The sequence below is a fragment of the Gossypium arboreum genome, chromosome 8, assembly GCF_025698485.1.
Source record: "Gossypium arboreum isolate Shixiya-1 chromosome 8, ASM2569848v2, whole genome shotgun sequence".
Lineage (NCBI taxonomy): Eukaryota > Viridiplantae > Streptophyta > Magnoliopsida > Malvales > Malvaceae > Gossypium > Gossypium arboreum.
In genome coordinates, this window is record NC_069077.1 from 22,161,555 (window position 1) to 22,233,643 (window position 72,089).

General features: G+C 34.2%; 3 protein-coding genes across 5 annotated transcripts in view; 2 read left to right on the forward strand and 1 right to left on the reverse strand.

Annotated features, from left to right (window-relative positions):
• LOC108467600 (uncharacterized) overlaps positions 1–1,000 on the forward strand; it is a 3,962-nt gene extending 2,962 nt beyond the window's left edge. For all 3 annotated transcript variants that reach the window (XM_017768299.2, XM_017768298.2, XM_053018459.1), the window contains 3 exons: positions 72–194; positions 293–385; positions 500–1,000. In XM_017768299.2, the coding sequence (XP_017623788.1) occupies positions 72–194; positions 293–385; positions 500–751 (468 nt within the window). In that variant the 3' untranslated portion in view covers positions 752–1,000. The remainder of the gene's footprint in view (positions 1–71; positions 195–292; positions 386–499) is intronic.
• A 31,263-nt stretch (positions 1,001–32,263) lies between these two features.
• LOC108469618 (cationic amino acid transporter 9, chloroplastic) lies at positions 32,264–38,527 on the forward strand. The gene is made up of 11 exons (XM_017770556.2): positions 32,264–32,659; positions 32,754–33,166; positions 33,395–33,571; positions 33,728–33,952; positions 34,135–34,311; positions 34,765–35,001; positions 35,235–35,324; positions 35,467–37,360; positions 37,615–37,773; positions 37,901–37,987; positions 38,070–38,527. Exons 1-8 carry the CDS (start codon positions 32,416–32,418, stop codon positions 35,608–35,610), a joined length of 1,707 nt encoding a protein of 568 aa, XP_017626045.1. The 5' UTR covers positions 32,264–32,415; the 3' UTR covers positions 35,611–37,360; positions 37,615–37,773; positions 37,901–37,987; positions 38,070–38,527.
• Positions 38,528–54,270: 15,743 nt separating this feature from the next.
• LOC108468623 (uncharacterized) lies at positions 54,271–54,918 on the reverse strand. Its single transcript, XM_017769503.1, has one exon. The coding sequence runs from the start codon at positions 54,916–54,918 to the stop codon at positions 54,271–54,273; it is 648 nt and encodes a 215-aa protein (XP_017624992.1).
• Between the last annotated feature and the right edge of the window lie 17,171 nt (positions 54,919–72,089).

Here is a 72,089-nt window from a genome sequence, read left to right on the forward strand (position 1 = left end):
TACATGTGGATTTACGCTTGTATAACTTTCCGACGTTAGTGGCTACTCCATTTTTTCTTCCATTTCACCAGGACATAACTGACTACCTCAAAGGATGTAGATTCCTCCCAAAACTAAACAATGAAATCAAGGGCGCGAGAAATTCTACTTACAAGGAACGGTTTGCCAGTTTACAAAATCTGGTGCTTATAATGGTAGTTGAAGTGTCCTTTCAGCCAACTTTTGGAGGAGAAATCCGTAAATTTTTTCATGCCATTTGCTGCTAACCTTTTCTTTGCATGTTTTGGATCAGTTTGACGATGATACAGTATTAGTACCCAAGGAAACATCCTGGTTTGGTTATTATCCTGATGGGGCCTTTGATCCTATATTGCCTGCACAAGAGGTAATGTATCTTTTGAAAGCATTTAATGATCTATCAACACATTTTCAAAAGCACAAATCCTGCAGAACATGTTTAAGATTGAACTGACAGCTACAAGTGTTTATATATCTGCAGACCGAGCTTTACAAGGAAGACTGGATTGGTCTGAAAACCTTAGATGAAGCTGGAAAAGTTAAGTTCGTAAATGTTTCGGGGTCGCATCTGAAAATCTCGGAAAGCGACATGAAGAAGTACATTGTGCCATACTTGGGGGACCACCCATCTACAGAATCTTCATCTTATGAATGGCTTTGGAGAGTCTGGTACTTAACTAAAGATGTAATTGGCCTGAATGAAGATCAACCTTTGCTGCACACCACGTATTAAACCAAGTGCCTGTTGTATATTTTGTCTTTTGTACCATCAAAATAATAATAATAAGCTGATTCAAAACATATTAAGGTAGACTAAGGCATTTAATGCAGGAAACATAGTAAATGATTTAAAAGTATAAAAATTGAAGTAAACTGGCACAGAGAATTTGTAAGGAATAGAAGATTACTTTAGTGTAATGTTGGTTATGATAAGCCTTGGTTGAAGAATATAAGATTACTTATAAAAGCATATTTTACTAAATTCTCCTAGTTATAGAATTGGTTTTATTTTTAAACAAAATTATTTTAATTTCCTAAATTATGTTAATTGTTGTTTTTATTATATTTTATATAGATGCACCGGATTTAATTATGTATATTTCAATTAAAAATATTTAGTTGTTTTAATTTATTTTAAAATGAAAATGTTAGTCAAAACTTGGTAGTTGGAGCTTTAGCTACAAATAAAGAATTGAAGTAGGAACTTTATTTGATGTAATTAAATATAGTTGAGTTGATAAAATCCCTACTAAAGCTTATTCGTGTTATGCGTGGGATTATTGTCATATAAGTTGGGGAGCAATTAAAAAACTATTAAACCCTAAACATAAAATCTGGAAACTTAGAGGGACTAAAATCAGAATAAAGCTATTAATTCTTTTGATTGCATTTTTAACTTGAAAATATTGAAAATAAAGTAAGATGCAAAGTGAAAGAACAATGATTTCAAACGAGAAAAACTATTATTTTAAAATACTGATTAAATAATTTTTTAATAAAAACCAAGGGTTAGAGAATAAAAGCATTAAAATGTAGATGGTGGACAGCAGCTGGTTCACATCTATCTCAGGATATTAAAGAATTTATTCCTTCCTCATTTTCCCCATACCCACTTCTAATAACTTCTATCATTTTCTTCTCCCAACATTGATTAAATATTTAAATATTGGTTTTTTATTTAATGTAGTTAAAAACTGTATTCTAATAAATTTATAAATATTTTAATTTAAGAATATATATGTATATATATTATAAATAGTCCTGTTTGAATGTTTATTTCAAAAATTAATTTATGTTGTAATTTTTAATTTTAAAAATACTTGTAATTTAATCTAAATGAAATTTCTTAAACTGTTTCCAAAATGCAATATTGAAAATTTTAATTTAACAAGTACTTGTAATTGTTATTTATTTAAAAAAAACCAACAACATACTAAAATATAAATTTAGAAAGTCTCGGGAGTCATGATTGTGAGTTGTTGGTAAAAAAGATGGCTCAAAAAATGCATAGTTGGGCATCTAAGAGTTTATCATTTGATGGGAGGCTACAACTTCTTCCATCAATCATTTTTAGCCTTCAAAATGTTTGCTGTACTATCTTCATTCTTCCATCCAAAGTTATTAAAAAGTGCTCTTTTATGAAAAGATAAGGAATGAGATGCAAAAGGGGCCAAAGTAAGTTGGAAACTGATTTGTCACCCTAAAGCTGAAGGATGACTTGGGATCAAGGACCTTGCAATATGCAATAAAGCTTGTGTAGTAAGATGTCCACGGTTGATGGTTGTGAAAGCTGGGTTTATGGGTTTCTCGGGCTGATAACTATAGGTGAATTACACCATTAGTTAATAATTTATCGATAAGTTTTCGTTTTGATCATTTAAATAAAAAAAAGTTATAATTTGGTTATTAAATTATTCAAAAATTTTCATTGAAGTTAGTGGACTATTAAAATCGACGCTATATGGCTTTTTCTGTTCGCATTACCTGCACCAATCAAAAACTCTCTTTCTCCTTCTCTTCTATAGTTCAATTTATTTTTCATAAAACAGCTTTGGACATGACAAATCCGCGAACTAAAATTTCAAACAACTTTTTTCTTCGATCTCCAACATAGACCATCAAATCGAATTAGATTTAAGATATGTTTTTCTACTTGTCGATGACTGCTAATTCACTGTACTAATCATAGAACCATCGCTTGGAGCGTGTTGGCAGAACTTTTAATTGGTTGTAATTGATTGATTGACTTGTAAACAAACTTTGCTCATAATTCTTTTTATTACTAAAATGATAGTTACAGAAAAATATAAATTCCATTCAAATTCTTTAACATATGTAAAACAATATAATATGCATGAATTATGAAATGTGGATTCCGTATTAGTACAAATTTAAATTTTAACATCCAAAACTATTACTTTAAAGTATGTTGGGAAAATGAAATGATGCATCATAATATATATATATATATATATATATATATAATTACTCAACTATTTTTAAGAACAATTTCTAAATTTATTGAATGCAGATTGCTTTAAAAATTTTAATATTTTCATATGTAAATTATTGAAATAAGATTATGAATCTTTTGGAATTACTTAAATCAAATTTTAAAAATTGTAATTAATCTCTAACCATATGATGTTTGATTAAATATTTAATTCCGTAAGTGTAATACCTACTTAAATGCATATACGAACGTTAGCAATTTGTAACCTTTATGCTCTTTTCTTTTAGTTATATACTCGTTGGGTTGCAACATATAAATGTTTCCTTCAAAATAGTCGTTCAAAAGTGATGTCTTGATATCCATTTACTAGATCTCATAATTGAGAGCCACCGCAATGGATAATAAAATACGGATTGATTTGAGCTTCGCTATTGGAGAGAAGGTTTCCTCGTAATACATATATTCTTTTTGTATGTAATTACTTGCTACAAGTTTGGCCTTATAGGTCTCGACTTTTCCTTTCGCATTTCTCTTCACCTTGTAAATCCACTTACATCTTATGGGTTTTATCTCATCCAATAAGCCTATAAGTTCCCACTTTGAATTACATCTCATAAAATTCATTTCAGCATTCATAACTACTTCTTAAAGCTTGGAATCAACACTTTGTATCACTTCGCCATATGCAAGTGGTTCATCATTTTCTTGTTTGACAAACCCTATATGGTGTGTTGAGATAGTCAGAGATGGTGTGTAGCAGATGGGGGTAGGATTATTGTTTGCATCTGTTATGTTCTATTTTTGATATATATGTGTTTGATTAATTGTTGTTAATGATTTGATATGTTACACACTGAGTTTCAAAAACTCACCATCTGTTTGTCTGTCACTTTCAAGTAATTCTCAGACTTAGGTGGGTCAATGCGACGGGAGTTCGGTTATAATAATATTTTCGTAAATTTAATTATTTAAATTTGGGTTGGAGAGTTTTGTAAATTTTGGATTGTTTGAACATTTTAGACTGTTTTGGTTTTGAACTTTATTTTCGTTTTTCGCATGATGTTATTTAAATGTTTTATCGACAATGTTCATTTTTCTGTAAAATAATGGATTTCAAAACAACAAACTGTGTTTTCCAAAATTCAACTTTCTACAAATTTTCGCAGCAAAGTTATACGTTTTTGGGAAAACATAAACAAATAATGTTTTCAATAAAACAGCTAAAAAAATATGCCTTCAAATAAACTGGGCTTTTGTGTAATGGAGTTTATGATGTTTTTCAAAACATACAAATTCTAGATTTTTAGTCGATTTATGGTAACATTTTCAAACCTGGCCATAACGTTTAGGTCGGGTTTAGGGTGCTACAATGATGAACTTCTTCACCGCTCAGATCTCTCAAATGGGTTTCACTACTCAGATCTCTCAAATAGGTTGGTTGTTACAATCATGGTGGTCGGTATTTGACCTTTTTCTGAATCATTTTCTTCAACCATGGGGTTTGAGGGTCTTGGTATTATGAAGGATTGAAGGGTTGGTTGATGGGGGTTAAGAGCTAATGGTATTATGCAATCCGATGCTTCCTATGTTGAAGGTCAACCAATCGTCCCTCAAAGCCCCTTCTCAAGTCAAGTCACTTTTTCTTAATCCTTTTGCCTTCTCTTTTTCAATGCCATCTCTTATTTCCCCTTAGATGTCACTTCCTTTATCAAAGCAAAGAGCAATTATTCACCATCAGGAAAGATAGTAAACCAAGGAAAGGAAGAATGCAAAAAAAATTGTTACAAATTTGGGGTTTTTTTTCACAATTTTAAATTTGAGGTTTTTTTTTTGGTTTCTTGATATATTAATTTGTTTTGTTGAATATCCTTTCCAAGTATTCATTTAATTATTTTATTTGTTTGAATGTCTGTCTGTTATCTTGATTCAAGGGTTACTGGGTTATTGATGAATGTTTTTAATTGTGTTCAAATTTATTTGCAAAATCTCATAAATTCTGATAACATGCTCTTCTTTTGCATGAAAAAGAAACCCTTGGTGGAAACAAAATCAATAAAAACCCAAGTTCAACACATCAAACTCAAATAGAAACCAATTAGTAAAATCTCTGGGAGAAAGATTTTTTTTTTTTTGTTAGAAAATCTGAGATTCAAAAATAGACAAAGAAATGAAGCAAGAGATGACAATGCAAACAAAAGGAAATTGAACAAATTTATGGAGATATTCAGAAAATTTGAGAAATAATTTTTTTCAATTTATAGTTTTTATATTTTTTTAGATTTTTATTTAATTTTTAAATTACGATATTTAAATATTTATTGATTTTTAATATATATTTAAATTATGACATCATCATGATGTCACTAATAACACGTGTCGCTATTTGGTATTGCCACTTGTCCCAGCCTTAATGGTGTTAAAAAAAATACCAAACTAATTGGCAGAAATAAAAGTTTAGGTACCAATTTGTAGACCTGATCATGGGTTGAGCCACCCGGCCTAGCCCATAAACCCGCCCGAAATGTGGGAGGGTTTGGGCAAAAATATAAGCCCAAAAAATGTGCTTGGACAAAAAAAATAAGACTCATTCAAAAAATGGGCTGGGCCTTAGGTAAGGTATTTTGGCTTTGGCCCAGCCCGAATTCACTAAAAGATAAAAAAAATCTCTTTTTTTAATGTTATTTTCTTATTGTTTTCTTCCTATTTTGCTACCATTTTACTATTATGTTGCTACCATTTTATTGTTATTGTTTGGATATTGTATAAAACTTATTTTATTGTTAATTTTGTTATTATTTTAAAGGCATTTGTTAATTTTTTCCAACCCATGAGCACCTCTACCAATTTGGGACAAAAAATAACATTAAGTAGCAATCTGGGAGAAGTGGAAAAATTCAGATACTAAATTTATATTTAACCCTAAAATAAATGAAGAAATTGAAAAAATCAAACACACAAATTTTACGTGGAAAACCCCTCTAAAGAAGATAAAACACCACGAGCAAAAATAATATTACGTGGAGATAAAAACTAAACCCTAAAACTCAAAAACAAAAACCTTCAAAACTTAAATACAAACTTCCTTGAAAGCTTATAAAAGCTAATACTTAAATGTGTTATGAGTTAATCTTTATAGGGTAGAAAAGGGACTATTTATAGGCTAACTTCGTAAGTTAAATAATCTTAAAATAATCTACATTAATCAAAGTTCGATTGAGACAAATAATCAGAATTTAACAAGAAGAACAAAATCGAGAAAATTGCATGATAATGCACGATGTCGTTTTTGTTTCTCCCTTGTTTCATCGCCACATCGTCGTGATGTCACATGGCTCCTCGTGGCAATGTAGCTCTCTATTTGTATTTTAATTTGATCAAAATGTAAGGCATACTCCAGAAATCTCCACCTTGACTCGTATTTTCACAATGCCTTCTTTGTAAAGCTCGCCATGGGCCTATCTTGAACTTTTCAAGAAATTAACTGAGCTTGAACATTGAAACCGGAAAACTTCTAGTCTTCGATTTGTGCATTGTGAAATCAAAACTAACTCAAGTCTACTTTCCACGAATACAGTTCTCTGTCTTTCCAAATCTTGCACCCGAAAGAGAATTTATCTTATTCAAAACAGTTATTCCTTTTTCCCTCCTATGATCTAATAACCTCTGATTCAAACAAGTCGACCCTGACTCCTTAACAGACGAAGGACTTATTATTTTACCAATCACTGTTGAACCTTGCAGAACATAAAGATTGTCAGTCTTTCGACCTTTCATCAGAATGAGAACTCCATGAAACACTTTAATGCCACTTGAATCAATGTTAATTTACAACCCTTTGAATCTAACATACTCAAGGAGATAATATTCTTCCTTAAATCAGGTACATGTTTGACATTTGACAGTGTCCTGATTGTCCCGTAGTACATCTTTATCTGAACGGTACCTACACTGATTATCTTACTAGATGAAGAATTCTCCATACGCACAACTCCACCTTCAATTGAACTGTATGTGAATAATCAGTCCCTATTGAGAAACATGTGGAAAGAATACCACTAATCTAGGATTCATTTAGATGTAAACTTAGACCTTTCGGTCGTAAACACCAACAACCAATCATCACCCTTGTCGTCGGCCAAATTAGAATCATCTAATTCTTTCTCGCTCTTAACAGCACTCTTATTTCACATTTTGTAATAATTTACCTTAATGTGACCTAACTTCTTACAGTAACGACATCTCTTGTCTCAATTCCTTGATACTACCAAAAACTTAGGTTTGCCTATCTGGCTTGTTATTCGAACCAAATTCATTGTCGAGTTTGTCTTTGTTCAATAAGTGACCCTTCACATCCTTGAACAAGAGTTTATCTCTGTCATAAATCAAGGTCTCCCTAAAAGACTTATGTAAAGGGGGTAAAGAGCACAATAATAACATAACTTGATCTTCATCATCAATCTGAATCTCAGCGTTCTTTAAATAATTCAAAAAAGCAATAAATTGACTTATGTGACCTTTAAGGTGTTCACATTCGTCCATACAAATTGTGTATAGTTTTTATTTCAACACCAATCGATTAGCTAGAGACTTTGTCGCGTAAAGGGTTTCTAACCTTTTTCACGAGGATTTCGTTTTCTCCATCAACATTTCCTACAATACAAGATTCGTGAGGCACAACTGAATTGAAAGTAGGGTCTTTTCATCAAGCTCTTCCCATTATGATTGATCTATATTATCGAATTTATTCTCGGTAATGGCCTTTTTCAGATCGTTCTGAACTAGACTTGTCATCATCCGAACTTGCCACAGATTGAAATTTGTGATGCCATCAAACTTCTCAATATTGAACCTTGTTGCTTCCATCTTTGAACAAGCTAAATGCGGAAATCGAACCAAACTCTGATACTAGTTTGTTAGGGATAAACCCGTGTAAGCAACGAACAAGTAAAATAAATGAAGAAATTGAAAAGATCGAACATACAAATTTTACATGGAAAAATCCCTTGGAAGATGATAAAAAACCATGGGTAAAGATAATTTCACTAAATCGGCAAAAACAAAGAGTACAAAAATGGAGATAAAAACTAAACTCAAAACCCAAAAATAAGAACCTTCAAAACTTAAACACAAAATTTCATGAAAGTTTGTAAAAGTTAATACTTAAAATGTGATATGAGTTAATCTTTCTAGGGTAGAAAAGGGTCTATTTATAGGCTAAATTCGTAGGTCAAATAAATTTAAAATAATCTACACTAATCAAAATTCGACTGGGATAAATAATCAAAATTTGATTGGAAGAACAAAACTGAAAAAATTGCATAACACGTCGTCACATCACAATATCATTTTTATTTTTTTCCTGTTTCGTCGTTACATCATCACCCTCTATTTATGTCTTAATTTGACCCAAATGTGATACATACTCCACAAGATTCTTTTACTACATGCAAAATTAATAGATAATTTCACAGGGAGAAGTTGACAAACAAAAGCCAATAGTACAAATTGACAAACCAAAGTCAAGAGTATAAATCCAATATATTCAATAAATAGGATATAATGTAGTGACTAAACGATAATATAATCGAGAAATTTGAACCAATAATAGATGATTAGTGGCAAATAAATGTGTTGCCAATGTCATTAAAATATCTAAGCCAAAAATTGAATCCAAACTTTATTATAGTATATATATACTAGTTTTTTTTACCCACATAGGAAATTTCCTTGTATAATTATAAGTGTTAATTTGTAATAGATTATAATTTTAAATCTCATATTGTATAATAAACGTATTTGCTTGTAAATGAAATTGTTGATTTTAATTAAGTTTTTATGTGTGATTGATTTTTAATGAGCGTTTTATTTTTATATATTAAATTAAATTTATTATTGTAATATATATGTTTTTCAAAAATTATTTAAAAGATATATTTATTAAATACATATTTAATTTTGAGATAAAGTTGAAAAAAGTATTGGGTATAACAATGAAGACAATTGGATCCTATAGCATCTTCTAATTTTTGTCAATTTATTTTTGTGTGATTGGTCGTGGATCAAAATTTGTGATGAATGCACAAAAAGCGTCTCATGGAGGTCAATTGATGAAGCGGAGCTCATTCGACCCATTTAAATTAGCTCAATTCGTGAAACATATGAAGAAACTCATCTACTTGAAATTTTAGTGACCTAATAAAACACTTCAGTAAAACTAGAGTAATCAAGGTAAATAGCATAAATCCTAAGATGATGAGATTATATAAAGTTTAAATCCCTTCGGACTCTCATCCTGTAAATAAATTTGGTGTGCATTATTTTTTTATGGTTTTTTCAATTCTCTCATTATCCACTTTTGAATTTATTTCTGTTTTATTTTTGATACTTTAAAGAATTTCGAAAAGAATTTTTACTTTCCAAGTGGTAACTTAACCTAAAGAAATAATCTAATTCGACATATTTTTCCAAACTTAAATTTTAACCTCGTAACAAAGTATTGAGTGACTTTCATTTTAAGTTATATTTAATTTATAAAGATGGAGAAGGTGGTTTTAAAATTATATATCATCAAAATAAATAATCGGAGTTTATTAGATAAGAAAAGAAATAAGTACAATTAAAGTTCCATCTCGTAACTCGTGAATAAAAGCGAAAAACCATTAAAACATATCCACAAACTTTAATTAATGAAAGGACCATCTTTCAATCTTATCCTATTTCTATGTAAAAACTCTTTCCCTACTAAATCTTGAATGAATAAGTTCAAAAAAAAATTCTCATACCTATAATATAATTTTAATTAAACTTCTCTTAATATATTAAACATGTTTCGCATTTTTTATTTTATTTTATCCTTTTAAAAGAACTTGTAAAAATATGTACGACATAATTTAAATTATTAGAGAAAATATCATATAATGTTCTAAATTTAATATTATTTTGACGATCTCATTATATATATATATGATGTGATTGTATTTTAAACTGTAATATAATATTTAAATAAATTAAAATTTAAAAATATTAAATGTCATATAATAGATTTGTTTGTACATATACAAATTCAAAAATATTCACCTTTTAGGTGTTATTGAAATCTTAAATAGTTAAAGAATTTTAAAAATATTTTTCTTTGAATAATCTCAGATACACTCTTATTTAATCAATAAATAGAAAGATAATGCACGTCAACGCACTCAAATTCACGCCCTCATTTATTGACAATTAAATTCATATCAATGGAACTATAACTTAAGACTCATGAATATATAATATGTTATTATTACAAAATAATTTAATTTACATTTAGGTAAATAAAGGAATAAATTGTTAAAGGATTTATAAAGGTAATAATTCATTTATGAAGTTAGAAAATTAGAGATATAATATATATTTATATATATAACATGATATGTTTTTTATATCTTTTTATCACTTTCATCTTCTTCACCCTTATTGGCTTTATGCCAATCGTATACCAGTCTAGAGTTTTCGTCAAGAAAAAAATGGCGGTAGAGCAAAATTGTAAAGAAATATGTTAAGAAGTTCAAGAGGCCTCAAACTGACGGCAAGATCTCCGTCAAGACAAACTGGCGAAGGTCTAGGAGTATTGACTCTTTTGTGAGGAGGAAAATAAAGGGATGCACTTTGATGCCCAACTACAATAATGGCTCAAACGAAATGACTTATCAGTACCTTCCCAACGAGTTTATGAAATTTGTCGTGCATAATGTCCAAAAGTTAGAGCTTCTCCATAATGGACAACAATACATATGACGAATTTAACATTGTTTCTAAAAAATATTTTTGAGATATATTGTTAAATAAGATGTTTTTGAATTTTTTAAAAGTATTTTTGATAATAAAAAAAAAAACTTTGTAAAAGCACTTTTTTAAGCTAAAAGGAAAAAAACAGAAAACTTTAATTTTTGCTCAAAAATACTTTTTGGCCCAAAAATATATTTCTCAGATAAAAACATTATTAGATTAGATGAGTTCGAACTTTTAAAAATATTTCTGAAATAAAAAATGCTATGCAAAACTACCTTTCTGGCCAAAACAAAAAATAAAAATAAAAAAATTAGCTTTTGCTTAAAAATGTTTTTTATCCAAAAGTGATTCTGAAAAATAATACTAAACTGACCCAAGTCTATCGATAATCCGTGATATTTCAATAAAAAATTAGATATATATAATAGAATGTATAAAAAATACAAATCTTCTAAAATATGAAATTTTTAGTAAAACATCACATATGAGTTTAGTTAAATCAGTGTTTATAATTTAATAATAATTCTAAATCAATATTTACTTAACTACTTAAAATCTGAAATTAAGATAAAATTTAAAATTAAATTTATCAATCTTGGTTTTACTGAATTATATCTACATTTAGATAAAGTCGTTCAAATTTAAATTTAAAATTTGAATATTATAAATATATATATATATATAAAAGTTGTTTATAATTGTACATTTCAATTCTTTAGTACCCTACATTTCAATACCATATAATTTAACAAATTATCAATTTTGATTTAAATTTATCTTCTAAATTTGTTTATTTTATTTTAAATTTTAAATTTATTATGAATTTAAAATTTGAAAATTAGTAAAATCAACGTTTATTTTATTATTATTGTAACAACCCGATTTTGGGCTTAGCCGAACAGTAGTTTCGGGACCACAAATCCAAAGTCGAAGAAATTATTTTATTATTAATTTGGTGTTATAGCATGATTATATAAGTATATGAAAATTTTGATAGATTAATTTCAACGTTTGGAAGCTTAATTTTGAAAAATGACTAAATCGTATAAAGGGAAAAAGTTGTGAATTGCTAGCAAATGGTGTTAAATGGCCATAGATTATAAAGTAGGGGTATTTAATATGCTAATAGGTCAATATTTAAGGCATTTCCGGCCATTGAGACAAAGAAAGTCAAAAAAATCAAGGGTTGTTGGCATTAGGTGATGTATTAGACTAATAAATAAAATAAAGAGAAAATGTTGTCATTTTTTTTTCTCTTCCTTCTTCCACCGATTTTTCCTCCAAGAAATAGCCATGGGAGCTTGAAACTTTCAGCCACTTATTCCTCTCTCAATTAAGTGATTTAGATGATTTTTTTTTTATAATTTTGGTACTTTTGGAACCCTTGTAGCATGAGCTATCTATTGATGGGACTATTTTGCAAAATGGTTAAAAGCTTAGAGATTCACCATGAGAGCATTTATGATATATGCTAAAATTTTATGAAAGAAAATGAATCTTAGTTGTTTAATAAACAACTTTTGTGAAGTGGTGTTCATGAAAAACACCTAAAAAGGGCTAGTTTGTAGTATTTGTAAAATAGATAGTAATGTTGTGAAATAATGAGAATTTTGGGTTGCTATAAGAGTAAGAAGGGTTCGTCTAGGCTTAATGCATGAATAAATTTGATAAAAATCAATTTTCGAGCCTAAGGATAAAATGGTCATTTTGTGAAAGTCTAGGGGCAAAATGGTCATTTTGCCAAAAAAATGTGAATTTTGATTTTCTAAATTTATTTATTGATTAAATGAGTGAATTTTTATTATTTTAGATCAATAAATACAAAATCCAAACCTAGACCGTGGGAAGGCCAAGCAAGTAGATTAAATCGACTAGTCGCCTACATTTTGTAATCCGAGGTAAGTTGTATGTTAATAATACAACTATATTGTTATGATGTGTGATTAAATTGATATTGTATAAATTGTTTTGATTGTGAATATGAGTATGCATGTTGAGAAATTATTGTAATAAAGACTCTCGGTTGAACATTAGGAATAGATTTGAATATTCATGCCATGATATTGGGTGATATGTGTACTAGTGTAAGACATGTCTGGGACATGCATCGGTCTCGAGATATACAAGCCAGTGTAAGACATGTCTGGGATATGCATCGGCCTCGAGATATAAAGATAATGTAAGACCTACCTGGGACATGGCGTTAGCTTGTTGTGTGTCAGTGTAAGACTTGTTTGGGACATAGCATTGACACCGATAGATAAGAGCCAGTGTAAGACCTTTCTGGGACACAGCATCGGCTTTGTTATATAAAAGTCAGTGTAAGACCTATCTGAGACATTGCATCGACTTTGATGTGCTAGCCAGTGTAAGACCATGTTTGGGACATGGTATCGGCATCTTATCTCATGTTTGGGGCTATTGAATATCCTATAGTATTTCAAATGGTTCAACGGGATATTTATGATTTATATCAAAATGAAAGAACTTATGACCATGTGGTGAGTGGTACAGGTACCTAAATGAGAATTACGAAATACGAGCTTCATTTACGTTGTATGTTTAGTAAGGAAGGAAAGTGAGTAAGTTATGCTTATAACCACTTGTGTATTTTACCTGAAGTATGAAATATGAATTCAATCATCGTTGTATGCTTGGAGAAAGATGAATACGCATTAATAATATTTATGATTCGTCACCTTTGTGTGCAAATTGAGTTATTTTGGGAGTATGATCCCTTATGGTAATTTGTAGTTTTTTCATTATTTACATGCGACTTACTAAGCTTTATGCTTATCCCTTTTCCTTTCCATTTTCTTATAGTACAGCCAAAGTAGCTTGTGGATCATCGTCTTACATTGGAGAAGCCAGTCACACTATCTTTGAAACATTTGGTATAGTTAGTTTTATCATTTTGATTATGGCATGTATAGGAACTAGTCTTTTTGTAATGGTCACATAGTTTTGGGTCAAACGAGTGGCTTGTCATAGCTATTGAATCATTTTGTATAATGCCTTGTATGGTGGCTAATATTGGTAATTTATAAATACAACTGATGATCTTCATTTGGGAATGAGTAAATTGAATGATTTTGCATGTTGTTGAGTTGTTTGTGAATAAATAGAGTGACCCTAATGTGTAGAATGTTTGGTTGGGGGCTGATTTAGCCATGTGGTTGTGTATGAAATTGGGTTGTCTTGATGTGGCATGAATCAATGCAAGTAAGGGTGGCAAAAAGGCTTTGTAGATAGCCTTATTTTTTTGTCCACACGAGTAGTCACACGGGCGCGTGTCTAGGCCATGTGCGACACACGGTCAGCCCCTTGAACGTATTATCCCCTGCACCTCGAATTTGCAAGTCAGTATGCATGGTAGTAAACACACGGGTAGAGACATGGCCGTGTGTCTAAGCCGTGTGGAGGACACGGCCTCTGGCCACGAGCGTGTGCCTTGGTCGTGTGCCCCTAATTTGTTGCTGACATCAGAAACAGAATGTCAAGGTTTTTACACACGAGCTACGACACGGGCGTGTCATGGCCGTGTGAGGGACACGGGCTATAGATAAGGGCGTGTGCCCGACTGTGTGAAAACCCCTGTAGGTTCAAATTAGAAAATAAACCAGCACGGGTAAGGGACACGGGTGTGTCCCTATTTTGCTTAGGCCGTGTGAGTCATGCGGGCCTTCAGCACAGCCATGTCAAACTGACCACACGGGCGTATGCCCCTGTTTCAAGTAGTATTTTTCAAAGTTTCCAAAAATGTTCAGACTATCCCCAAACCATTTTCACAGTGTGATTTGGGCCTTGTAGGCCCATGTCAAGGTCTTATAGACAATTATTCAAAAGTTTTAAATTTGATCGAGTTTTTATGATTTGGTTATGCTCATGTGCTTGTGTTTAAGTCGAGAAATGCCTCGTACCTGTCCCAACCTCGGACTCGGGTGAGGGGTGTTATATTTAATGGTATCGGAGCTATTATTTAGTCAATTCTAGGACTAACCTAGCGTGAGTACGAGTCTAGCTATACATATCATAGTTGTATATTGATAGTGTGATGACTCCTGACGAAATAAACTGTGTTTTTATATATAGTAAATGGATCTTAACGTGGCTACGGCGGATAATGTGAAAAGTAATGTGCCGGCTCGTACTGAAGGGACTGTGCTGGTAGATAGTGGACCCGTGCCAATGAGTTAGGGCGGAGAGGCTAGAAAAGCCTACCTCCATATGATGGACGCTTGGTACTCGGAGTTTATTCGTGCAAATCTAAATACTCCACCTCCTCCACCTCTCCAATTCCTTAACCCATCCCTATAACTCCTCAAGAAGCAGAATTGGCTAGGAGGGAGAAACCTCCAGTAGACGGAATCCATAAACATGAGGCCAATGAATTCTAAGCGAACATTGATGATGACCCAGAGAGAGCAGAGTTTTGGTTGGAAAATACCAGAGTATTTTTTGAGCTATCATTCACACCTGATGAGTGTATGAAGTGTATTGTGTCACTCCTGCGAGATTTAACCTATTAATGGTGGGATAATCTCGAGTCCTTTTTGTCGAGAAAGAGGGTAACTTGGGGATTCTTCCAGGAAGAGTTCCGAAAGAAGTACATTAGCCAACGGTTTATAGATCAAAAGAGGAAAGAATTTCTCGAACTGAAGTAAGGCTATATGACAGTGATGGAGTATGAACGCGAAGTGAGGCTCAGCAAATATACGCGAGAGTGCATATCCACAGAAGCACGATGTGTAAGGGGTTCAAAGATGGATTGAACGAAGACATCCAACTATTGGTTGGCATATTAGAGTTAAGAGAATTCGTGGTACTTGTTGAGAGAGCTTGCAAGGCCAAAGAATTAGTCAAGGAAAAGAGAAGAGCGGACATTAAGTCCCGTGACTCAAAGAAGAGACAGATGGGAAAGTCACATCAGACCTCATCCAAAAGATCAAGAAAGTTTCCTACTCGATCAAATGTGACAGTGGGGTTCTCAAGCAAGAGTAAGAATAAGCAGTATGTGGTGACAAAAGCCAAACCACTTCTATCGTGAGTGTTGGTAGTGCTCGCCCGGATCGACTAGAGTGTCCTCAATGCGGTAGACATCATTTCAGTGAATGCCGAGGAAATGAAAGGGGCTATTTCAAATGTGGGTCACTCGACCATTTTATTCGTAGTTGTTCCGAGATGGGCGAGAAAAGTAGAGAGCAAGCGGTGAGATCGAGTAATGCACCTTCAAGGGGTAGACCATAGAAGAACTCGGGAAGCGGAGCTAGTAGTAGAGATGCACCTAAAGATCCTGCTGTGAGGTCCGAGGGTAGAACGCTTGCAAGGACTTATGTTATACGTGCCCGTGAAGAGGCAGAGTCTCCCGATGTGATTAGGGGTACCTTTTCTATCCATGATATATCTGTGTTTGCTTTGATTGACCCGGGGTCCCATTCTTATATTTGTATGAAATTGATACCCCGTATGAATATGCTAGTCGAGTCCACTGAATTTGTGCTAAAAGTGTCCAACCTGTTAGGCAAACATGTGTTAGTTAACCAAGTATATAGAAATTGTCCTTTGACAATTAGAAGTCATTGTTTTCTGGCTAACTTGATGTTATTTCCGTTTAATGAATTTGATGTAATCCTTGGGATGGATTGGTTAACTTCTCATGGTGTTGTAGTAGACTGTGGTTGAAATTTATCGAGTTGAAATATGGGGGCGGGGATGTTCTTCTAGTTGAAATGGGTGAATTAGACAATTCACCTGTAGTGATATCGTCCATGTCGATAGTGAGATATTTGAGAAAAGGGAATGAAGCTTACCTCACTTTTGTATTGAATACTCAAGCATCTAAATTGAAGATTGAGTCAGTACCAGTGGTATGTGAGTTCACAGATGTGTTTTCGGAAAAATTACCCGGATTGCCTCTAGTGAGGGAAGTTGAATTCAGAATTGAGTTAGTCCCTGGTCCGGCACCCATCTCGACTGCTCCGTATAGGATGGCTCCGACGGAGTTAAATGAGTTGAAAGTTTAGCTACAAGAGTGAACAGATAAAGGTTTTGCGAGACCGAGTTATTCTCCTTGGGGTGCTCTGGTACTTTTGTGAGAAAGAAAGACGGGTTGATGAGGTTATGTATAGACTACAGACAGCTTAACAAAGTGACTGTAAAGAACAAGTATCCCTTACCAATGATAGACGATCTGTTTGACCAATTGAAAAGAGCTACCGTGTTTTCCAAGATAGACTTAGGCTTAGTTTGGATGGGCGGTGTGCTTACCTCCGGTGAGGTTAAAAACAGCGGTGGCGGTGAGATTAGTTCTTGTGGCGGTGAGATTGGATATCAGAATGTGAGATTAGAAACAATGATGGAGTGTGTGTTTGGATTCAAACGCAGCTGTAGCGGTGAGGTGAAAATAAAAAATGACTATTAAGGACATTAGATTAGAATTGATATATAATAGAAGTTTTTAAATTGTTTTACTTATATAAAATTATTAAAATATGTGAATTTATAAATTCATTTAATAAAATATTAAAATGTATCTTCCAATATTTTATTATAAATATTTTAATGAATTATATAATCAATTTAAATTATTTATTAGATAAAATGATAATAATTTTAATTTTTATAGTTAAATATTCTTTTATAACAATGATAAATATTATTTTCGCAAATAGTAACATTATACTTGGATCAAATTTTGAAGTATCTAAACGAATGATTTTTAATAAAAAAATATAGTAACATAAGACATAACAAGTTTTATTATTACTAGAAATTAGTTATGATACAAAATTGTTTTTACAAATATTGATTCATTAAACTATTTGCAATGGTTTCCCTTAACATTGTAATTTCAAGGTCACTTTCACTGTTAGAAGAACTCGATTCATTTCTATCAAAATGACCTGAAGAGATTGGCATGTTGGGTATATTCTCAAATTGTCGAAAATCCTCATCATTTGACAAAGCATGTCTTCGAATGTAATTATGCAAAACCATTGTTGCAATAACTATTAAAACTTTCTTGTCGAATCAATAGCTTGGAATATCTCTTAATATTGGCCATTTTTTTCCACACTCCAAATGTTCGTTCAATCATAGAGCATAACGAAGAATGGGCATGATTAAAAATTCCTTTTTTTCCAGATGCTCGATGATTACCTCGATGAAAGTCAGGTAAATGATATTGTTCCCCCCTATATGGACCTAGAAAACCCGCCATTTGTGGATATCCTGAATCCACAAGATAATATTTTCCTACGAAAAAGTAAAACATAATATCAAGTTTAAAAAAATTAAAAATTTTAATATTTTTTATGTAAAGATTAATTAAAAAGAATTAAAGTTCAACTTTGGTGGAGGTGTGGAAACTTTAACTCTTGTTTTCTAAGTGCTTGCAAAAAATTCTCTTGTCATGTGTTGTTCCTTCCCAACGTGAAATGCAAAAATAAAGCACATGTTGAAGTCACAAACTGCCATAATATTTTGAGTTGGTTCACCTTTCCGTCCGATATAAGGTATTTGACAAGAAGGCGAAATGCATTCTTTTATGTGTGTTCCATCTATGTCCCCAATACAATCCTTTAAAATAAATACAAGTAATGAGATAAAAGTTAGAAATAATTTATATTTTAAAAAATATAAATATTGTCTTTACCTTAAAGTGAGGCCAATATCTTGTATCATGTCGAATATGGTTCGGTACTTCCTCGAATTGACTTTCAGTAGGTTTAATCATGTCTATTCCATTCGAGCAAATATATGTAACATATCAGTAAAAATTCGACTAACAGTTTCCCCAGATCGTTGAAATCGCTCTGCTGCATTTGAATTTGATTCTCTATTTCCAAGAATATACAATGATAATGCTAACTTCTCCATCGCAAATACATTCCCATGCTTTAAGCCATAATTGGTTTGCAAATCATGCAACAAGCTGTGAAATATATTTTTTGGCATCCTAAAACTATTCATGCAACGACCATCATGCCCATTTAATACTTCGTCCACCCACATTTGACCTGTATAATTTGAATCCATACACGGTTGCTTAGTGAAATCAGTTTCATGGTGTAGCAATACACTGCTTAACACTTGTTCTTCCTCTTCATGATAATTGTTGTGCTCAACTTGTGTAACAATTGTGGCTATTCTTCGTTGAGCTTCTTCACTTAATTCAGGAGTATCATAATTCATATAAAAACTATTATACATATTGTTAAATTCATCCATAACCTGAAAAAGTAATCAAATGAAAATAAATTAATAACTTGTGACATTCTATACAACATAAAAATTGAATAAAAGCATAGCTAAAATACCAAACATAAAAAATATCATACATTAGGTTTACATATAAAAAAGTAGATCATACATTAGTTTTGCATATAAAAAAGTAGATCATACATTAGGTTCACATATAAAAAAGTAGATCATACATTAGTTTTGCATATGAAAAAGTAGATTATACATTAGTTTTACATATAAAAAAGTAGCATAGTTATATTACAATAATAATTCTAAGGAGCTTATGGTGGAGGTGATGGATAGTATGGTTGGAAGGGAAATGAGGATGTTGCTACCAAGGATGAAAATGATGCAATTGGATTTTGTTCAGCATACTCACGCCGAAGCCACCAAACCCTAACATCTGGATCTAAGTTCAAAAACACTTCTCGTTTAACCGGTATTTGGAACATTTTGATGGAAAAATAGTACAATTCATCTTTTTTTTTTAATTTCATCTCCTAAATCACGCAAAGCATCCATTGCATTTGAAATAGTATATTCAGAGTGAGGAAAAATAATTTCATTCACTGACTTCATTGGACTAGCCATACTCTCACACAGTTTCTCAATATGAGTAGCCAATGAATCTCTTGATGATTTTCTACTCGAACTTGATTTTTTTCCTTTACCGTGTACAACCCCAAGTGTTTCCTTTCTTCGATTAGGAGTTTCATGATGAGGGTTTGATGGTACCTCATTAGGAGGGATACTTTCATTCTTATTACTATTTTCATCTGAATCACCAAATCCCTCATTAGGTGTATCATCTCCCATAGGAGCCCCACTTGGAAGAACACCAGACGAAGGTGCCCATGCATTCTCTCCAGTGGCTACAATGCCACTAAACATTTGCCACATTAAATCATTCAATCGTGGTTCAATTCCTTTCTTCTTAAATCCTTTAAAATTAGGATTTTCCTACATAACATGTTAAATGTTATACTCAGATATTTATATTTGTAAATTATTAATTTCACTAAACTTTATGCATTAAAATAATGATAAAGTTAACACTAACCTGTATTTTTTCAGCCCACCATTCTTCGGTAGCATCGACCGTCTTTTTAGATAGACACCATCCAATACCTGTAGATTCCTTAAGCAACTCCCTCCATAACCTCTATTCCTTTTTTAGTTTATCCCACTTGTTTTTCAATTGAGGTTTTCCATAATTTTTTTGAGTTTTTGCTTGAAAAAGAGCAACGACATTTTCCCATCTTTTTGAGTTCAGATGAGTTGTCGATCTATTGCCAGCATTGACTTCATTCACGCAAAGTTCACAAAATATCAATGTCAGCTCATCATCCCAAACAGCTTTTGTTGCTAAGGTACTATCTCCCTCCACAAATTTTCGTGTCTTTACCATCTATTTTATTATTTTGATTTTAAATGTCAAACGACATAAAACCATAAATATATAATTAGATATAATAATATAGTTTCATAAAAAATTAAGAATAACACATCAAAAAAAGATGAAAGCCATAAGATGAACAGTAAAGAAAAAATTCTCAAAGATTTGTGGTAAACAATAACGAGGATATAGAAAGGATAATTGATTATGACTATCTTTTCAAAAGTGTAAGCAAACTTGAGCAGTTTGGTTTTTCTTAGCAACACTAGTCATCAAATTTTTACATTAATCTAAAAAAAAAAGCATGCATTAATCACTCAAGGTTATGACATCAATCTCATAGTATAACTAATTATTTATGATTATTTGCTTTTAAAATTTTAATAATAAGCTATTATTTATTAAAAATATAAGAAATAGGTACGATTTTGAAACAATTTAAAATAATTAAAAGAAATTTAATTTAATGATCAAAATAAATTTAAATTTTCAATAATCAAAAATATTTATTATTTAATTTATTTAAAGTTTTAAAATTAAATTAATTTTAAATAGATCTCAAACCGAGAAAAGAAAAGACAATGAGAAAAAGAAAAAGAAAAGGTTGGAGGGAAAAAGGAGGTGACTTTTTAAATAGACTTCGGATAGACTTTTTTGAATAGACTCTTAAACATTAAATATTCAATACACGATTAATATCATTGAATTAAACAAATTGATAAATTGATATGAATTTATACTAATTTACCTTTATTTTAAAGAATAATTTTTAAATTTATATATTTATCGTAATACAAAATCATAATTTTAAAAATTAAATATTTATATTAGTTTGTTATTATTTTCTAAATATTAGTATTGTTGAAATGCTATAAAATGTAATTGAATCATTAAAAATTGCCTTAGTTGCATATAAATTATTTTAGTAAATTATTAGTTTTTAGTAAAAAGATATTAGTTTTAATTTCATTTATTTAAATTAATATGCACAAAACTTAAAATTTAAATTATTTAGCATTCGAGAAATCAACTTATTATTAAATAATTGATTTAAAATTGAAAGTATATTAGTTAAATATTTAAGAGGTTAAAAATAATGTAAGAATTTAGTAAAAATTGAAAGTATCTCTCGGACTCATCTATTAGAAAGATTGGTAAAAATTGAAAGTATCTCTGGACTCATCTATTATTTTAGTAAATTGAAAGTATGCATTCAATATTGCTAATTAACTTTTAGAGGCGATAATTCACCAAAGATGCATTCCTACAACAATTCTGGCGATAACAGAGTAGCTAAGAATTATATCAATGCCATATAGGTGATCAATTACTTACAATTCCAAACACAACACCGTCGAAGGCAGTATGATACTCAAAATTTGGAGTTGGAAACTCAGGAGTTGGAAACTCAGGAGTGGGATAAGCAAAAGTAAGAGGAAGCTCAGGGCAGCCCAAAATGATGTACCTACAACAGAAAAGTAAGCATAAACAATATAGAAAAAAAGTAAGCCCAAAATGATGTAACTACAAATCCATGCATTTTACTCATAACGTTAGTCATATATATCATCTCTCTCCCTTTATATACAACCAATGAGACTAGTGTAAATGATTCGACCGTTAAATCTATTGATATAATTATATATATATCATGCATATAAAATTTTAAATCGATACAATATTTTTATTATATCGATCTAAAATATATATTCAACAGTTGAAATTTCTTTCATAAAATAAATAGTTTAAATTTGCTTAGCCCACTTCAAAACAAAGAAGTGATTGATAATTTCAGTGAAGCTAATATATTAGGGAAAGGTGGATTTGGGATTGTTTATAAAGGTGTATTGCATGATAGGACACAAATTGCAGTCAAAAGGATGGAATGTGTTGGTGAAGGTACTAAAGGAATCGCTGAGTTCCAAGATGAAATTGTAGTGCTTTCAAAGGTTAGGCATTTGGTTGCTCTTTTAGGTTATTGTATCAATGGTAATGAGAGGTTTTTGGTTTATGAGTACATGCCTCGTGGTACCCTTTGTATCTGGGTTAAGCATCAGGATCTTATACATATTATTCAGGGTTACATCTGTAGTGTAAGAGTTGTCATAAAATCTACATTAGACATCTTAATGATCAAAATTGCAAATATGGTTTCAATAATAAGAATCTACTTTTTAGACAGAAACAATAAGATATCATGCGTCTTATTTGCATCTCATATGGGTAAATTTTAAGCATAACAAAGCTCAAGAAAACTAAAATATTAAACTTAAAATGACTGGTAATAATAGTAAAAATCTGACCTATATTCCTATGAGCTAAAATGAGTTGCAAAAAAATGTAGAATAAAGGAATGTCTAACTTCTAATTCAAGGTCTAATATGGGAGGGAGATCGTATTAAACTGACAAAACATACTATAAAGGCTCTTACTAGACACTGGGACTTTGAAAGGCATCTGACTATGCAATCTCTAGATACTATAACAATGTTATCAATCTGAGCAAAGAGTCTAGAACGCTCTTACTATGCATTGGGAATTTGGGACATCGGAAGTACTAAAAGTGACATAAGGAAACCATCTAACTATGCAATCTCTGGATACTTTAACCATGTTAACAATTTCAGAAAAAGAGACCACAAAGCTCTTACTTGGAAATTTGCGACATATGGAAGCACTAATATAAAAATCTCTCAAAAACTAAAGTTTTGAAATTCTCTACTCTTACGGAGCCAATTATAAGACTAATGCACCATTAAGGTTTAGCAGTACCGGAAGCACCTTTACCAGTTTTCTCACCCCTAACTTGACTTTCTTAAAAGATTGTAACGAAGGCACATATTGTTTAGTAAACATTTTACCACATTGAGTCATTTGTTTGATAAAATGCATGGACATATCTCATCCTTCAAGCACGGTTCATAAGATCTAAAAATAGAATTTGAGGAACCCCAGTATCATAACATCTTATTTTGGATAACATAAGCCCAATCATCAATTCTGCTCTATTCAGTTCCAAGTTTATGGCTACAACATAAATGTTAAACCATATTTCCCTAAATTTAATGCTGCATTTCCTAAAAATGCTAAAAACATGTTACATAGAGGGAAGAAAGATAAAGAATGAAGTTTTATGACCTCCTCTGCCTATTTTACTTCCAAAGGGGGCAAATCAACAGCTGCAGAAACAACCATTTAAGAGAGTGTCCATCTAATTCACAAAAACCCAATCCGTAGCTCCAAAGGTTGAACTACAAACAAGGAAGTTTTTGTTCACAGAAAAGGCCAAAGTCACAGAAATCGGTCTAGTGAACTTCATTTACATACATTTGGGTGCCTACCGAACATTTGGGTGCCTACCAAAGGTTGAACCGCAAACATTTGGGTGCCTACCATTTACATACAGAGGATCCATTTACAAACTGTGAATATGGTAGCAAGAAGAAACAGAGAATATGGTAGCAAGAAGAAACAGAGAATATGGGAATGAAAAGAAATTACTTACAAGAAGAAACAGAGAGACTTTGTGCTTCACAGGCTTGTCTATCGTCGGAGGAGTTGAAGAGCTTCATAGAGCATTTGGTTGTTTTCTTCACAAATCTGAAAACAAATAAGGTTCAGGAAGGAATTAGGCCAAAATTTCAAGGATAAAATGGTAAAAAAATAAATAAAAGTATGCCTATTTTCCTAGTTGCCTTTAATTGCTGCTGAAAGCTTGATCCGTTTCAAGACCAAAGAAGTGAGATTGAAATGAAATTTCACTTGACCGGATCGGTGAACCAAGCAAGTGATTCGGTGAGGTTGGGTAACCCAACTGAAACTCATCTGTGAAAAAGCGGTACCAAAGGCGACCTTAAGGTCGTTATTACCACCATTTCGAGTAAATGACCAAGATGTACCGAAAACTGCATTTAGGACAAGGTATAGGCACTATAAGTTCTTTGTTATGCCCTTTGGTTTAACGAATGCCCTTGTAGTGTTTATAGACCTGATGAACCGTATTTTTTTACCGTATTTGGACAAGTTCGTGGTGGTCTTTATCGATGATATATTAATTTATTCTCGAGATGTAAATGAACACGCGGAACATTTGAAAACTATTTTGCAAACCTTGAGGTATAAGCAGCTATATGCCAAGTTTAGTAAAAGTGAGTTTTGGCTCTGAGAGATTGGGTTTTTAGAACACATCGTGTCGGGTGATGGAATTAGAGTTGACCCAAGTAAGATCTCGACTATTGTAGAATGGAAACCACCAAGGAATGTGTCAGAGATTAGAAGCTTTCTGAGCCTAACTGGGTACTACAGACGGTTTGTTAAAGGGTTCTTGATTATAGCTACTTCGATAACTAGACTGCTACAAAAAGAGGTCAAGTTCGAGTGGAATGATAAGTTCCAACAGAGTTTTAAGACACTAAAGGATTTATTGACTGAAGCCCTAATTTTAGTGCAACCGGAACCAGGAAAAAAGTTTGTAGTGTATAGCGACGCCTCCTTGAATGGATTAGGGTGCGTACTCATGCAATAAAGTAAGGTTATAGCTTATAATTCGAGATAGCTGAAGAAACATAAGAAAAACTACCTAACGCAAGATTTAGAGTTGGTTATCATCGTGTTTGCATTGAAAATTTGGAGACACCATTTGTATGGCGAGAAATGCTGAGTGTTCACCGACCATAAAGCCTCAAGTATTTGATGACTCAGAAGGAGTTGAATCTACGACAACGGAGATGGTTGGAATTGATAAAAGACTACGAGTTGATAATCGACTACCACCCAGAAAAGGCGAATGTAGTCGCCAACGCGCTGAGTAAAAAGTCATTATTCACCTTGAGAGCCATAAACACTCAGTTGTCTGTGGCTAATGATGGTTCGGTTCTAGCAGAATTAAGAGCTAGACCGATGTTCCTTCAAGAGATCTGTGAAGCTTAGAAGGGTGATAAGGAATTACAAGCCAAAATGACTTAGATCAAGACAGATTGTGAATCAAACTTTCAGATTGGTACCGACGGATGTATGATGTTCAAAGATAGGGTTTGTGTACCTAAGGACGATGAATTTATTCAGAGGATTCTACGAGAAGCACATAGTAGTTGCTTGTCTATCCATCTGGGTAGTGTGAAAATGTATAACGACTTGAAGAAAATGTATATTTCGGAGTTTATTTTTAAGTGTCTAATTTGTCAACAAGTGAAGGCCGAACACCAAGTACCTTCGGGTTTACTTGAACCTATGATGGTTTTCGAATGGAAATGGGACCGTGTAACTATAGATTTCATGTCAGGTTGGCCTTTAACTCCAAGGAAAAAGAATTTTGTTTGGGTTGTTGTTGATAGGCTTACCAAGTCGGCACATTTTATACCAGTGCATACCGATTATTCCCTTAAGAAATTGGCTAAATTATATGTTTTCGAGATCGTGAGACTTCATGGAGTACCATTGTCGATTATTTCGGATAGAGATCCGAGATTTACCTTGCGGCTTTGGAAGAAGTTACAAGAGGCACTGGGAACAAAACTAAATTTTAGTACGGCATTTCACCCGCAAAACAACGGTCAGTCAGAAAGAGTGATCAGATCTTAGAAGACATGTTGCGGTGTTGTGTTCTCGAGTTTCAAGGCAGTTGGGAAAAGTACTTACCGCTAGTTGAATTCGCCTATAATAATAGTTATCAGTCAAGTCTGAAAATGACACCTTATGAGGCTTTATATGGACGCAAGTGTCGGATGCCCTTATATTGGACCTAACTTAAAGAAAATCAGATTCACGGGGTGGACCTAGTCAAAGAAACCGAAGAGAAAGTTAAGGTGATTCGCGACTGTTTGAAGGCCGCTTTGGATAGATAGAAATCCTACGTGGATTTGAAATGAAAGGAAATTGAGTTTCAATTCGGTGATAGGGTGTTTTTGAAAGTATCCCCGTGGAAGAAAGTCCTTAGATTCCGTAGAAAAGGCAAGCTGAGTCTCGTTTCATAGGACCTTATGAGGTTATCGAGAGAGTAGGACCTATTGCCTATCAATTGGTTTTGCCCTCAGAGTTGGAAAAGATTCACGACATATTTCATGTGTCAATGTTATGTCGATATAGATCGGATCCTTCGCATGTGATCTCGCCAACTGAAGTTGAGATTCAGCCAGGCATGACTTATAGCGAAGAACCAATTAAGATTTTGGGTCGAGAGATTAAACAATTGAGGAATAAGAGTATAGTACTTGTGAAAGTATTGTGGCATAGACATAGAGTCGAAAAAGCCACATGGGAAGCTGAGGAGACCATGGGAGACCAATACCCGAATCTATTCACTGGTAAGATTTTAGGGGACAAAAATCCCTAAGGGGGAGAATTGTAACAGCCCGATTTTGGGCTTAGCCGGAACAGTGGTTTCAAGACCACAAATCTAAAGTTGCAGAAATTATTTTATTATTAATTTGGTGTTATAGCATGATTATATGAGTACATGAAAATTTTGATGTATTAATTTCAGCGCTTAGAAGCTTAATTTTGAAAAAAGACTAAATTGCATAAAGGGAAAAAGTTGTGAATTGCTTGCAAATGGTGTTAAATGGCCATATATTATAAATTAAGGGTATTTAATATGCTAATAGGCCAATTTTTAAGGCATAGCCGGCCATTGAGACAAAGAAAGTAAAAAAAAATCAAGGGTTGTTTACATTAGGTGTTGTATTTGACTAATAAATAAAATAAAGAGAAAATGTTGTCATCTTTTTTTTCTATTCCTTCTTCCACCGATTTTTCCTCCAAGAAATAACCATGGGAGCTTGAAACTTTCAGCCACTTATTTCTCTCTCAAGTAAGCGATTTAGATGGTTATTTTTGATGATTTTGGTACTTTTGGAACTATTGTAGCATGAGCTATCTATTGAGGGGACTATTTTGCAAAATGCTTAAAAGCTTATATATTCACCATGAGATCATTTATGATATATGCTGAAATTTTATGGAAGAAAATGAATCTTAGTTGTTTAATAAACAACTTTTGTGAAGTGATGTTCATGAAAAACACTTAAAAAGGGCTAAGTTTGTAGTATTTGTAAAATAGATAGTAATGTTGTGAAATAATGAGAATTTTGGGTTGCTATAAGAGTAAGAAGTGTTCGGCTACGTTTAATACATGAGTAAATTTGATAAAAATCAATTTTCGAGCCTAGGGATAAAATGGTCATTTTGTGAAAGTTTAGGGGTAAAATGGTCATTTTACCAAAAATGTGAATTTTGATTTTCTAAATTTATTTAATGATTAAATGAGTGAATTTTTATTATTTTAGATCAAGAAATACAAAATCCAAACCTAGAACAAGAGAAGGCCAAGTAAGTAGATTAAATCGACTAGTTGCCTATATTTTGTAATTCGAGGTAAGTTGTATGTTAATAATGCAACTATATTGTCATGGTGTGTGATTAAATTGATATTGTATAAATTGTTTTGATTGTGAATATGAGTATGCATGTTGAGAAATTATTGTATAAAGACTCCCGGTTGAACATTAGGAATAGATTTGGATATTCATGCCATGACATTGGGTGATATGTGTGCTAGTGTAAGACATGTCTGGGACATACATCGACCACATTATGAGAGCTAGTGTAAGACATGTCTAGGACATGCATTGGCCTCGAGATATACAAGCCAGTATAAGACATGTCTGGGACATGCATCGGATTTGAGACGAGAGCTAGAGTAAGACATGTCTGGGACATGCATCGGCCTCGAGATATACAAGCTAGTGTAAGACATGTCTGGGACATGGCGACAGCTTATTGTGTGTCAGTGTAAGACCTATTTGGGAGACGGTACCGGCCACGATATATGAAAGTCAGTGTAAGACCTATTTGGGACATGGCGACATGGTGTCGGCATCTTATCCCATGTTTAGGGCTATTGAATATCCTGTAGTATTCCAAATGGTTCAATGGGAGATTTATGATTTATATCGAAATGAGAAAACTTATGACCATGTGGTGAGTGGTATAAGTACCTAAATGAGAATTACGAAATACGAGCTTCATTTACATTGTATGTTTAGTACGGAAGGAAAGTGAGTAAGTTATGCTTATGACTACTTGTGTGTTTTACCTGAAGTATGAAATGTGAATTCAATCATCGTTGTATGCTTGAGGAGAGATGAATATACATTAATAATATTTATGAATCCTTACCTTCGTGTGCAAATTGAATTATTTTCGGAGTATGACCCTTATGGTAATTTGTAGTTTTTTCATTATTTACATGCGACTTACTAAGCTTTATGCTTACCCTTTTCCTTTCCATTTTCTTATAGTACCATCAAAGTAGCTCGTGGATCATTGCCTTACGTTAGAAAAGCCAGTCACACTATCCCTGAAACATTTGGTATAACTAGTTTTATCATTTTGATTATGGCATGTATAGGAACTAGTCTTTTTGTAATGGTCACAAAGTTTTGGGCCAAACGAGTGGCTTGTCATAGCTATTGAGTCATTTTGTATAATTCCATGGTGGCTAATATTGGTTATTGATAAATGCAAATGATGATCTTTATTTGGGAATAAGTAAAGTGAATGGTTTTGCATGTTGTTGAGTTGTTTGTGAATAAGTAGAGTGACCCTAATGTGTAGAATGTTTGGTTGGGGGCTGATTTAGCCATGTGGTTGTGTATGAAATTGGGTTGTCTTGATGTGGTATAAATTAATGCAAGTAAGGGTTGCAAAAAGACTTGGTAGATAGCCTTATTTTTTGTCCACACGGGTAGACACACGGGCGTGTGTCTAGGCCGTGTGCGACACACGATCAGCTCTATGGGCGTATTTTGTCCGGCCGTGTGTCCCTTGCACCTCAAATTTGCAAGTCAGTATGCATAGTAGTAAACACACGGACAAAGACACAGCCGTGTGTCTCAATCGTGTGGAGGACACGGCCTCTGCCACGGGCGTGTGCCTTGGCTATGTGCCCCTAATTTGTTGCTGACGTCAAAAATAGAATGTCAATGTTTTTACACACGAGCGTGTCATGGCAGTGTGATGGACACGGGCTATAGACACGGGCGTGTGAAAACCCTTGTAGGTTTGAATTAGAAAATAAATCCGCATGGGTAAGGGACACAGGTGTGTCCCTATTTTGCTTAGGCCGTGTGAGTCACATGGGCCTTCAACACGGTCGTATCAAACTGACCATACGGCGTGTGCCCCTATTTCAAGTAGTATTTTTCAAAGTTTCCAAAAATGTTCAGACTATCCCCGAACCGTTTTCATAGTGTGATTTGGGAATCATAGGCCAATGTCAAGGTCTTATAGACAATTATTGAAAAGTTTTAAATTTGATCGAGTTTTTATGATTTGGTTATGCTGATGTGCTTGTGTTTAAGTCGAGAAATGCCTCGTACCCCGTCCCGGCCTCGGACTCGAGTAAGGGGTGTTACAATTATTTAACAAATATTAATTTTATGCTAAAAAAATGAATTCCACATATGAATAAATTAGATAGTCCGTGGGGTAATAAAAAAAAAAAAATCTCTCCACCTCACTTGAGACCTAATACCTAGTAATATATATGGTTAGATAAATAAATATTTGATGTTAATGTTGAAATAAATTTATAAATCCTAATTATTATAATTCATTAATAGTAATTGCATCATCAATTATAATTTATAAACCATAACTAATATAATGATAAATATTTTTTAAAATATAATCATTTTAATTTTAATCTATTATATATTTTTAAATATTTTATTTTATTTTCTATACTAAATAATACATGGAAAGAAAATTACTTATTCTTTCTATATTTTTCACTTTCCTATCAAATACACCTATAAAAAAAATTATATATTTTATTTTATTTTTGTACCATTTCAATTTTCTTTTCACTCTACTAAGTAATACTAAGTCTAACGTGAAAGGTGTTGGAGTTTATATTGTTGCAGACTCAATGGTCAAACGGAGTCTAAATACAAATAGTAGAATCCTTATTGAGGAAGACCTCAGTTGAGAGTGCTAATGGCTAATGTCATAAAGCTGGCCTCTCTTCTCAATGTTATTGTTTTGGGTCTCTTTATTTTCATTGTATAGGGCATATGCCCTTATTCAATTTAAATCACCCATTGAAAATATATACGCAATAAAATTAGGTAAAAGTATTATTAACCTATATTAAAAATTGAATTGCATTTATCGATTGAGTCTTAACTCCATTGGCATTGATATTATTGTCAATGCAGAAGGACGTAAGTTTAAGTGTGTTGAATTGTATTATCCTCCTATTTAGAGGTTAGGGAAAGACTATATGTAGTTTTAGGTATTGTATTAAAAAGAATAAATATGATAAAATTTATAATGAGATTAATATATTTTGTACTTTTCACTTAAAATGTAGATAAATTAGTCTCTGACGTTAAATCAATCAATAAATTGATCATTTTATTAAAAATTCATCCAATTATACAATTAAATGTTGACATAGCAACATTTAAAAAAATTACAAGAAATACTAAAAGTAAACAAACTTTTTATAATTGTTTAAAAAAACTACATCTATGATGAACCTAGACAAATAAATATAAAAATTATTAAAATATGTAAAAATTATCAATAATATAAGAAATTATTAAAATTATTAAAATAATGAAAACTTATACTTTATAATAATTATACAAATTATTTAAGAAACCACTCTAATAAAGCTGGACAATTGTTTGTCAGATTTATTTTGAATATTTTCTAATATATTCTTAATATTTTTATAATTTTATAATTATTTAAAAATCACATGGACATGAGTTGTCAAATAATTGTTTAAAATTTATCTATATATATATTTTTACTTTTAAATATTTATTGATATGGCGAAATATTACATCAATATGAAAATATGTGACATGTCACGTGTTGTTTTACTTATTGCTTCATTAACTACATTATCATTTATTGATAAAATGAATAAAATTTTTAATAAAAGAAATAATTTATTGTTTGTTTTAAATTATATAAACTATATTTGATTCCTAATAAATAATTAAAATAGTGTTTATCTGATTTACATGGTTCAACCGTCTCATAATATTTGTTTTTGAAAACAAAACTTACGAATAGGATTCCTATCTTAATTTAGTGAAAAGAATATCACCATATTAAACGAGTGGAGCATTATTTTTCTAGAAATTTTATCACATATAAATGCGTGTGAAAATAATATATTTAAAATATATACGTATTTATATATAATAAGCAATAAAATATATAGTTTAAAATTGATTAATTATAATTATACATAAAATATATATGATATTGAAATAAAAATTTATATTAAATTATGAGTAAAACGAAATTTAAATACATAAATATAAAAATAAAATTTAATCATAATACTAAATGCATTACAATTATTTATCATGATTTTGTCATCAATTGTGAATTAGTATTGAGTTGACTTTTAACACCAACACAATTAATAACATTGTTAATATATACAATTGGTGGAGATGATAAATTGTGGATATTAAAATAAAATGAATAAAATATATTAAAATGTAACTTTGATTGAATGATAAATTGAATATTTTACTAATTCAATTAGTACGAGTTCAAATCTTATTATAGACATATATTTATTGATTTTATTATAATATAAAGACTAAAATACAATTAAATAATATAACTTATTTTAATTATGAAATGATATTTTATAAATTTTCTAATTAAATTAATGTCCGATGACTTGTAACACCAAATAAGTTTATTAAAATTAAATAAAATATTAACTCCTTATTCTTAAACTAATTATTTTAACGATATCCTGCCGTGATTTTCGTTTTTTGTTAATTAAGAAAATGGAAAGAAAAGGAAAGAAAAAAAGATTCCGATTTTTTAAAAAAGGGGGAATATCTTGATTGTTTTCCGAGAAGAAATATATGAGCAAAAATGTATGGCTAATTTCGAGCCGCTATATCCATACCTAACCCCGTTGAATTTTCAGACACTATAAATAAGATGAATGCCAGCGTGACACAAACTACTGGCATCCTTCTTTAGCACCTTTATGGCCTCAACCATGGATGATAGCCGTCACAAAGACGCCACCTCCTCATCTACTTGTTTCTCTCACTTTTGCTCTTCAGCTCTTAGAGCCAAGACCCTCAAGTCATCCTCCTCCACTAACAATTCTAGCGATGGCCTTATCCGCCGTCTCGGCGTCTTCGATCTCATCCTACTCGGCGTCGGCGCCTCTATCGGTGCCGGCATATTCGTTGTCACCGGAACCGTCGCTCGTGATGCCGGTCCAGGTCCGCTCCAATTCTTTACTTTTTGGTTCTATTGGATCGCAGATATCGTTTCTGCTTTAGATTTTGTTGCGATTTTCTGAATCTGTTTTTGCAGGAGTGACTATTAGTTTCATACTCGCGGGAGCATCGTGTGTGTTGAACGCGTTGTGCTACGCGGAGTTAGCTTCACGGTTTCCCGCCGTAGTCGGAGGCGCGTACTTGTACGCGTACACGGCCTTCAATGAAATTACGGCTTTCCTTGTATTCATGCAATTAATGTTGGATTATCATATCGGAGCAGCTAGTATTGCCCGTAGCTTAGCTAGCTACGTGGCTACCATTTTCGAGCTCATCCCTGCTTTGAAAGGAAACATACCTCCCTGGGTTGGTCATGGTGGTCAAGAATTCTTTGGAGGAACTTTGTCTATCAATATCCTGGCTCCGATTCTTCTTGCCGTGTTGACTGTTATCCTCTGTCTTGGTGTTGGAGAATCTTCTGCTGTTAATTCTTTCATGACTGCAGCCAAGGTACCCTCCTTTCAGGACTTCGTTTGTTTTCTATATTCTGATTATACCCGTTTTTCCTTTTTCTGAGAGTACAAAAGGACAAAGATTGTACTCGGATACAAAAATCAACAAGATTTGTGAATAATTAAAAGTTAACATTTGGCCTTTGGTGAAAGGAAGAAACAGAGGGGGAGGAAAAAAGTGAAATGGGAGTGATTGTAACTGATTTCCGCATTAACTGTGTTGCAGGTTGTCATCGTTATTTTTGTCATTATTGTTGGATCTTTTAAAGTTGATGTAGATAATTGGTCTCCTTTTGCTCCCAATGGTGTTAAACATATATTTACGGGAGCAACCGTAGTATTCTTTGCATATGTTGGATTTGACGCGGTTGCTAATTCTGCTGAAGAATCAAAGAGACCTCAGGTAATCTTATTTTGAAAGCAACTCAATGTCTTGTCATTCAAAGTATTGTAATTTATGTTACTATGCTTTATCTTGTATTGTATTGTTTTATAGTGTCTGCATGTTATTTGTAGTTTCATTCTTTATATCTTCTCTGTTTTAATTTTGATATTTCAGCGCGATTTGCCAATCGGAATCTTGGGAAGTCTGCTTGTATGTGTTATTTTATACGTTGGTGTTTGCTTGGTGCTCACCGGGATGGTACCTTACAACCTCCTTGGCGAAGATGCTCCTTTATCTGAAGCGTTTACATCCAAGGGTTTGAAATATGTTTCTATTTTGATCAGTATTGGAGCTGTTGCTGGGCTTACAACAACCCTTCTAGTTGGTCTATATGTCCAGGTGAAATTTCAATGGTTTCTGTTATGTGGTTATGTCCTTATTGAGTAGCATGTTCCCAGTGCACGTGACGAAATGCTTTGTCTGAGCAGCTGTTGGTCTTTATGTCAAATTTCTATGTATTTGTTATATCCTTATTGAGTAACATGTTTCCAGTTTACATGATGGAGTGTTTCTCTGAGCAGTCTCGCTTATATCTTGGGCTTGGAAGGGACGGTTTACTGCCTTCGATATTTGCTAAAGTGCATCCGATACGCCACACACCTATTCATTCTCAAATCTGGGTCGGTATCATTGCTGCTGTTTTGGGAGGGCTGTTTAACGTGCATATACTATCACACATTCTTTCAGTTGGCTCACTGGTAGGCCATTTCTTTTCCTTTTTCTGTGAAGTCTTTGCTCTATATTTGCTTAATCATATATGGTTATCAAGTTATCATAGTTTTAGATCTGGAACTACTACTGATTGGACAGTTAGTAACCAAAAACAAGTATCTACAAGGGGTAACCTACTTCAGCATATTGTGCATTTCCTAGTATCATCTGTAGGTCATCGAAGTAGTCTATTTTCAGCTTCAGATGAAAGCAGATCAGTATCTGCAGAACTTTTATTTGCTAATAACTTTTAACCATAGAGTGTATACTCTGGCTTCTGTCAACATCCTGTAATGTGTCGAAGTGCATGTATTGGATGGTCATGAGTTCAAAGGAAAGTACCTGCATAAATTAAGTTGATGTTTTGAAGGAACAAATGCATTTAGATGTGTATAATTGCGAATGACATGCACCTCACTTTATACTTTGATTTGTTTCAGACAGGCTATTCTGTTGTTGCAGCCTGTGTTGTAACGCTTCGCTGGAAAAATAACACCGGAAATCGAGTTTTTTCAAAGTGCATCTCAACCTGGTGTGAAGGTGTCCTATGTATTTTCCTAGTGGCATGCTGTGGTTTTGCTGCTGGAGTTCTTTATCGTTTTGGCACTCACTTTATTTTTATGATTGTTGCGGTGGTTATAGCCATAATGGCTTGTGCTGCTCTTTGTTTCCGTCAGGTGAATGAATTTATCTATACATAAATTTGATTTCTACTTTTCCTTTCCAATGCCAGGAAAAAGGGAGTGTTTATTGATATACATATGGTGTTAATGGTGTTCAATGTTAAGATTGATTGCGCTTTTGGCTATTTATAGCGCACATGCTGGCTTTCTGCTTGGTTTAACATGACCAGCTGAATTGGTAAACCTCTTAATATGATTTTTTGAACCCATTAATGTACTCTTCTCAGGCTTATTCAGATCCTCCAGGGTTTTCTTGTCCATGGGTTCCGATTGTGCCATCTGTTTGCATCTTTTTCAACATATTCCTGTTTGCTCAGGTATGCTTGCAAAATGCCCTCACTACAATCCTTTTGAATTAGTGCATTGAATTTGTGTAACCAATTCATAAAGGAGTTAAAATTCGAAGAATTTATAGACCAAAGCCGGCTGGTGTTAATTACCCTATTTTTTTTGGCACAGTTGCACTATGAAGCATGGATCAGATTCATCATCCTCAGCATAGTATCTGTAGGTATTTATGCATTTTATGGACAGTATCATGCTAATCCCCGTTTAGATGAGACAATTATTTACCATATGGCGCCTGAAGAAGATAGACACTGAGCATTAATGTACAGTCACCAATAGTTATTGGTGGGACTTGTAGTCTATCATCCTATTATTGCACAATCAGCTTATAAAATTATTAGTGATCATAGATGTAGGTTTCTATTAGAAAATGTTGGCATCTCTGCTGACTAATAAACAAAGTGTATTTACACGGTCTTCTCTACAGTACATTTAATTTCTTACCAACTAGGTAGGTTCTCCTCGAGCTGTCGTTTTTACAACTGTTAAGATACAGATTAATTTGTGGATCATTGACTTCTTGTGGTGTTTGACTGTTCTACAATGCATACATTTATGTCACATGGCTAGAATTTTAGTTTCGTAAGCTACGTGGTTATAGGTGATTCTTTTGCTTCAAATCCACTTAAGTTCGCCTACCTCTTGAAAATGAAAATTTAAAAGTAAAATTATTCAGAAAGACAAAGGGATTTGAATCAAACAGAAATGCCATAAGAAAATTATAGCACACCAAGTGTTTGAATAAATACTCTAATGTATTTTATAACTCTAAATAAAAACAATAGGATTATTACTAATGAAAGAGGAAGATTTTATTTATAGTTGAGTTCTTTAAGATCTAATAGTAAATATCGGATTACATCGATAACTAAAATTAGTGTCTATCTACAAATTGAGAGTCTAATGGATTTAAACTCTATACATTTTTATCTATTAGAATTTACAATAATTATCTCGCTAATTCTAATTTTATTGGAGTGATTCACCAATTCATCAAGCAATCAAGTAGATGGGTTTTTTCATATGTTTCATGAATCGAGTTAGTTCAAGTGAATTAAATAAGTCACACTTAAGTAGTCGACCTCTATGTGAGGTTCTATGTGCATTTGTCACGAGCTTTGATTTGCGACTCATGATATTCTCCTCCATCCATTCTCGCAACGCCCTTGTCACGTCTTCAAAATGAAATCGGGTTGACTTGTCTCAAAATTGTTTCGATGCCTCAGTTGATTTCTAACTAGTCTCTCTGTCCTCTTTGTCAGATAGTTTCGCCCCTCAGAACATTTGTCTCGGGTTATGTCTCCGCCATCGTTTAACTCGAACTGCATTTCTCTTTTGTACATCTCGTTTGCAAGAGCTCATCGCTCTTACTTGCCTCCATCGTGACATGTCTTCTATAGAGATCCAATCACTACTTCAATATACCTTTTCTATCATTCGTAATGAGAGGTTCCACTTCTGGAGGCACCTCTTCCATCTAGTAGATCAGAACGTTATATCTTCACCCTTTTGTTGCCAGAATGTGCGTTGCTCCTTTCAACGTTTGAGGTGTGTGTTCGAAAGATAACCTCTTGGACTTGGAATTTCTATTTTTTTTCTTTTTTGAAATTAAAACTTCAGATGGGGCTTTTATAAACTCAAATAAAAAAAAGAACAATCAGTCCAAAAATAAAATAAACAAGAGCATGAAATAGGCCCAAGTTAAAAAGGCCTATATCAGAAAAATTGAATCTAAAAGATAAGAAAAATCTAGACTAAAATAATTATAACCGAAGATTTTCCCAATCAGAAAATCCTGACGCCTATCACTCTATCTTTCTGTCATTCCGTTCTTCAAGGCATTTTCATTTAGGAGGGGAGTTTTAATCACCGAAAAAACACTCCATCTGGTCATTTTGAAACATTTTCCCTTCTTTCTTTTCATCTTCTTTCATCTTCAATCTGGTTCTCGCTCACTGTTAATTACTTTCTGCTATTCTGCATATCGAGGAACTCATTCAACCAGGTATGTCTCTTCCTTCGTCTTTAACGTTTCTATTGCCAGCATGTAGGCTAAAACATTTACTGATCTTGGAGTATGTTCAAATCTGAAATACTTAGATCTAGATGCTACCTGATGAATATCGTAAATATATGCCTCGATCTGCGATTTGTCTTGCCTTTTCGCCTTACATTTTTTTATTACCGATAACGAATCTCCTTCAACGATGATTTCTGACCATTTCATTTCTATTCCTATCTGGATTGCTTTTCGGCAAGTGACCGCTTCTGCTGCGAAGGCGGAGGGAACTTCTTGATGAATTTCTAAGCAAGAGAAGAGAACAACCCCTTCTCTGTTTCTAATCACTATCCCTGAAGCCGATTGGAAGTGTCTCGCATCATATGCTCCATCAAAGTTTATTTTCACTCCCTGTCCCGGTGGGTTTTTCCATTTTCCAACATCCTCCAAGTTTTTGACTTTCTTGATTCGACACCATCTTGTTCTTTAATATAGTTTTTGACAAAAATTGCTATCTCCTGACCATTTCTACTGACTTTATCATAGATTCAAGTGTTTCTGTCACCCCAGATGGCCCATAACACACAACCAATTAGTCTGCATTGAGAGGGAGAGTACTGGGCAAAGATCTAGGTGAGCCATTTTATGAAATCTAAATTAGTATTCTGTAGAAGATTTGGGATTGCTAATGCACTCCATACTGATACTGAAATAGGGCATTCGCAAAAAAGATGATCCATAGTTTCGGCTCCTACACCACAACAGGGACAATTTGAGTTGTTGACTAGCTTCCTGTGCTGCATGTTGACTCGTGTAGGCACGCAATTCCATCAGAGTTTCCAGATTGTAATTTTTATTTTTGTAGGCAGATTTAGAAGCCATATTTTTTTGTAAAAATCCCTGTAGATGGATTGTAAAGTGTAAGCTCTAGGATTTGAAATCTGTAATAGTTTGTAGGCACTCTGAACTGAAAACTCTCTCGAAGGCTCACCGCTCCACACCATGAAATCATCGTGAGGCCCTCTTGTCAGAGGGATACGGAGGATACTTCCAGCTGCTTCTTCCAGAAATGTATTAACAATTAGCTCATTTTTCCATTTCTGTTCATCGCTACTGATCAAATTGGAAACTTTAAAGTTTGTCATAGTAAAAGTAACTGAAGATAATCTAAAATTAATTGCATCTGGAATCCATGCATCGTTGATAGCTGAGATGTTCGAACTCGTACCCACCTTTTAGCAAAGGCCTTTTGCCAAAATACCCTTATTCGCCAATATACTTTTCATCTACTATGTTTCTAATCATCGATTTGTCAATATTTGCTGACTTCAGTTTTTTTATCACTGTTAGTGCGTTCCCCTCCACTACAACATTACTAAACCCCATTTCTTCCCCAAAAGTAACAGCTTGTAGACAGGCTCTAGCTTCCACAGTGGTCGGGTCTCGAGCATTTTCTACTAGGTAATGCATGAATCCATTACCAACCCCTCGCTATTTCTTATTATTATGCTCGTTGTTGCTCTATTTTCCTGTTGTTGGTATGCTGCATTAAAATTTATTTTGACTTGCTCTGCCTTTAGGGGCCTCTAGTGTTCTTCTCTTGACTTATATATGCTTTGGTGAAATCTACTACATCCTGAACCTTTCTCTTCTTCCCCTCGTGATAGCATTATTCCTATTAAACCATATGTCCCACAGTGAAATGGCATTTATAATACATATTTGCATGTTGTTTTTGAAAAAAAGTATGCTTCCACTCTTGTTCAATATCTGTTTGTAAGATATCCACACCAACCCCTTGAAGAACCATTTTCGTGAACCTGCAGTCTCGAAAGAGGTGGGCCGCAGTTTCATCTTCCTCCAAACAAATTGGGAAAAGCGTATCTTCCCTAAGCCTTCGTAATTTTAGATTACTTAAGGTTGATAAGTAGTTGTTTGTTATCTTCCATAGGTTATTAACCATTTGTAACCACTATTTACTGTGTATTCACCCGATATGTCCCCTCGCCATATTGTCTCATTTGACTGCATACCACTCACCAACGGAATCGACAAAATTGCCTCAGCTTGTTCTATGTTGAATAAATTGCAGATGTCATATTGTTTTCAGGTAAGTAAATCTCTATTGATTAGATCTACCAATGTAAAAAAAATTAGGTTAATGTTCTGAACTTTTATTCTTCCGTCTCCAGGGGTAGGCAGCCACGCATCGTTGCATATATTCGTCATTTCGCCATTTCCTATTTTCCATCTCGTGCCATTTTCTAATAGACTACGGGCACCCCAAATGCTATGCCAAGTTAAATATGGGTAAGACCCTAAACTCGCACTCATAAAATCCACTCGAGGGTAATTCTTAATTTTCATTACTCAAGCAAGTAAGCTATTAGGATTGGTGATTAGTTTCCATCCCTGTTTAGCCAACATGTCTATATTAAACTTTGATAACTCCTTAAACCCCATTCCCCTTTGCACTTTTGGGCTGCACATAGAAGTTTAGCTACTCCAATTAATGCCTTTGTTAGATTTCAAATATTGCCACCAAAATCTGCACATTAAATTCTCTAACTCACGACATAATAACACAGGTAACATAAAACATTACATTGTATAAATTGAAAATGCTTGAAATATGGATTTAATAAAAATCTCCTTGCCACCTATAGAAAGGTTAACGCTCCAACTCTTCATTTTTTTGTGTGTATTTTTCTTTTATCTCCACAAAAATATTTTTTTCCTCCTTTCAACCATCGCTGGTAACCCAAGATATTTCTTTGGGTTATTTGATATTCAAACTCCCAAGACTCTGCCTATTTATACTTTAATTCCCTCAATGGTATTGCTACTGAAATAGATTAAGGATTTATCAAAATTCACCATTTGACCTAAAGTCTTCTTATATTCATTTACCACTGCCTTTATCACCATTACTCCTTCAATCGAAGCCTCTCCAAATAGGATGCTATCATCAGCAAAAAATAGATGAGTTATTTATAATCATCCTCTTTCTACCTTTGCCCCTTCAATCTTCCCTTCCTTTTTTGCCATATTCAACAATCTTGAGAAACTTTCTGCGTATGTAATAAATAAGTATGGTCTCAAGGGGTCCCTTTGTCTTAAACCTCTTGAAGGTTTAAAATCTGCTCCTTGAGTCCTATTAAGCACCACCAAATAGGAGACACTCCTTACACATCTCATAATAAGAGTTATCCATTTGTTGCAAAAGCCTAATAGCCTTATCATGGTTACAATATAATCACATTCCACTCTATTGTAGGTTTGACTCATATCTAACTTCAATGCGAAAGATCCTCTACCATTTTTTTCTTTCTTCTTAAACGAGTGTAATAATTCATATGCTAAGGATATTATCTGTTATTTGCTTGCTTGGGACAAAAGCTCCTTGTGTTTCCCCAATACATAAATGTAATACCTTTCTACCATTACTTTCGAGATTATTTTATAGATGACATTGTAGAGGCTTATAGGTCTGAATTGCCCCAAATTCTTTGGTGATAGAACTTTAGGAATGAGTACAATATTGATTTTGTTTATCTCCACAAGATCCTTGTGACTATTCAACACCTCAAGGCAATATTTAATAACATCATCTCCAACAATAAGCCAGAACTTTTGATAAAATAAAGTTGGATAGTTGTCCTTACCAGAAGCTTTAAGAGGAGATATTGCTTTCGCAGCTTCCACCACTTATTACTTCTTGAACTCCATACATAATGCATCATTTAAGATCCTATTGATATAAGGTTGAATTTCACTCCTTAGATTTTGACAGTTCTATGTTGGGTTTGATAAAAATAAGTTTTTAAAATTATCAATTGCCAGCTTTTTTAAATCCTTATCCCTTGTACCTATCCACCGTTTCCATTTTCAAGTCATTTTATTGTATTTTTATTCTTGCGATATGATGCGAAATTGTGGAAGAAAGCAGTGTTGCAGTCTCCCATTCGAAGCCAATTCGCCCTTGCATGTTGCTCTAAAAAGAGTTCTTCTTTATCTACTTCCATATTTAATGCTAGTTTGACTTCCGTAATTTCGGTCAGACTTACCTAGTCAGGATCCTCTTAATTCAACTTATTTAGCCTCAATTTCAGATCTTTTCTTGTTTTTTTGTTCAAGAGCCTCTATTAATTTTTACCCATTCTTTCAACTTCTTTCCCAATACTTTTAGCTTTTTCGGTAGCTCTTTTTGCACCAAAACCTATCCCTTGTTTATTGTCTCCTCAAACTCTTTCTCTAAAACCCAATTAGCGTTAAAATGAAAAGGGAACTCTTTATGCGCAATTCAACCCCCTCTATTTCCCATAGTATCCTCTACCACTAGACAATGATCCGAAAAACTATGACTTAGATAATGCATTGAGTAACTTGAGAATTAGGTCCACCATGAAAAATTTGCCACCATATCAAGCCTTTTTCTTATGTTGTTGTTCGGTAACCTACCACTCTCCCAAGTGAACCACTGTCTTGAGAATCCCAAATCACTCAAATCACATTCCTCTAAAACTTCCCTAAATGCCATCATTTTCCTTTCATCCTTTAATTGTCCCTCTATTTTTTCAAATAAGAACATTACCTTATTAAAATCGCCCACACTAGCCATTGCATTTGATTGTTATTGTTTAATTGCCTAAGCATGTTTCATGAAACCCTCCTTTGTTGTTCTATTAGAGATACATAAAAACCAGTAAACCTCAAACAATATTTTCCCTTATCCTCCATTACTTCAACATGTGACAATTAGAAAAACTTCTTAATTTTATCGATATGTCCTCCTTTCACCCAAGTAAAAGGCCTCCTATTGAACCATCAGCATTAACATTTATTCCATTTGTAAACCTACACTCCTTATCATTTCAATTCTTCTCTAACTGACTTTTGTTTCTTTAAGAAACAAAAGCTTAGGCTGACTCATAGCTTGAGACGTCTAACAGTCTATGGTTGCCCTAGGTCATGGACATTCCAACTTAAGGTTTTCATTACAACCGGCCATCCTGCTTGCTAGCGGCCATTGATATATCATTGTCAAGTTCTGTGTTCATTAGGTAATTATTGTTGCTGTCTTCTAAATGTTGCACTTTTTGCCTTTTTTTCCCATCCACAAGGTCTATCGGCCTGTCTTCTAGCTCCCCAAATCTACTCTCATCTCTTACTTGGCTAACCTTATGGAACCTCCTACTCAGTTCTCCCATAACGCCTTTCCCTCTTGAAATATTGTTGGGATCTATGCGTGAACTTCACATTTGTTGCTTTCCCTTATTTACATCCATGTCCATCCCACTTTTGATCATATCCTTTGGATCTTCCCTCAGCTATCTGCTTACGATTGGTGCTTCCCTTCTTAGTGGGGTTTTCAACGAGATATTCCACCTAAACTCCACTTCTTGTAGTCCCAAAGTTAAACGTAGCAGGCAGAAACTTTCACCGTACCTTAATCTCCCACATAATAAGTAAAATAGGGATAACTTTTCATATTGAAAGATTGCATAAGTAGATTTATCTTTACCGAAGATGATGTGTTTCTTCCTCTTTAAAGGGTTTCGAATGTCCAGGCGAACCTTAATGCACATGATCTTCCTTACTCATTTCATTATAATTTTCGCATCATACTCTATAAAATCACCAATGAAATTTCCCATCTATTGTGCCATGCCTTCCGACATAGAACCTAGCGGTAAGTCTTGAATTTGCACCTAAAAATTTGTGTAGAAAATAGGAACTTGTACTGGATCTTCCCCTTTCTTTAATATATGGAAAATAATCAGGTGTTTATTAAATAGCCATGGTATACTGCCTAAAACCCTTTTTAGATCTATCTTGTTATAAAAGTGGAGCAAGATTCTGTTCTCAATTTTCGAGATAGTTACCCTTTCTATAAGATGCCATAACTCTGCAAGAACATTCTTTATTGACGAAAAGTGGACTGCACTATCTGTGAGAACCTTTCCTACTATATGAAGGCTGAAATCTTCCTCACTTTCCTCGTTATCTTCTTGGCCCTGAATTGGATCTTTTTCTTCGTCAGCCAAGTTCAGATTTGCTAGTTCATCCTCCATGCTGCAATTCTTTATAGCCTTAAATCCTTAATTTTTTTATTTAAACCTTAATTTAAGGTAAAAGCGAAGAAAAAAGGCCTTCAAAACTACTACGCTGGCAGATAGAGAAAACAAAGAAAACCTAATCGTAGGTACTCAACTCAGTTTTATTTAAGGAGTCCTATTTAAATATTGAGTTTGAGAACTTATAACTCGTAATTAATAAGAGTGCTATAATCTTTCTTGCATGTAATTGACTCCTCAACCCAATTTTTTTTTTAGGTTTCAAGGTAGATCACAAAAATTTCATTTAAAAAGAAAACTATTTTAATTTTTTTTGTAAAAAGTGATTTTATAAATAGTCCATCATATCTAATAAAATAAATTGATGGCAACTCTTACTTTTTTAATAAAATTTTATATTTTAAAAAAATAAAATTTCATGTTTTTTCTAATATGATAAAGCTATTTTATTGGGAAAAAAAGTTTCGACAATCTTCTTATGGAATATATGCAACAATTGCTTTTCGACCAATGTGACTCTCCAGCAATGGAACATTACAAAGGATAGCTACTGTTCTTTATGTCAGACTTACTTGAAATCCTTGGAACACCTATTCATTCACTGTGATTTTTGTAGAGCTGTTTGGTTTAGATCTCCACTCTCCTTTCGCATAAAGTCTTTTCATCTTACTATTATCTCCTCTTGGATCTTTCAATGGCTTCTGGTCAATGACCTTCAATTGTACTTTATGGATTATTAGGAAGTCAAGAAATAAGTTTATCTTCAAGAAAGTTAATCCAATATTCCGTTAGGTGATATCAACAAAATGAATGATCTTCACCTCTCATTTGATGTTAACCCTTCAAAAAGCTCAAATTGTCATCGCCCACAAAGATCCCTAGAGGCAGGAGGTTTCGACTCATCATGGGTTTTATGCCTACACATAAGTAGCTACCTAAACAACAACCTCATCGGAGGTATGGTCACCATTTAGAATGACAATGGAACACATTTCCTATTAGAATAATGATGAAGGAAATATTTTTCTCATTCATGACAAAACCAGGTGCTATAGTGTTCTTTATACACAAGAGATATAATAGATTTGTAAAGGACAAAGGACAAAGGACAAAGGATAGTGAATTTGTTACGCCTGGTGAGCTGGAATCTGTTGAGGATTGGATGAGCTGAGTTGGTTATTCTATTTTTTATTCATTTCTCCTAATATTCCCCCTGCATTTCCCAGTTGAAAATCTTTGAGAGCAACAACATTTAACCTATCTCGAAGCTTGGAAAAACTTTCAGCAGTCAAAGTTTTTGTCAAGATACCAGCTACTTGATCATGTCCAAGGACATAGTTCACTTGCAACCTGCCATCCAAGACCTTGTCTTGAAAAAAATGGATATCAAGCTCAACATGTTTGACTCGAGCATGAAACATTGGATTGGCTACTAGAGACACTGTGCTAGAGTTGTCACACCAAACCACTGGAGCTCGTTGTAAAGGCATGCTAATTTCATCGGGTAAGGATTGAAACCATGTGATTTCTACAGTGGCATTTGCTAAGCTCCTATATTCAGCTTCTGATATGGATCGAGAGACCACTCCTTACTTTTTAGAAGACCATCCAACCAGGTTGTCACCAATATAAATACAAAAGCCAGATGTAGACTTACGATCCTTAAAGGAACTAGCCCAATCAGCATCAGAGAATCCTGTTAAGTTAATTTCTGAAGGTTGAAATAATAGTCCATAATCTAGAGTGCCTCGAATGTATCTCAAAATTCTTTTAACAGCAATCCAATGAACATCAGAAGGCAAATGCATATATTGACTTACCTTATTAGCAGCAAATATAATGTCAGGCCTTGTCATACAGAGATACTGGAGACCTCCAACAATCTTCCTATATTTAGTTTCATCATGTAGGGGAAAACCAACATGGGGGGGTAAAGTTGGTGAGCTTACCATAGGCATAGAAATTGGTTTTGCATTTCCCATATCTGCCTTATCCAATAGTTCTCGGGCATACTTTTGCTGAGAAATATGCATGTTGTCACCATGCTTAGTGACTTCTAGTCCAAGGAAATAGTTAAGGGGTCTCAAATCTTTTAAAGAAAATTGACTATGCAAGGAATTAACAACTTTTTCAATTTTAGTATAAGAATCACCAATGATGATGATATCATCAACGTAGACAAGAAGAAACACATTTCCCATAAAATAAGTCTTCTTGAAAAACAATGAGGGATCAGCTCTAGAGGACTTAAACTGCAGTTGTTGAACTAAAAAATTGTGAAGTTTTTGAAACCAGGCTCGAGGATCCTATTTCAAGCCATAAAGAGCCTTGTTCAGCTTGCAAACTAACAAATTACCATGATCATCAACTACTTCGAAACCTGGTGGTTGTTTCATGAAAACTTTATCTGAAAAATCTCCATTTAAGAAGGCATTGTTGACAACATCCACTTGCCTAATTTTCCACTTGCTTGACACGACTAAACCAAACAATGTTCTTATCGCGTTAGCTTTAACAACAGGGCTGAAGGTTTCGTGATAATCCAAGCCAGTATTCTAGGAGAAGCCTTGAGCGACGAGTTTGACTTTGTTTCTAAAAAAACTCCCATCAGCGTTCTTTTTAGTCTTAAACAACCATTTACAACCAACAAGAGAGCAATCAGGGGGTAAAGGCACCAAATCCCAAGTGTTATTTCGAATCATTGCTTGTAATTCTGTTGGTTTAGCAAAGACTTAATTGAAGTATAGAACAAAAGATGAAATGAAGGGATCATTTAATTCATTATCAATGTAGCTCTTATATACAAGTGTAACGCCCCAATTTTCGGGAATCCTGTCAATGTTGGCATAGGTTTAATTATGTTAGTGGGCCTCTAGAAGGCCCAAGCTTAAGATAGAACCCGGAAATTTTAGTTAATTTTTTGTTCCATAAGAAAAAGGGAGTGAAATTATGAAATAGGACCTATGTGAAAATGTTTGAAAATGCTATAGGCTAAATTGAAGTGGCCAAATAAATAGGAGTGCAAAATAAGAGGATTTGCATGACAAACCTCCCATTTTACATGAAGTGGCCAGCCATCATGTTGTTGTAGACAAAATGTGCACTTGATATCCATAATTTATGGTACAAATTGATACAAATTGATAATAGGTTAGGTAAATGTTCCATGATAATGGGTTAGGTAAATGTTTCATGATAATGAGTTAGGTAAATGTTTCATGATAAGAATTTCATGTCTTTTGTATTAAAGAATTAAATGGATGAAATATGAAGTTTTATTAAAAGAAAAAGGGGTGAAAAGAACAAAGTTTTGTCCATCTTTGTTCATCATAGCTAAAAGTTAGAGAAGAGAAAGGAGAGGAGAAAGCTCTTGAGTATTCGGTTATTAGGAGGAGGAAAATTGAAGGTAAGTTCTTGGTACCTTGCTTCTATTTTGATGTTCATGAGTTCTTCTTGATTCTACCTTAACTCTTGAAGTATATTTTGATTTTTAGTTGTGTTGTGAGCATTTGGTCATGAATTAAAATAAAGGAAATGGTTGTTGTTTCATGTTCTTTTGATGAAAAATGGAAGATATGTGAAGTTGAGCCAAACAAATTAGCATGCATGTGCCTTAGATGCTAAAGGGAAAAATCGGCTAACATGTTGTGCTTTAAAATGATGAAATGGAGATTATGCTTAAGTAAAAACCATAGATATGTGATGATTGATTGGTGATATACATGTTTAAATAACATGCATGCAAGATAGGTGTATGAAAGAGTAATTTGGTAATAAATCTGCTTGGGACAAGAAGATAATGTGACTTTGAAAAATCACCATAAATTGTGGGAGATGAATTAGAAGTGAATAAATTATGTAATTAAAGCTTATTGAGTCTAGTTTTTAATGAAATAAACAAGAACATATTTTGAATTACATACAATGAGAAATTTGATTCAGTAATGAAGAGTGGTCGATTAGTCAAACAGTGAAACATGAGAAACTTTGAGAAAATCTGGTATTGATTGGCTAAACCAAAATTCGAAAATTTTATGGATAGAAGATATATGAGTCTATTTTCAAGGAAAATTAACGGAACTTGATTTGGAGTTTCGTAGCTCAGATTATAAATGATTTAGTGACTGTTGCTCGGGAAGACGACTTGTAGTGAAATTATGATTATGTGGTAAACATTGATAAAAATTTGTTAATGAGTTGCTTATTGTTTTCTTATAAGCTTACTATGATCTGTAGGTGTGGTTGGTAGAATATTGTAAGGGGTTAATCGTAGTTTGTATTTGAATAGTTAGATTAACGTGTTAGTAATCCAATTGTAGGCGGTTCGTGTGTGGATCTCGTCGGCATATCGTCATGACAATGTGTGTAACTAACACCCTCTTTCTTAGTCGGATCGGCAAAAGTCGAAAAGTCAAATGCCAAAACCCAGATTTTGTATATTTGTGAGTGTCACGAATGCTTGTGAGGTAAATCGATTAATGTTTTGCTAAGTGCAAAATTTGACCAAAGTGCATGATTTACGTGCCTCGATATTTTTGGGCTTAATGGGCCAAAATTGGAATGATGGGCCAACAGCCCAATTCGATAGAACCCTCGATGCGTGATTACGCTAGTACGTGAAAAGTAAGAATATGCATGAAAAACTCTAAAATAGATAAATTCTTGAAATACCTTTAAAAGTGGAAAATTTACGCTTTTACTCTTAGTAGATAAATTACCAAATACCCTAGGGTTAAATTGACTTAAATGCATGTTTGATTGTTGTTATGTCTTCGCATGCCATGTTGTTATTATCGATGTATGGGATGGGATATTGACGGAGGAAGCTTGAAAGTGGCTTGTCCACGTCTTGGAGGCTTTACCTCAATTCTTCGATAATCGAGCAAAGCAAGGCAAGCAATCGTGGAGTGTTAAATTTGGGTAGGTTGAGCTATTCCCCACATGGAGTGTATGGTTGGTACGGTGGAGTGTAGTGGTTGGTGGGTTGAGTAGTCTCCCAAATGGGCTTGTATATGTTTCTTGATGTTGCATGTATTTTGAAATGGGCCTATGGGCCATCTTTATTATCTGAATAAGGGCTAAGACCCAGTTTATTGTAATCTGAAAAGGGCTCGCCCAAGACCACTGTTACCCAAATGGGCTTGCATATGTTTCTTGATGTTGCATGTATTTTGAAATGGGCCTATGGGCCATCTTTTATCTGAATAAGGGCTAAGGCCCGTTTATTATAATCTGAAAAGGGCTCGCCCAAGACCATTGTTACTGAATGGGCTTAGGCCCAATAGGCTTGAGTGACTTGGACTTTGAATGGGTTTTCCTTACACACGAGTTTCCCAAACTCACCCTTTTATTTTTATCCACGCAGAAATCCCCAACCATAGTGGGCTTGGAGTCGTAAGGGAATTCGGAGTGGCCACCGCTCGAAAGTTTGATTTTCTTCTGGTGAACTGAACATCCTTTTATTTACGTTTGAAGTTTTGGGTTTTTAAATGTAATAAGGCCACTTAATTATTTTTAATGGTTTTAATATGTATTACTAAGATAGGTATTACTTATTTTAAATGTTGAAATTAGATAGCTTTAGAGCACGTTTTCAAGAACAACAATTGATTTCAAAATAACACGACAACAAGCAAAGCTTCCGCAATGAAAGTATTTTTCAAAATTAATCACTTTTCCTAAAATGACTTAATCAAATCGGTTTCCTATAAATATCCATGACGTTAAGGTGTGGCAATGGCGGTATGCATGTCTAGGATTGGATCCGAAGGAGCTTGGTATTAGCGATCAGATGGACTCACCACCTCTTTTCGGTTTCCTACCGGTGTACGACTTCCATTCACTTTAACCCTTAATGAATTAATCTTTTGAACATCAAGTATGATTTTCTGCACTTAGAATGGAATTTTTTTTTTACGTTTTTGATGTGGCATGCCAGATCCGGCCATAACTTCTGGGCCGGGTTTGGAGTGCTACAACAAGTCTCAAGTAACAATCTTAACAAAAATTCAAATTACTACCGCTACTAACAAGCTAACAACTCCTACACCTACTAACAAGCTAACAAATCTCTCTAGGACTTATTCTTATTTTTCAAAACATAGTTGCAGCCTTGAGATACTAACATTCTCCTCCTAACTCAAGTGCTGTAGACACCAAGTTTATTCTTAAGAAACTCAAAAACGACTAACATGAAAAATTTAGTAACAATATTCGTCATCTGATCCCCGATTTGCAATAAACCAGTTTCTTCAATATTCGCCTTCTATGAATTCCTTCTTGACTAGTGTAGCTTTAAGAGTTGCCTCTAATAGTTTCATAGCATGCAATGCCATCTAAATCAAAATTTCATAATTCAAAATCATCACAAGCTGTTCCAGAAAAGTCATGAGAGTGGCCAGAGTGCTTTCCCTTCTTCCAAGGTCTTGTGTTGTCACTACACTTGCGACTAATACCATTTATAGTTTGATTAACAAATCTTCTTGTAGCTAATAATTCCTTTTTTCAATTTTGTATTTTGCACTAAAAGTTTGATCACCTTACCAACTAAATTTTTAAACTCAACAACATCTACAGATGTCAATTCTTTCGCATATGAAGCTTCTTCAGTCGGTTTTTTATTCTAAAAACATAACCCACTATTCTCTTCTAAAAGTTGCACATTACTCTTGATCTCCTTAGATAGATTCTTTTTCTGTGGCTCATCAGCATGTTCTTTAGATGTTTCATGTGCAAAAAATGATAGTTTATCAGAGAGAGATGTCAGCTGCTGCTCCAAGAGAGTTACCTTTGTATGCAACTCCTCATTCTAAAAACACTTGGTTTGCAGTTGCTCCTCCTCAAATAGATTCAATGAGAAACTCTTCTTCTGCATCTTGATCCTAAATAATTCATTGCCATTAGAGTCAAAGATCAGACACATTCCCTCTTTGAACATCACATTGAATCTTTTCTCTACCAATTGCCCCACACTCAACAAGTTTTGATCAATTTCAGGTATAAACAGAACATCTGAAATCAATTTAGTTCTGCCATAGCTTTCTATTGCTACTGTGCCTCTTCCCTTCACTTCTAGGTATTCTCCATTTCCTATCCTTATTTTTGAATTCAATTATAACACCCCCTAACCCTAAACCGTTGCTAGAATAGGGTTACGATGCATTACGAACAATCAGACAATTTACGATTAATATTCAGATAATTATCGAACATATTATAATATAATCATAAATTCATATAAAACTTTTGCTAATTGACTCTCTCTTTTTTTTTTTAAGAAAAACTCAATATAATCCCCTTATAAATATCTAACTTTCCCTGCAATTTCAAACTAATATTTCAGCCAATGCAATTTCATGTTTAACCGTATTAAAATCATACCTATAACAATAATTTGATAATTTACTCTATGAACATTTATGTTACCATTAAAAATTAAATTAGAATTTCATTCATCCATTCTAAATTCAGCACCAATTATACCATGCATATCATGTAAATTTTCATACCATTTCATTAGTTTAAACACCAAAATACCAAATACCATTCTTTACAACAAAAATTATATAGCATTTTAAAGTGATCAAAATAACACCTATGTACATGCCACTTTTACCAAAAGAAGAATACATCACCGAGTTTTGTGCTGGAGTTGGGATCGCTTGGATGCTGAACTGAGACTCTGAACACCTATTAATCTGCGCACGAAAACAACCGTACACTAAGTATTTCATACTTAGTGGTATTACCATAATTCAAATTATAAATATAATAATCATATAAATTAAATCATATAACTATAATATTTACTGAACCAATTCAAGCATAAATTTGCCATTCTCAATATATTCGTACAATTTAACTTAGCTATTTGTCAATTGAAATCATATACATTCATGTTGAGCCATTATCTAATTCATGAACCATTGGTTCATGCTTTCTATTCTCATACTCACATTCAAATCACATTTCAATTCATGTTCCATTTTCACATTTCTTTTAATGGCTCAACCAATTCTTTTTATTCAACTTAACTTTTCTTTTAATTACCCCTATTAACAGACTCAGACTTTGGCAGATACACGGATCCAACCAAACACACCAGTTTGACACCCAGTGCCTTATCGGATAGTTCGAAGCAAAGTTGACACCCAGTGTCTCATCGGCCTAGCCAAAGTAAAGTGGTACCCAATACCTCATCGAATCTATTCGAAGTAACAGTATGACACCCAGCGTCTCATCGACTCGAGGTCGAAGTATCCCTGAACACTTCTAACCCTATGGCATGCCAACTATATCCGACTCAGCCCGACTAGTTAATAGGGTTTCCGGATCACATATAAATCTCAATTCGGTTACAATTTCTCACATTTTCAATTCAATCATTTTTCACTTTTCAATCAAATTTTCAATTCACATATTCATAGTTCAATACACTTTCTCAATTCAATATGCATTTCAATTATTCACATATAATCACAATTCAATTTAATTTCATACAATTCAACACTAATACTTACCATACATATTAACTTAAAATTCGAAATTAATAATAATTAAATTCAATTATTACAATACTAACACGTATTTCTCAGTCAATTCAATTTTCTAAATTCAATTTAATAAAATTACTTACCTCAATATTTACTTACTATAAAATAAATAAATTTAAAAATAAATATTTAATAATAAATAACTTGAATTATAGTAATACAAACCCGAATTTTGCAGTTACTCCTCGACGACTTTCTCCTTCCCTTTTTGTGTCGATACCTCGAATTTTTTATTAGCTACGAAATTAAATAATTATACTATTAATTACAACACTAATTTTACAATAATAATTCAATTTCTATTCAATTTCTTCCTTATTCTCAATTTGATCCTAACTAAATTCACTTACTTTCCTCACTTAATTTATACTTTATTTATATTCAAAATTTGACCAAACTCAAATTTAACTATTAAATTTTCAGCATAAATCCATAATTTTAAATTTTTCTCAATTTAGTCCCTACAACACAAAACTTATAGTTTCTTTTACAATTTAATCCCTTTATCAATTCTAACTTGAAATTCATTCAATTAAATCCCTAATTCAACAATTTGTCCAACATGAACCATGCTTAAAAACCTATAAGCTTCCAAAACCTCAACTTATTTTCAACAAATCTTTGTTTTAAAGCTTCTAAATCATCAAAATTATATAAAAAGAGCTTAATTGACTTACCAATCAAAGCTTTAAACCTTAAACCCTTAGTTTTTCCTTTTTCTTTTCTTTCTTTTTTTTCCTGCTCTGTTTCGAATGTCTCTCTGTTCTTCTCTTTTTTTTTTTTTGTTTTATTCTTTTATACTTTATATATAGAAATATATTTACTTTATGTTATAATAATATAATATATAATAATTATTTAATAAGAAATATCTTTTAGCTTAAATTATAAGTAAATATACATTTATTTTACATTTGTACTAATAATTTTATTACAATTGTCATAATTTAATTATTTAATTAATAAATATCTTTAACTTAATATTAATAATTAATAATTAATAAATATCTATTTTCCAATTTAAATATAAATATTACATATATATATTTTATTTATACACTTGTAATAAATCATCTCCATCCACTTGTCTTCATTTTATTTCATCATATAATATTTCATCATCACCCTACATTTGTCATGTTTTACTTTATTTATCCTATAAAAATCTCATAATATAATTAATATAAATTATAATTAATAAATTAATAATAATAATAATACACTATAATAAATATTTATTTAATAACAAGTATAAATACTACAATTGTACACATATATGTTTGTATATTTGTACAATATTATCACCATCCATTTGGCAAAATTTTAATTTATTTATCATACAATTGTCTTTATTTTATTTATTTCATCATCATCATCATCATAATAATAATAATAATAATAATAATAATAATAATATCTTTTTACTTAAATTTTAAGTAAATAAGTAAATATATTACAAGTATACTTATTTAATTATTATTTCAATAGACTTGTATACTTCATCATCCTACACTTGACACATAATTAGATTTATTTATTTATTTATCTATAATTTATATTATAATTTAAATAAAATAATAATTAATAAATTAGATTTTTCTTACACTTATGCCGCCTCAACCATTAAGAATGGTTTATTTGCCATTGTGATCCCCTTTCTTTTTATTAATCTATAATTAAACTTTTACCCTTAATTCAATTTAATCCTTTTTACTATTTACACTAAATTAGGCTAAATTCACTTAATTAAATCCTAATTAAGTACTCGACTAAACTCATAATTACTTCTAATAATTATTTATGACTCGATTTACTAAGATAGAGGCCCTATAACTCACTTTTCTGGTGCCCGTGAATTTTGGGTCATTACATCAATGACCTGTCAAGGTATTTAAACAGCTTCTCATCATAAGTCATGTGATTGGTACAACCACTATCAACTAACCAACTGTTACATAAAATGATTGATGTTCTGCAAGAGTCGACAAACAAATGGTCATCTTATTCTTTAACTACAACATGTGCTCCACCTTACTGCTAATTTTTTGATTCCTTACATAACCTCTCAATGTGCCCCATCAAGTTACACCTTCTGCATTTCACATCTGGCCTTCTCCAACACCTGAAACGGGGATGATTCTGTTTTCCACAATACTTACATGAATAATACTTATTATAATTTTTAGTACTATTACCTTTTGCAATAGTTTCTAAACCACTATTGCAATCACTCTTCTTCCCATTCCACTTATGTTCCTCTCCTTTGTCGCCTTCTTGCATCTAAGCTTCAATGCTTCTTTCTATGCTTTCTTCCTGCCTCATTAGCCTCTTCTGCTCTTGTTTGTAAAGTACTGATAAACTCCACTACTCTCAATTGAGTCAAGTCCTTAGTGTTCTCAAAAGAGGTAATAGTTGCTTCATATTTCTTAGGCACAGAGACAAGTATCTTTTGCACCAGTCTAGAATCAGAGAGATCAGTCCCAAGAACTCTTACCTTGTTGGCAATATATATCAGCTTGTCTGAGTATTCTTTGATTGACTCAGACTCCTTCATTTGTAGCCTCTTGAATTTTCTGATCAAGTTCAACACCTTCATGCACTTTATCCTCTCATCGCCTTGATACTCAGCTTTGAGGTAGTCCCATATCTCCTTCGCTGATCCAAAAGCCATAATTCTATTGAATATAGCTGGTGAAACCGAAGCATAAAGATAAGACTTTTCCTTAGACTTCCTTGTGGTTCTCTCATTGTGTATTTTGATCTGGTTCATAGTTGGATTGTTGGGAAGTGGAGTCACATCATAGTCTTCCTCGACAACTTCCCAATAATCACAACCTTCAATGTATGCTTGCATTTTCACGACCCATGCTTGATAATTTTCTCCATCAAACACAGGTGGGGCTAAGATGGACAAGTTACTCGGTCTCGATTCCATTTTCCTCAAAAACCTCACAAGTGTATCTCTCAAATTTTCTCTCAGAACTCTCACAAAACTTTTCTCACAAGTCCCTCGAGAAAAATGGCTATTGATACCACTGTTGGTTTAAGAAAGACTTAATTGAAGTATAGAACAAAAGATGAAATGAAGGGATCATTTAATTCATTATCAATGCAGCCCTTATATACAAGTTTCAAGTAACAACCTCAACCAAAATTCAAATTGCTACTCCTACTAACAAGTTAACAAATCTCCCTAGGACTTAGTCTTATTTTTTAAAAAATAGTTGCAGCCTTGAGATACTAACAAATTCATCATGAACAACATCTTTTCATGAGGGATGACCATAACTTCCTAAATAGTGGTTGGTTTGACAGAGCTGATAGAAGCAGTATAAACTTTTGGTTTGAAGATCCCATCCTTGCTCCTAGTGACCATATGATGAGTGTTACTAGGAGAAATATGAGAAACATGATCGGATGACATGTTTTGAGTATCGGGTATAGATGGATTTGGAGATTGATCATTTTCACAAAAATTATTTGAGTTTGTAGATGCTGGTGGTTGAGAACTCTCAGTATGAATAGCAACCGAGAGAGTCATGTTAGAACCATGAGTTATGTTATCGAGAGAAGGTGGAGGAGTACCAAGAGGAGGCATTATGATAACTGGTAGATTGGACAAGAATTCTAAAGCATTGGAGTTGGGAATTGGAGGAGCCAAAGAGAGTCCGGCATAAGGAAAATTACCTTTATCAAACTAAACATGCCTGGAAATGTAAATACGACCAGTCTTGTCAACACATTTATATCCTCTGTAATTTGCAGCATAGCCCAAGAATGTGCATGAAGGCGAGCGAAACTGTAGTTCATGCTTGTTGTAGGGTTTAAGCAGGGGGTAACAAAGGCAGCCAAACACTTTAAGAGACTTGTAATTTAGTTGTTTATTGAATAATTTTTCCATAGGAGATAATCCTTAAAGTGACTTAGTAGGCAGCAAATTCATGAGATAGACTATAGATGTAAAAACATTGATCCAATAGGAGAGAGGCAACGATGCTTGTGCTAGTAAAATAAGACCAGTCTCCACTATCTGGCGATGACGATATTGTATGCCAATTTTTTTAGAGGGATATCAAAACTAATAAATTCCCCTCCTGCATCACTTTAAAGTTGCTTGATTTTTGTTCCAAGTTGTAACTCAACATGTTGCTTAAAGGCTAGAAAGGCCTACAAGGCATCAGGCTTAGATTTGAGGAAATATATCCAAGTATGTCGTGAAAAGGCATCCACAAAGGAAACATAGTATTGATAACCAGTAGAAAAACAATGAGCAGGCCCCCAAAGATCAGTGAAAGTCAGTTCAAGTGGTATAAAGTAAATAGTTGAAGCAGACTTAAAAGGTAATTTATGACATTTCCCAAGTGCACAAACATTATGTAACACCCTTAACCCGTAATCGATCTCGGATTAGGGTTACGAGGCATTACCAGACAAATAGAACATTTCAACCCAATTCAGAATCACATATATCATATAACATCGTTTCATAAGCAATCATCTCTTAAGATGGTCTACTAGACCTAAAATGTACTTTTAAGAGACAGTCGGGACTAAACCGAACACATTCATAAAGTTTAAAACTTTTAAAATTTTCAATTCTATATAGGTCACATGCCTGTGTGACCAGGCCGTGTGCCCCACATGAGCATCAGACACGCCCATGTGAACCAGCCATACTAAAACAGAGCTTATATACTGACTTATTCCCAAGGCCAACAGACACGCTCGTGTGCCACGGCCGTGTGATTCTTAGCTAGCTACTGACTTAAGCTTACGGCCAAAAAACACGTCCGTGTGCTATGGTTGTGTGGCACAATGCAGGCTTGGTTTAAGCCAATTTGCCACCCCTTTATGAGTCATTCCTACAAGCCAAATTAAACAACATTCATACAAAATATTTAGCTAATTTCATGCTCAAAACATGCTTCATTACAAATATTTCATCATCATTCAAAACTCATTCAAACCATACCAAAACTTAACACAAACATACCATTTGATCGCCAACTTTCATTGCATAACCTATATTTATAATTCAAAACTTAATACATAAATTTTCTAGCCTATACATGCCATACTTTAAAATATATACACTTTCAAAAGTACCAAAATGAGATTGATAGTGTGGTAACAACCCTCGACTATTTCTGAGCCTTCAGTAGCTACGATAACTGTAAAACAGACAGTAAACACACAGAGTACGCTACAAAGAGCTTAGTAAGCCAAATAAAATTGGTCTAACTACTAAATCATATAAGTACAATTCAACCATATAGATTCATAACCATTTTATAGAATAATTCATAAACTTAACCATGCTCCTTTGTTTGCATATATGTCATGCTTCAATTCTATACATATTTCACAGAGACAGAATTTTTCATATTCAGAAATTTAGTACGATACAAATGTACCTGCATAGGTTATACATTTTATATACTCAACTTCAGATTTCGTACGCTATCATCAGACGGGTCAGAAACTATACAGATGCTCATAAACAAGTACAATCCCGACATCCCAGACGTGGTCTTACATGTAATTCAATATCGATGCCTCTGTCCCAGACAGGGTCTTACAAAAATCAGATACGATGCCGATGTCCCAGACATGGTCTTATACGTAAATCTCAATTGAGGCATGTGACCCAGACACGGTCTTACACGATGTCTCAGGTAGATGTCAACTTTGCTTAGAAACATACAGAGCTTTTCAGATATTAACATATTATCATACTTTACTCCAAAGATAGTCATCAGGCACTCAAGGCCATCCAATACAGATTACATTTTATATGCGCACAATTTATTTCAATTAACACGTAATTGTAATTTGACTTACCTCGGACAGATTTCAGATAAAACGAGTCGACTATTCAACTATTTTGGACTTCCCTCGATTTAAGTCCGATTTTCTTTGTTCTTGATCTAATACAATTCAAATTTAACCATTCAATAATTTATTTCATTCAAAATAATCCATGGGCACATATTTAGGGCATTTTTCATTTTAGCCCTTATATTTTCACACTTTGACAATTTAATCCATTTTTCACAAAATCACAAATATGAAAAATTTACCAAGACTATAGCTTGGCCGAATATACATGGCTTCCATACCAGCCCAAATAACATATTTAATTCACAATTTAGTCCTTCAAAACTTCATTTTCACAAATTAGCCCAAATAGCTCTATTTCATAAAAATTCAAAGACAAAACTTATAAATCACCTACCAAGCCTTTGTAATTCATCCAAAAACATCACAAAATTCATGATATCAACAATGACATTTCATGAAATCTTTAATAGAAATAGAAATTCAGACATGGGTTTTGAAGAACACAAAGCAACAATCACACAAACGTAAAAATCATAAAAAACCGAGCAAAATAAGCTCACCTATTTAACCATGCACTAGCCGAACATCAAAATGCTTCAATGGCTTCTCCTTTCTCTTAATTTCGGCTGAACAAGGTGATAATAATGCCACCTTTTATTTTGTTTTTATTATAATATACATTAATAAACCATTTACCTAACCACCCTTTAAAAATAACCATATCTACCATTATGCCAAACCATATATTCCACTATCATATAATTGGATTTATTTCATCATAAGGACCTTACCTTTAATGAGCCAAATCAAATAGGCACTTTTAACAAACAACTTACAACTTTTACCCTTTACGCGATTTAATCCTTTTTCATAGTTAAGCACAGAAACAGACAAATTAAATCACAGAAATTTTACAGATGTAAATTCACATATCACAGACACAAAAAATAATATTAAAATATTTTTTAGACTCAGATTTGTGGTCCCAAAACTACTATTCCGACTAGGGTCAAAACCGAACTGTTACACATTACATAGGGACGAAATTGTAGAATGAGGAATACATATATTACAAGCATGCAAGACATGATTTAACACATCCGTAGAGGGGTGACCAAGGAGTTGATGCCATCTAGTAATCGTAATTGTGCTGTTTCGAACCACTAGATCTGCAGCTACCAGACTAGAGACAATGAGGAAAGGAGCCCATTTATTAAAAGCAGTAAAAGCAAACTCGGTAGAAGATTCAGGCAACAACTGGTACAACCCATTAGATTCAATGCCATGGAGCAAAACCCTGTGAGTTGCCAGATCCTTCACATAGCAACACGAAGGATGAAATTAAAAGAAGACTTGATTATCTTTTACAAATTTAGAAACAGATAAAAGACTCTTGTGAATGTCAGGAACAAAGAGCAGGTTGTTAATGGATAAGTTGTGATAACCAGAAGAAATAGAGTCACCAACATGAGAAATAGAAGCATAACTACCATTACTTACAAGAGCTTTACCAGTGTAGGAATTGCAGTTGTTAAGCTTGACAGGATCACTAGTCTTGTGAGCAGTAGCACCACTATCGGTGTACAATAGTGGGTCAGAAACAACACTAGATGTGGATGTAGTAGAAGTAATAGAAGCTTGCAGAGCAGTTGGAGTTCCTACATTTGAGACTACAGGTGGATGAAAAATAGGCTGATAAACAGTAGAAGGCACAAACTGAGTTCCAAGTGGGTATGACTCAAGAACAAAATGATTCGTATAACAGAAGTGGGTAGAAAAATTCCTTGTGCATGCATGAGTTGTGGATCCAAGAGAATGAGAGACCGAACCATTGCCTCATCATCGAAAGTGAAATCATATCTATAAAAACACCTGTGAGCAACGTGACCCATCTTGCCACAAATCTGACATTGCGGACGTGACATCTCCTAAAGCAAGCACGACCACAAACACAAAAGAACCCAAGAGCCCGAGTGGAGCGAAATTATTGTGGTGGTGGGTGACTGTTATAAGCAAGAAGAGGCGGGGTAAAGCGGTTAGTCATATCTAAATTAAAAAAAAAATTGAACTTGTGAAAGAGTAAAGCGGTTAGTCATATCTAAATTCAAAAAAAAATTGAACTTGTGAAAGATGAACCTGTTGGCAAGCTTCAGCATCCAACAAAGCTGTAGTAATAGCTTGTAAATAAAAAAGAACCTGACTTGTAGTGATGATAGAAACGATGTGATCAAACTCTGGTGGAAGACCATTAACAATGGCCTACTGTTGTTCCGCCAAAGAGACATGTTGATTACAACTGTCAATGAGTCAAAAAAATGTTTAATACTAGCTAGACAAGCAGACATGGAAAGCTCATTCTTTTTGAAGTTGTGAAGGAGAGAGTGATAACACATAGCCTTGGTAGCAGATTGTGTACCAAAGATTCGAGTCAGCGTTTGCTAGAGTTCAGAAGCAGACGAGGAACTCCCAATTAACTGATTGTACAAAAATACACTAACAGTGGAAAGAAGCCAAGCCGAGAGAGCAGAATCCTACTGATCATATTGAATGAACGCTGGATTCTCTACAGAAACACTATCATCGCTAGTCAACATTCGAGGGGGGATAGTAATCGAGCCATAAATGTAAGATTGAAGCCGATGGGAAGATTGAAGCCGATGGGTCTTGATTACAAGAAGCACATGTTGCTTCCAGGTAAGGAAGTTATTATCATTGACAAGAATGGTAACCTTTTGAGAAGTAGACGCAACAAGATTAAAGAACTTTTCAATCGCACTTACAGAGTCTGCAGAACCAGAATCCATGATTGGAAATGGAAAAAAAAATCACTCTGATACCATATTAGAATGATGATGAAGAAGGAAATTGTTTTCTCATTCATGACAAAACCAGATGCTACAGTGTTCCTTATATACAAGAGATATAATAGATTTGTAAAGGATAAAGGACAAAGGACAGTGAATTTGTTATGCCTGGTAAGCTGGAATCTGTTGAAGATTGGATGAGCTGAGCTGGTAATTCTGTTTGTTATTCATTTCTTTTAATATTTCCTAGCAGAGTATTACAAGATTATCATGCTAGAGATTGTTTCTTTGTGTTAAATATGGTTTCAAATAATGGCAAGACAGAAAGAAATATACGTTAGCAAGGTTGTTGAATACCAATGTGTTTTGTTCATTTCCAGGTGGCTTGTCTCCGACACAGATTGAATAGGGCTTGAATAAGAATTTTTTGGATGGTTAGATATAGCAGTTGGACCCATACATGAGTACACGATAATTTGTAATTTCATAATTACTTCTTCCAAACTTCAGGTTAAATTTCAATGTATAAATTTTTTTCTATTTCATTATTTTTAATAAATTCATGTATTTATTTGTTGTAAAATTGAATAAATCAAATATACAAATAATAATTAAAAAGTTAGTGTTGCTAAACACTAACCTCATGAGATTGAAATGAAGGATTGCATGGAATTGGGTGTGGTAGGCCCATTTTGCATAAATACGACTGATGTTGTCGTTGAGAGCACAAAAAATATCCTATTCCCTATAAAATAATGAAAAAGAACAGTAAAGGGGAAGTAGGGTCGAATCCTCAGGGATCGGTTTATACGAATACTTATTTCTCGAAATCCTGGGCAGAATCGTGCCCAAGAAAACCTGCGTGAAAAAAAAAACAGAATTAAAGATTTGATTTGGAAAAAATAAAAAAAAAATAGAATCTAAAGTTAACTGAAATTGTGATTACGAAAATAATAAAAATAATAAAGAAAGTTGAAGGAAAAGAAATTCTTATTGGTAAATTCCAGCATCCAGTTGTCTCATTCCGCCTTGGGTTCGATCCTCGGCTTTTAAATGACCCTTCTCAACTCAAGTAAGCCAGTTATAGTGGAAGAGGACGCCTACAGCCAGCAACTCCAAAGATTAGACTTACAATTTTTAGGGAACCTGACTCTAGCTAGTAATCTATGCTAGATCAACGCTTCTTAATGGCGAATCCCACGCTATTTCGTCTCTTTGGCTCGCCAACCTCTGACGCAGTAAGTTAACGAATCGACTATGCAATCTTTCCAAAATATACATAGCGGCTGCCTTTGCATATGCTGAAAAGCTTACTTCTTAAGGGCCATGGACAGAAGCGTCAGCCCGTAGTGCGGAGAAACGATAAATACTTGGCGAGAAGGCTAAGTACGGATTCTAGGCCTCAAGAACCCTTTTTGGGGAATATTGACAACTTTCGGCTAGATAGGTTTTAGTGGCTCATGATATTGGTGAAAAAAATATAAATATAAAAATGGAAAAGGGAATTTTATTGAAAGAAAATATGAAGAAACAAAAGCCTAGACTTTTAGGGGGAAAGTGTTTACAGAAAAAGATGAACACCAATAGAGTCGCTTCACCCCCTATTTATAGTGCTAGGAAGATAGTCTAATTGAACTTAAATTCTAAAAAGATAAATACATTTAATTAAAGATAATTAAAGATAATTAAAATAAAATCCTAAAATTTAAATAATCCTAATAATTATCTTAATATTTAATTATCCTAATATAAATAAAATGGAGTCTTATAAAATAAAATCTCATCTTTTTGCGTTTTTAGTCCTTGTGTCTCCCATGCTTGCACTTTTGGTACAATCTTTTTCTTGTGTCACATATCAGCCCATTGTGTCTCCAAATTCGCACTTTTGTCCCTTAATTTTGCTTTTGCCTCCAAATGAGTCCTTGAAAGATAAAAGGACATAAATAGCTTAAATTAGTAGGATCAAGCTCAGAATAAACACATGATTAATACATAAAAATACGTTATACTAGAGCATTATCAAATCCACCCTACTTAGCCCATGCTTGCCCTCAAGTATGGTTCCTGTCCACCGTGAAAGTTAGATTCTGCCATAAAAGAAATACCACTCCAAAGTTTTATAAGAATTAGTTAAAAATACATATGAAAAATAAAGAGAACCCTAAGCTTGCTTTAAGTAAAATAGAAAATATTTTCCAATTAATACTCACAAAAATTAAAATTGATTTGAATTATTTCATGGAAATTAGGTGAATTACTAAACCTACCAAGACACTCTCTTTGTTTACTTTTTTTATTTATTAATTTATTTATGTATGTACATATGTATGTTGAACCTTTTCACGCGAAGAGTGATGACAGCCAAGCACCAAACCCCGGTTACTTAGCCCAACTCATTTTTAAGAATTAATTCCGGTTGGCGGAGCTTTAACTATCACGTCACACAACCTTTTGACGTGAAGTAAAATAACAACCCAAGCACCCTACCCCGGTTACTCAGTCAGTCACGTTCTAAGCTGTACTCATAACAACAGAAAAATTTATTAACAATGAAATTAAAATTTTGAGAACTTCGGGAAAAACAATTTAAATGTCAAGAACAAGTTTCAATAATCACCTAATAGCCATGAACATTAATTAAGCATGCAATCATTTTAAGTGTTCACTTTAGATTAAACTTGATCAATTTTACAAAAAGCAAGATAGAGTTAACTCCATTAATCACAATTGTTTTTAGCCTAATAAAAATAAAACAGCGGAGATGGCATCAATTATAGGAAAAAATCATAACTTCCTTAGAAGGCAAGAATCATGCATAAAAGTCAAATAGTGGCAAAGTCATGGTTAAATTCTTGGGCATGAAAAGAGGCAAGATATTCCAAAATAAAAAATAAAAAATAGTGAGGCAGCAACAATAGCAACAACCAAACCAGCAGCAATAACAAAAATTCAGCAGCTAAAACAACAGGAACAACTACCTCCCCCTACTTAAAACACATAGTCCTCGATGTGGAATAAAAGAAATAGAAGAAAAAGGGTATAGAGGAACTCCCCGTGTAATCACTGTCATTCACGTATGATGGTGATGAGATCCGCTAGTTGCTGGCCAAAAGTGTGTAGTCGAGCCTCGATACACTCGAGGCTTTGTTCAACGGTCATCGAAGGTTGGGCTTGAGTGGGTGCGTTGTCATGATGTCGCCGTCGAAAGACTCGTTCAGTCGGTGTGGTGCGAACGCCTGGAGGGACAAAAAGAAAAGAAGATGGAGTGCCAACGAGCAGCCTTATTGAGTCGAGACATCGAGCATCCAAAGGATCAGCCTGACAAGCAACATGTAATTCTAAAACAGGAGATTTAGTACCATGTAGAGAAAGTAGCAGTTGCGTAATAAAGGAGCCCAAAATTAGAGGTCATTTTGCATTTATAACATGCTCGAATTGAAGCGCATACCAATAGCCCAAGTTTATCGGACGACCGATATACATACACCATAATAAAAATAATTTCATCTTTGAGACGGAAGCCGGAGCATCTCGACGGCCTGAGAAATTATAAGCCAAATAACGGTGTATGTAACATAAGGCAAGGTTACGAAACCACAAATCCTTTGAGGCTTTCGGGCTATATGTGGATTCGGCATTATCAGTTAATAAAGCAAAGGCCTCGTTAGCCTCAAAATCTGCAGGAAAAGTACATAAACTGTGTTCATAATCACTGCTCATAGAATAGTCCTCAGTCACAAAAGATAGTGCTATATTAAAATCGATAATGGACAAGCGATGCAAAGTACCAAGTAATCGAAATCGAATAACATTAGGTGTACCCAACGAAATATTACCGTGTCGACGAAAGTGAAATGTAGAGTAAAATTCCAACACCAGTTCATAATATGCACAATGAGAAATATCAAAATTCCCTACCAACCAATATTGTGAAAATAAGTAGTGACATCAGTTCCAATCCGCAGAGTATCCAAAACAGGAAATGACAAGCATTTGCAAGGTACGAGTTGTTTATGGCATAAATGATCATACCTGTTCCGGCTAGTAGTAGTATCAAACTGTAAGTTACTGTTTAAATGGCACTCAGATGGTAAGATGGATGCGCAAGACCGGTAAGTTCGGCCACAAATAGGTAGTGGTTGCTGATCGTGATGACTCTCGGCACTAGCAGAACTTGCAGCGTCGGTAGTGGTGTTGGAGTAGGCCCCGACATATGTGGATGTGGGTTGGGTTGAAGTTCGGGTAGTTCTATCTTGGCGGGGACGGTGGTGCGACGGTTCGGGTGCCACTCCTAGTGGTAGCGTAGTGGCGTGGGTAGCAAGGGGTGACGGCGGAGGTAGGGACAGAAGGGGGTGTTCGGCTTGGAGAGGTGATGGTGGTGCGGCCTTTCTTAGGTTGTACGATGAGGAGGAGGCCGCTTCGTCGGGGTTCAACGATGGCGTGGGCGAAATAGGCGTTGTGGCTTCGGACGGCTCGGTCGGCGTTGCGCGAAGCGATGAGGGTGACGCGACTTCGGCAATGTTGAGCGACGGCGTAGGAGAAATGGGTGGTGAAGGAGTAGCGCCGTGCATCGACAATGAAGAAGAAGAAGAGGAGAGAGTGTCGGCACTCAAGTCGACGGCTTGAGGAGCAGAGAAACGACATCGGTGGTGGTTCACAGTGAAGGAGGGCTCGGCGGCAGCGCAGCTGCGAATTCGTACCATGGTGGATGGCAATCGACGGTGAGAGGGGCTGGGGAGATGGGTGTGGCGGCTATGGAAGAAAATGGGGGAAAATTTTAGGGATTGGGGGTTTTTTAGTTGCTGCAAAGTGGTGTTTGGCTGCAGGTTAGGGTTAGTCTAGGTCAGGAATAAGGCACTCTGGGCTGGAATAGGGATAGTGATATGGGCTGGAGTGGGGTTGTTTGGCTGCATGTTTAAGGCTTTTCTTCCTTTTGCACTTTACTTTGGTCTCGGTTCACCTATTTAAAAGAAGAGAATTTTATTAATACAATAAAATAATTAAAAATAAAACAAATTGAAATAAAATAAAATAAGAAATAAAATAAAAAAATAATAATAGAAATAAAATTGAAAATTAAAGATTGAGTTGCCTCCCAATAAGCGCTTGTTTAACGTCGTTAGCTCGATGCCTTGAACGGTTTATGGTGGTTCTAACTGAATTTTCTCGACCGTGTGGGCCTGGAAATTCTCGTAAAATGGCTTCAGCCATTGACCATTGATTGTGAACCGCTTTCCTGATTCTTCGCTTTCTATCTCAACTGCGCCATGCGTAAATACTTCAGTCACAATAAAAGGTCATTACCACCGTGATCGAAACTTACCTGGGAATAGCTTTAATACGGAGTTATAAAGTAAAACTCTTTGTCCTACCGAGAAATGCTTCTGAACTATATTTTTGTCATGAAACAACTTTGTTTTGTCTTTATAAATTCGTGCATTTTCGTAGGCATCATTGCGAATTTCCTCTAATTCTTGAATGTCCAATTTCCTTGCCTTCCCTTCGGGCTTTAACTCCATGTTACATTGTCGAATAGCCCAATAAGCTTTATGTTCCAACTCTACTGGTAGATGATACGCCTTGCCAAAAACAAGTCGATACGGGGTCATGCCAATTGGTCCCTTATACACCGTCTGATAGGCCTAAAGCGCGTCATTGAGCCGAAGACTCCAATCCTTACGGTTGGGTTAAACCATATTTTTCCAAAATTGACTTGATCTCCTTATTCGAAACCTCTGCTAGGCCGTTTGTTTAGGATGGTAGGCTGTTGCTATACGATGATGAACTCCATATTTTGATAATAGTGCCTCCATGACCTTGTTGCAAAAGTGGGTACCACGATCACTGATCAAATCTCGAGGTGTGCCAAACCTAGAAAAAATAGTTCGTTTTAGAAACTCCACAATAGTTTTAGCATTATCATTACGAGTAGGCTTTGCTTCTATCCATTTAGAAACATAGTCTACTGCAAGAAGTATATATATGTTTCCAAACGAAGAAATAAAGGGGCCTATGAAGTCGATGCCCCATACATAAAAAATCTCACATACATGAATCGGGGATAGGGGCATTTGATTTCGTTTAGTGATATTACCTGTATGCTGGCATTTATCGCAAGACTTACAAAAGATAAATGCATCGCAAAAGATTGTGGGCCAATATAGCCCACACTCCAATACCTTGTGAGCTGTTCGTTTAGGGCCAAAGTGACCTCCACAAGCTTCTGTATGACAAAAAGTAAGGATAGAGGTTACCTCGGTTTTTGGAACACATCGTTGTATTATCTGATTTGAGCAATGTTTCCACAAGTATGGATCATCCCATATGTAATTCTGAGCTTCGCGTCTAAGCTTGTTTTTTACGGATCGAGCTAACTCAGTGGCCAACGATCCTGTGGTTAAGAGATTAACTATGTCTACATACCACGGATAGTGAGCCTCGGTTGAGAATAAGCTTTCCTCAGGGAGCTCATCCTTTATAGAAACATCATCAAATGGAGTTTTTATCCTACTCAAATGGTCGGCCATCAGGTTTTCACACCCCTTTTTGTCACGAATCTCGATGTCAAATTCTTGGAGCAGTAAAATCCACTTAATGAGCCTTGGCTTTGCTTCCTTCTTTGCGATCAAGTACCTAAGAGCTGCATGGTCAGAAAAAATAATCACCTTAGATCCCAGTAAATATGATCGAAATTTATCTAAAGCAAATACAATAGCTAAAAGTTCTTTTTCTGTGGTTCTGTAGTTGCTTTGTGCAGCATCTAGGGTCTTTGAGGCATAGCAGATGACATGAGGCTCTTTGGCTATCTTTTGTCCCAATACGGCTCCCACGCTGCGTTTGCTTGCATCACACATAATTTCAAGGGGATAGTTCCAGTCTGGTGCTTGTACTATAGGAGTAGTTACCAACTTTTGCTTGAGTGTAGCAAAAGCCTCTTTGTATTTTGGACCAAACTCATATTTCTTGTCTTTCTGCAACAGATCGCACAATGGTTCAGCTATTTTTGAGAAGGTTTTTTATAAAATGCCTATAAAATCCTGCATGGCCAAGAAAAAAACGTATCTTTCTAACAGACGAGGGATATGGCAGAGAATTTATAATGTCAATTTTGGCCTTATCAACCTCAATTCCCTTAGACGAGACTATATAACCTAGAATCAAACCTTTGTCTACCATAAAATGACACTTTTCATAGTTCAAGACAAAATTAAATTTTATGCACTTGTTCAAAATTATCGTAAGATTTTCAAGGCATTTAGTAAAACAGTTCCCATACATGGTAAAATCATCCATAAAAACTTCAATAAATTTTTCTACATATTCAGAAAATATACTCATCATGCATCTCTGGAAGGTAACTGGTGCGTTGCAAAGTCCAAATGGCATCTTCCTGCAAATATGCCGAAAGGGCATGTAAAAGTGGTCTTTTCCTGGTCGTCTGGCGCAATAGGGGATCTAGAAGAAACCTGAATATTCATCAAGACAAAAAAAGTGAGTTTTACCAACTAAACGTTCAAGCATTTGATCTACAAAAGGAAGAGGGAAATGATCTTTTCTAGTATAAGCGTTCAACTTCCTGTAATCGATGCAGACACGCCACCTATTCTGCACTCGGACCGGTACTAAGTCACCCTCAACATTTTTTTTACTGTCACGCCTGTTTTCTTGGGCACTACTTGTACCAGACTTACCTATCTACTGTCAGAAATGGGGAAGATTATGTCAGCATCCAGCAACTTAATTATTTTCTTTTTTACCACCTCCATCATATTAGGGTTTAAACGTCTTTGTGCCTCTCTCCTTGGTTTCGTGTTCTCCTCCAAGTAAATCTTGTGGGTACATGTCAAAGGGCTTATCCCTTTCAAGTCAGCAATGGTCCAGCCAATCGCCTCCTTATGACTCTTTAGTACCTGGATCAAACTTTCTTCCTCAGGTTTAGAGAGTTTATTTGAAATTATAATGGGTAAGGTATTACCTTTTCCAAAAATACATACTTAAGATGCTCGGGAAGCGGTTTCAATTCCAAATCTGGAGCCTGCACAACAGAAGGTAGAAGTTTAGTTCTTGATGGGGACAATAATGTATTAACAAATTCATAATCATCATATCTATATTCAGATTTGTCTTCATAAGTTGACTCAAAAGTCTCGTTTACTAATGAGTCAATCATGTTAAAATGGTTTACGCTCAAGATTTTGCTTGGATGGCTAATGGCATCGTAAACATTGAACTTCACAATCTCCCCATCAAATTCCATCGTAAGAGTGCCGCTTCAAATATCGATTTGGTGCTAGCAGTACTAAGGAAGGGTCGGCCCAATAGGAGGTCCGAAAATCCAACAGTATTGTCCTTCTCCATCTTTATTACGTAGAAATTTGCAGAAAAATAAGTTTATTAACTTTTACCAAGACGTCCTCGAGGACTCCTCTAGGATGCACGATAGACCTGTCCGCCAATTGAATAATAACACCTATTTTTGTCAAAAAAACCTGCGTTAAGTGATTCATAAATAGAATAAAGCATTACATTTATGGAGGCCCCTAAATCGCACATAGCCTTTTTAATTCCTAAATGGCCAATTTTGCATGGAATAGTGAACATACCCATATCTTTGCATTTAACCGGGATTTTCCTCTGTAGCATTTCGAAAACATTCTCACCAATACTTACCTTTTCATTACTTGTTAGTTTTCGTTTGTTGGTGCAAAGCTCTTTGAGGAACTTGGCATACCACTGAATCTGTCTGATGGCATCTAACAGTGGTAAATTAATCTCGACATTCCTGAATGTTTCAAGGATCTCCTTGTCCTTCTTACTTTTTCGACACTGATTTAATCGTCCCGGGAATGGAGTTAGATTTTCAGCAATGGGGGTTTCGCTGGGACCTGTTCATCGTTTTCGAGTTTTTCCTAGGTACTTTCTTGGCCAAGATTTCTGCCAGGAATTGGTTCCAGCACCTTTCCACTTCTCAGCATTACTACATTTGCATTTTGCCTCGAGTTTGGTTCTGTTTGTGATGGCAGCTTCCCTTGAGAGTTCATCTTCTCAATTGACGTGGTCAATTCTCTTATAGACGTTTTCGTTTTCTGTTAAAAATCAAGCATGTTAGCTGCTAATTTATTGACCAAAGTTTCTAGAGAATTACCTAAATCTCGTGGCTGTTGTGGAACTCAGTTCTAGTATGGTTGGTTATATCGTGGGTTGACCCCATATCTTAAGTTAGGGTGATCCCTCCATCCTGGGTTGTAAGTATTGGCGTAAGGGTCGTATCGCCTTTGTGGTGGCCTAGGAAAATTTCCCACAGCATCTAAATGGGCCATAGTATCGTCACACAGACTAGGGTACGCATCAGTTGTATGTTCAGGGGTAGCGCATATTCCGCATAACCGGGTTGTCTTTGCTTTTTCTACAACAAGAGAATTCAAAATATTAGCAATTCTATCAACTTTATCTTCTAATGTTGAATTACTTAGCTAATGAACCCTTCTAGGGGGTTCAAGATTGGCTCGAAATTGCTAGGAATTTGCAGCCATTGTGGAGATTAAGTCTCTTGCTTGTTGTGGAGTCATGTTGACCAACGCTCCTCCACTCACGGCGTCTACCGTATTCATTTCCATGGGTCATAAAAGTACTGGAGCAAAGACTGTTCTGTAATACCGTGTTGTGGACAACTTGCACATAAATTTTTAAATCACTCCCAGTAGTCATACAGAGACTCCGTGTCTTTTTGCCTTATGCCTATGATTTCTCTTCTTAACTCGGCTGCACGCGACGCTGGAAAAAACCTGTTGAGAAATAAACGAGACAAATCAGCCCAAGTTGTTACAGATCCAGGAGGTAAATAAAATAACCATTAACTAGCAGAATCTGCTAAGGAAAAAAGGAAAGTGTGCAGTTTAATTCGATCCTCAGTTACCCCCTGAGTTTCATACTAAGGCAAGCCATATGGAATTCTTTCAAATGCTTATGGGGATTTTCGTTCTGTAACCCCCGAAAAGTTGGCAGTAGCTGAATCAATCCTGACTTTAGCTCGAAATCAGTATCCATAGTAGGATACGCGATGCATAGTGGCAGTTGTTCTGTCGGTGCTTCGGCCAGTTGCCGAATTGTTTGAGCCATAAGTTGAGGTGCTAAATTAGGGTTTACGTTAACCCTAGCGTTAAGCATTTCTTCTGGGGAATCGATTTCTACTTTTTCACCTTCAAAAGTTTGAGTAAGGTTTTCGTTAACCCTAAACTCTACTTTGTCGTCGATTCTAACTTCTGGCAGTGGATTGCTTTGAGTCCCAACCACCGCTGACTACTTTTTCTTTAGCTTTGTTTCCTTGCGATTAGCTCTCGCAGTCTTTTCAATCTCTGAATCAAATGCAAGAGTTCCTAGAGCAGATCTGGCCATAAGAAACAAAAAACAAGATTAGTACGTTACCGATCCCTAGCAACGGTGCCAAAATTTGATGCTATCGTTGAGAGCACCAAAAATATCCTATTCCCTATAAAATAATGAAAAAAACAGTAAAGGGGAAGTAGGGTCGAATCCTCAGGGATCAGTTTATACGAATGCTTGTTTCTCGAAATCCTGGGCAGAATCGTGCCCAAGAAAACCTGCGTGAAAAAAAAACAGAATTAAAGATTTGATTTGGAAAAAAAAAACAAAATCTAAAGTTGACCGAAATTGTGATTACGAAAATAATAAAAATAATAAATAGAGTTGAAGGAAAAGAAATTCTTATTGGTAGATTCTAGCCTCCAGTTGTCTCATTCCGCCTTGGGTTCGATCCTCGGCTTTTAAATGACCCTTCTCAACTCAAGTAAGCCAGTTATAGTGGAAGAGGAAGCCTACGACTAGCAGCTCCAAAGATTAGACTTACAATTTTTAGGGAACCTGACTCTAGCTAGTAATCTATGCTAGATCAACGCTTCTCAATGGCGAATCCCACGCCATTTCGTCTCTTTGGCTCGCCAACCTCTTACGTAGTAAGTTAACGAACCGACTATGCAATCCTTCCAAAACATACAAAGCGGCCGCCTTTGCATATGCTGAAAAGCTTACTTCTTAAGGGCTATAGACGGAAGCGTCAGCCCGTAGTGCGGAGAAACAATGAATACTTGGCGAGAAGGCTAAGTACGGATTCTAGGCCTCAAGAACCCTTTTTGGGGAATATTAACAACTTTCGGCTAGATAGGTTTTAGTGGCTCATGATAATGGTGGAAAAAAAATAAATATAAAAATGGAAAAGGGAATTTTATTGAAAGAAAATATGAAGAAACAAAAGCCTAGACTTTCAGGGGGAGAGTGTTTACAGAAAAAGATGAACACTAATAGAGTCACTTCACCCCCTATTTATAGTGCTAGGAAGATAGTCTAATTGAACTTAAATTCTAAAAAGATAAATACATTTAATTAAAGATAAATAAAGATAATTAAAATAAAATCCTAAAATTTAAATAATCCTAATAATTAT

Coding starts and splice junctions, on each gene's coding strand:
- LOC108469618 (XM_017770556.2), top strand. CDS start 32,416: ATGGCCTCAACCATGGATGATAGCCGTCACAAAGACGCCACCTCCTCA. Junction 35,002..35,234: donor CTGCTCTTTGTTTCCGTCAG/GTGAATGAATTT, acceptor TACTCTTCTCAG/GCTTATTCAGATCCTCCAGG. Junction 35,325..35,466: donor ACATATTCCTGTTTGCTCAG/GTATGCTTGCAA, acceptor TTTTTGGCACAG/TTGCACTATGAAGCATGGAT.
- LOC108468623 (XM_017769503.1), bottom strand. CDS start 54,918: ATGGAATCGAGACCGAGTAACTTGTCCATCTTAGCCCCACCTGTGTTT.